At 41.3% G+C, this 69425-nt stretch overlaps 5 protein-coding genes and 1 long non-coding RNA gene across 11 annotated transcripts in view; 3 read left to right on the top strand and 3 right to left on the bottom strand.

Annotated features, from left to right (window-relative positions):
- LOC115680720 (glutamate synthase [NADH], amyloplastic) overlaps window positions 1-12355 on the bottom strand; it is a 12820-nt gene extending 465 nt beyond the window's left edge. Inside the window, exons 1-22 of one of the 3 annotated variants that reach the window (XM_030604550.2) lie at window positions 11252-12355; window positions 10844-10963; window positions 10443-10556; window positions 10109-10261; window positions 9623-9723; window positions 9435-9531; window positions 8903-9012; window positions 8354-8457; window positions 8033-8212; window positions 7613-7956; window positions 7468-7538; window positions 6918-7387; window positions 5963-6832; window positions 5535-5689; window positions 5097-5258; window positions 3406-5004; window positions 2594-2812; window positions 2190-2458; window positions 1565-1870; window positions 1184-1451; window positions 786-1043; window positions 1-365 (exon numbers count right to left, since the gene is read on the bottom strand). The exon at window positions 1-365 is cut by the window's left edge and continues 465 nt beyond it. In XM_030604550.2, coding sequence (XP_030460410.1) covers window positions 66-365; window positions 786-1043; window positions 1184-1451; window positions 1565-1870; window positions 2190-2458; window positions 2594-2812; window positions 3406-5004; window positions 5097-5258; window positions 5535-5689; window positions 5963-6832; window positions 6918-7387; window positions 7468-7538; window positions 7613-7956; window positions 8033-8212; window positions 8354-8457; window positions 8903-9012; window positions 9435-9531; window positions 9623-9723; window positions 10109-10261; window positions 10443-10556; window positions 10844-10963; window positions 11252-11650 — 6669 coding nt within the window. In that variant the 5' untranslated portion in view covers window positions 11651-12355 and the 3' untranslated portion in view covers window positions 1-65. Of the gene's footprint in view, window positions 366-785; window positions 1044-1183; window positions 1452-1564; window positions 1871-2189; window positions 2459-2593; window positions 2813-3405; window positions 5005-5096; window positions 5259-5534; window positions 5690-5962; window positions 6833-6917; window positions 7388-7467; window positions 7539-7612; window positions 7957-8032; window positions 8213-8353; window positions 8458-8902; window positions 9013-9261; window positions 9375-9434; window positions 9532-9622; window positions 9724-10108; window positions 10262-10442; window positions 10557-10843; window positions 10964-11251 lie in introns of those variants that run through there. The other 2 variants (XM_056303649.1, XM_056303650.1) reach the window with 2 other exon arrangements.
- On the top strand, window positions 646-821 carry LOC130135156 (uncharacterized). The gene is made up of 2 exons (XR_008814635.1): window positions 646-731; window positions 766-821. It is a non-coding gene; the product is annotated as an uncharacterized LOC130135156 (long non-coding RNA).
- A 22609-nt stretch (window positions 12356-34964) lies between the features above and the next one.
- Window positions 34965-37571, bottom strand: LOC115680591 (uncharacterized). 3 transcript variants are annotated; one of them, XM_030604407.2, is made up of 6 exons: window positions 37327-37571; window positions 37148-37201; window positions 36712-36785; window positions 36095-36212; window positions 35384-35442; window positions 34965-35192 (listed from the first exon to the last, which is right to left on the bottom strand). In XM_030604407.2, exons 1-6 carry the CDS (start codon window positions 37429-37431, stop codon window positions 35114-35116), a joined length of 489 nt encoding a protein of 162 aa, XP_030460267.1. In that variant the 5' UTR covers window positions 37432-37571; the 3' UTR covers window positions 34965-35113. The 3 variants fall into 3 exon arrangements, with proteins under 3 accessions (XP_030460267.1, XP_030460269.1, XP_056159532.1); XM_030604409.2 differs by lacking the exon at window positions 35384-35442; XM_056303557.1 differs by lacking the exon at window positions 37148-37201.
- Window positions 37572-39083: 1512 nt separating this feature from the next.
- LOC115680659 (splicing factor SF3a60 homolog) lies at window positions 39084-45608 on the top strand. The gene is made up of 12 exons (XM_030604469.2): window positions 39084-39389; window positions 39572-39685; window positions 39887-39991; window positions 40491-40633; window positions 40739-40835; window positions 41131-41295; window positions 42265-42336; window positions 42997-43155; window positions 43495-43572; window positions 44166-44294; window positions 44633-44779; window positions 45227-45608. The coding sequence occupies exons 1-12, from the start codon at window positions 39216-39218 to the stop codon at window positions 45371-45373; spliced, it is 1530 nt and encodes a 509-aa protein (XP_030460329.1). The 5' UTR covers window positions 39084-39215; the 3' UTR covers window positions 45374-45608.
- A 365-nt stretch (window positions 45609-45973) lies between these two features.
- Window positions 45974-52168, bottom strand: LOC115680658 (probable plastid-lipid-associated protein 14, chloroplastic). The gene is made up of 14 exons (XM_030604468.2): window positions 52003-52168; window positions 51130-51455; window positions 50997-51040; window positions 50822-50900; window positions 50628-50738; window positions 50192-50374; window positions 50022-50108; window positions 49405-49511; window positions 49220-49307; window positions 48363-48443; window positions 48207-48283; window positions 47554-47689; window positions 47190-47252; window positions 45974-46696 (listed from the first exon to the last, which is right to left on the bottom strand). The coding sequence occupies exons 2-14, from the start codon at window positions 51442-51444 to the stop codon at window positions 46046-46048; spliced, it is 2022 nt and encodes a 673-aa protein (XP_030460328.1). The 5' UTR covers window positions 51445-51455; window positions 52003-52168; the 3' UTR covers window positions 45974-46045.
- Window positions 52169-55691: 3523 nt separating this feature from the next.
- LOC115680679 (uncharacterized) lies at window positions 55692-63643 on the top strand. Of its 2 annotated transcripts, none has more exons than XM_056303610.1 (5): window positions 55692-56717; window positions 60096-60963; window positions 61106-62441; window positions 62531-62614; window positions 62821-63643. In XM_056303610.1, the coding sequence occupies exons 1-5, from the start codon at window positions 56192-56194 to the stop codon at window positions 63499-63501; spliced, it is 3495 nt and encodes a 1164-aa protein (XP_056159585.1). In that variant the 5' UTR covers window positions 55692-56191; the 3' UTR covers window positions 63502-63643. The 2 variants fall into 2 exon arrangements, with proteins under 2 accessions (XP_056159585.1, XP_030460355.1); XM_030604495.2 differs by having other exon boundaries at window positions 55693-56717; window positions 60084-60963.
- Window positions 63644-69425: the final 5782 nt, after the last annotated feature.

Raw genomic sequence — 69425 nt, 5'->3', positions numbered from 1 at the left:
ATCCACGACAGGCTCACTTTGCCCTTTTCGTCTCCGCCGCGCAGAACACTAGAATCTGCGGACCTCTACGTCATCACGGTGAATTTGCCGCAGCCTTCTTGCCGCTTGTTGATGTCTTGTTGCTGCAAGGTCGAGTCCTCTTGGTTCTCGGGCTCGACGGCGAGATCCTCCTCTTTTGGCACGAGGTATCTATCAACCTGCGCGGCAGCTTGCCTTCCCTCGGAGATGGCCCACACCACCAGAGACTGACCACGTCGACAATCCCCAGCAGCAAAAACTCCTTCCACACTGGTTGCAAACCGGCCATAATCAGCCTTGAAGTTTGACCGACCATCTTTCTCTAGACCTAACTTGTCCGCAATTGTCTGAAAAAGAGCAAAACAGCAAAAACAACAGGCACAAATGCTGTCAACCAACTGTACAGAAAAAAAGAACATATTTACATTCACCCGGCATTTAGCTGTATGCACCCAACCCCAAGTATGGGTTAAAGGTATCCTCACATTCTTCATTATTTTTTTAACCGGTTCATCTTTTCCATATTATATGAGGTTTCCTAGGGCAATAGTGAGTCTCTCAGGCCCACGTGCCAATCAATTTTACTTTAGCGCATACACTGAACAACCAAGTTATACTGTTGCCACCGAAAGAAAAACTCATTTACACGCAAATTTGACCTCCCCATGCTAAATTCATTCTTGGCACTGTTCAAACTATATGAGAAACATTTCGTCCAAAAAAAAAAAACTATATGAGAAATGTGAGAGAACGGTTCAAATACTAACCGATTCTGGACCAAGGAATCCCATGGCTAGTAAAACCAGATCAGCCTCAATTGTTTCCTCAGATCCCTCGATTTCTTTCAACTGAAACTTCCCATCAGCATCCTTCTCCCACCTAACACGCACTAATTCGAGCCCTGTAACGACCCCATTTTCATCACCAATAAACCGCTTAGTTAGCACTTCATAAGACCTTGGATCTTTCCCAAATTTAGCCGCAGCTTCCTGGTGGCCATAATCAACACGGAAGATACGAGGCCACTGTAAACAGCATTGAACAGAGGAAAAGAACTGTGAGTAAATATGACAATGTGCATGCTATATAAACTAAATGATAATGCAATAATCAAGAGTAATCCTGTGATTGTCAAGAGAAAAGGTAACTCATGCAATATTTGTACCTGTGGCCAAGGGTTGCCTGGAGCCCTACTCTCCGGTGGCTTAGAAAGCAGTTCCAAGTTTACAATGCTACTGCAGCCATGCCTGATAGATGTTCCTATGCAATCTGTGCCGGTGTCACCTCCGCCAATGACCACTACCTTCTTTCCCTTTGCAGATATGTAGTTACCATCCTCGAGATTGCTGTCAAGCAAGCTCTTTGTGTTTGCATGAAGGAACTCCATGGCAAAATGGACACCTGACAATTCGCGTCCTGGTACAGGAAGGTCCCTGCACGAGGGAAAATTCAATCCACAGGCATAAATATCGCTTTTCTCATCAACCAGAACATGGTGCAAAAACTCCCCCAACATGTCCCCAAAGTTAAGTGTCAGTGAAGTTACCTTGGTTTTGTGGCGCCAACAGCTAAAACAATAGCATCATTTTCCTTTTGGAGCCTTTCAAGAGAGTATGATGAATCCTTCCCAACATTGGCATTAACGACAAAATTGACACCTTCCTGAGCCATCAGGTTAACTCGCCGTTGAACTACATCCACTTTGTCAGTCTTCATGTTTGGCACACCATACATCATTAGGCCCCCAATTCGATCGGCACGCTCATACACCGTCACAAAATGGCCCGTCCTGTTCAGCTGGTCCGCAGCAGCCAATCCAGCCGGTCCACTTCCCACAATCGCAACTTTTTTCCTGAGAGCATAAAGAAATTGATGATACTAACTTTAGAATAGTCAACATATTTTGTCACAACCAACCCTGAAATCTGATTGGTTTAAGCCAAAAGACTCTATGGGAAACCAGGTTAATTCTTAAGCATTATGAATGAAGGAATAGAAGGATTTAACTTGAACAGGAACCCTGGAGAAAAGAAACATCTCTAGGGAATATAATAGATGACCTTGACAGAGATTTTCAAGCAAGGCCTACCAATCATATTCTCCAAGCACATAGTAAGCAAAGCACAGATCTAATTGACCAGTTAATGTTGTTGAATGAAGAGACAGCATACCCTGTTCTCTTTTGGGGTGGCCGGGGCACCATCCACCCCTCGTCAAAGGCCTTGTCTATGATCGAGCATTCAATATTCTTGATGGAAACAGGATTCTCAATGATACCAAGAACACAAGAGCCTTCACATGGTGCAGGACACACGCGGCCTGTAAACTCAGGGAAATTATTTGTCTCCAACAGTCGATCTAGTGCTTCACGCCACCTATTTTGGTATACTAGCTCATTGAACTCGGGTATTTTGTTTCCAAGAGGGCATCCAGAGTTTTCCTGCATGGTAAAGCCACAAGAACAGATATAAGATAAAATTCATCTAGAATACGTACAAACATACATACATACATACATACATACATACATACATACACAGACACAATCATAAAATGAAATCATTACAACTCTTACCTGATGGCAGAAAGGAGTGCCACAGTCCATGCACCGGGCAGACTGAGTTTTTAACAGGGGACCTGGTTTGGACTCCTCCATGACTTCCTTCCAATCATTCATCCGAACATTAGGATCCCTATATTGAACACCTTTGCGCTCATAAGTAAAAAATCCTCCATGCTTAATGGCATCAGTAACTTGCGTAGGCCTCTTGGGAGCCTCGACAGATTCTACCTTCTATAAAAACCAAAAGTTAAAGTCAGACATCTCATCAAATAATGGTTACCAGCTGAATCCTTGATATCAGTCTGCCCCCACATAAAGCACATAAAGAAAAGGTTAAACTTGCCACAAAACGAAAGCCACAAACTACCCTAAGGGAAGCAAGTGGCAAAATTTCAACTTTTGAAAAATTATCCAAAACTTATGAACCCTAGAACAAGATATTCATGTCGTGTATCGAGACATCAGCCGTCTATGACACATTTGCGCCAGCATATAGACGCACACACACAAAATCAATAAGCAGAGCACAAACTCAGGAGGAGAAACTTAATCCAAATATCAGATCTTCCAAATTTTTAACACTGACAAATAACTATCATATAAGTCGGGGTAGTCTAACGTTGAAAAAATTTCGGTATAACAGAGGCTTAGTGTCACACATGAATGATCAATAAAGACAAGCATGGACGATATGGTCAGGCTTTTCTTTTATTTTTCTTTCAGTGTCAAGGATTGACATCAAGCATTTAAATCATAACTCAAACCATAATGTTTGAAGAGAGCACTAGATGTTCAAAAGCAAATCTCATTTATCAGATACATACCTCACTGGCTTTGGCATTGGTTGATGCAGCTGCCATCTTCTTAAGCTCTTCGAAAGCATTTTGCCCCATCAACTCTCCCTCATCTTGCTCCTGTTCCTCCTCCATATTTTTCTGAGCATTTTTGGAAGCTTCTCCTACTTTCTTGTCTGCTAGAATACGCTTGTAATCCCTGGGGAATACCTTGATGAACTTAGGCAGAAGACTCTCGAAGTCTACTAACACCTCTTTTGCCAATTGGCTGTTTGTATGACGCTGGTGTTGCTGAATCATCATTCTGAGGGTCATAATATCCTCCTCTTCCTCGACTTTATCAAGATCTACCAACTCAAGATTGCAACGTGATTGGAATTTACCATCCACATCTAGAACATATGCAATGCCACCACTCATACCAGCAGCAAAGTTCCTGCCAGTTTTTCCAAGCACAACAACTGTCCCACCAGTCATGTACTCGCATCCATGATCACCAACCCCTTCAACCACAGCTCTTGCCCCAGAATTGCGCACACAGAATCTTTCCGCAGCCATTCCATTGAAGTATGCCTCCCCACTTGTGGCCCCATAAAGAGCCACATTTCCAATCACAATATTCTCTTTCGGATCAAATTCACTTCCCTTTGGAGGATAAACTACAATTTTTCCACCTGATAATCCTTTGCCAACATAATCATTACCGTCACCTTCGAGCTCCAGTGTGATGCCAGGGCAGAGAAAAGCTCCAAGACTCTGGCCAGCACTTCCAGAGAGTTTAATATGGATGGTATCTGCAGGTAGTCCAGCCATGCGATAGCGTTTAGTCACCTCATGGCTGAGCATTGTTCCAACAGCACGATTCACATTGCAAATAGGCATTTCAATATAGATAGGGAGACTTTTTTCTAAAGCAGCTTTGGACAGGGAAATAAGTTCCTGGTCCAAAGCCATATCCAAGCCATGGTCCTGCTTCTGGACACAATACTGAGCAGCGTCAGGCCTTATCTCAGCTGCAGGTCTAAGAAGCAAGGAGAGGTCAATATTCTCCAGCTTTTCATTGTTCTTGGTTACTTCTCTGTCGACCTCAAGCATATCAGAACGACCAACCATCTCATTAATCGTCCGAAATCCCAGCTGAGACATGATCTCCCTAACTTCCTCAGCCAACATGAAGAAGAAGTTAATGACGTGTTCAGGTTCTCCAGCAAATTTCTCTCGGAGAACAGGATCTTGTGTAGCAATGCCAACAGGGCAGGTGTTCTTGTGGCACTTTCTCATCATGATGCAGCCGAGTGTTATGAGGGGAGCAGTGCTAAACCCAAATTCCTCAGCTCCGAGGAGTGCGGCAATGGCAACATCTCTTCCAGTCTTTAGTTGGCCATCAGTCTGAAGAACTGTCCGACCACGAAGGTCATTTGCAACCAGGGTTTGATGTGTCTCAGCCAAACCAAGTTCCCATGGAAGCCCTGCATTTTTTATACCTGTCCATCGTGAGGCCCCGGTTCCTCCATCATGCCCCGAGATCAAAACATGGTCGGCATGCCCTTTCACTACACCACTGGCTATTACTCCAACTCCAGCTTCAGACACTAGCTTCACACTGATTCGAGCTGCAGGATTGGAATTCTAGAATAGCAAACAAAGACAAGGAACGATTAGTTTGCACGAGCCAGGATCTAGGCACTGGACAACAGAGACGAAAGGGCGTAGAATTTTACCTTAAGATCATGAATTAATTGGGCAAGGTCTTCAATTGAATAGATATCATGATGTGGAGGGGGACTTATCAGTCCAACACCAGCAGTAGAATTTCTGGTCACTGCAATATCTCCTATTACCTTGTGGCCAGGGAGCTCACCTCCCTCACCAGGCTTGGCGCCCTGCATTAAAACACAAATGAAGTCAAAATCAAATAAATCCATTTCGAATTAATTATTTTTAGCACATGTTAACCTCACCAAATGCCACATGTGGATATCAACTAAAGCAAAGACACCGCATGGTGCTTTGCTGACACAGCATCATCTGCCATGAACATAAATGAATAAACAAAGGGAAGCTCTGTTCCAACAGGAACACACAGGGCCAACTGTATCAAAATCAAAGGCAACCATAGATGAGGATTCTGCATCTTTCGTGATAGAACCAACATATACCTGAGCCATTTTAATCTGCAGCTCATCAGCATTAGTAAGGTAGTAACTTGAAACCCCAAATCTCCCACTAGCAACCTGCTTGATGGCACTCCTCTTTGGATTCATAGAGCCATCTGGAAGAGGATCCATGCGAGATGGTTGCTCTCCTCCCTCACCTTCAACAGAGAACATAAAGGAACAATATGAATCCAATTATGAGGAGCAAAACTCCTCACAAGTAAGAAACCGCAGCAGTCAGAGTTACAGATGACGTAAAACAATCCCAAATCGGAGTACATGCAACGAAACACAAACAAAAGCTTCACCCACGATATGGTAACACGAACTTTTTTTCTCTTAATGAGTTTAGATATGTTGTGCTTCACACATCTAAGAGACAAAGTAAGCTAGTTCAAATTGTATTTATGGCAAATTAAATTAAATTATACCCGTGTTTGACTTGCCCCCAATTCTGTTCATTGCCATGGCCAGTGCGGTATGTGCCTCAAGTGAAATTGATCCATAGCTCATAGCACCAGTGCAGAACCGCTTAACAATCTCACTAGCAGGTTCAACTTCATCCAGAGGGACTTTGGCTGCCACTTCCTTAAATTTCAAGAGACCACGCAAATTGCAGCTTTTGTTCAATTCCTGGATGCGCCTCGAGTACTCCTTATATGCAGCCACACTATTACTTCTGGCAGCTTCTTGCAGCTTCGCCATAGCAAGAGGGTCATTAAGGTGAATCTCACCACCCTTCCTCCAGTGATAATCCCCAGGGTTAGGCAGCGCAATGGCTTCCGCACTACCGGGCGGGAAGACACGATTAGGAAATGCTAACCCATGCAAATCAAGCGCATCTTGGGCAAGCATCTCAAATGTTGCACCCTCCACCCTGCTTGGAGTTCCAGCAAAGCACTTCTCAATAACTTCTGATGAAAGACCCAAAGCTTCAAAAATCTGAGCACCCTTATATGAGGCCAACGTTGAAATCCCCATTTTTGCAAGAACCTTCATCATTCCATAGTTGCTTGCCTTGAAATACTTCTTGACCAGCTCGTCCTTTGATAAAAATTCACCGTTTGCTTTGGGTGGAATTTTTCCATCAACCTGCAATCTCCAAATTGCCTCTATTGCCAGATACGGGCATATAGCATCAGCACCAAACCCAACAAGTGTACAGAAATGGTGCACCTCGCGTGGCTCGGCAGATTCAATAATTAACCCCACTTGAGTGCGCTCAAGCTTTCTTACAAGATGGTGATGAACAGCACCCACAGCCAAGAGAGAGCTTACAGCAACACGCTCCGGGGAGAATGCTGCATTGGAAGAAAAAGTAGTTAAACTCCATCCTATGTACAAGTTCCTTTAAGAGGAATAAGATCCAGTTTAGCAATGAAATACCTCTATCGGACAGTACAAGAGTTTTATAGCCCTCCTTGATAGCTTTACTTGCTTCTTCACAGATCCTATCCAAGGTTTCCTCCAGTCCCTTTCTACCACGTCTCTTGGAGTAAGTTATGTCTATGATTTTGCTTTGCCAACCTATGTGATTCATCTTTTTAACAGCTTCCATTTCTTGAATGGACAGAAGAGGACCTTTTAGCGAGAGGCGATGGCACTGTTGCTCGGTGGTCTCTGTAAGATCACCTTCTGGCCCAATCATGCATTCCATCGAAGTAACTATCTTCTCTCTGATTGGATCAATAGGAGGGTTTGTCACTTGAGCAAACATTTGCTTGAAGTACTCGAATGTGAGCTTCTCTCTATCAGACATGACCGCCAAAGGCGTATCATTTCCCATTGATCCTAGGGCCTCCGTACCGTCTTTTGCCATGGGAAGCAGCAACATTTCTAAAGCTTCAACGGTGTAACTGCAAAAGGGAAAGCTTCAGAACAAGAAGAAGACCAAAGAGAATGTTCAGTATTTAGTATATAGAGCAATAGAGTGTACCCGAAAGCTTTCAGAGGGGCCACTAAACCATGAATTCCCATATTTTCCATGTTGTCGTCATCAGCAGATACCTGATAGACATAAACCAAGATGAGAATCCCACACAAAAATGAACAAAGGAAATTAGTCAAGCTCAGACACTTACTGCCACCACCCCAGCAATAGCTGGAGCATTCCTTTTAGATTCAGGAACAGAGTCAACTATGTCCTTGAGTTCAATCTTTTGCCTTCTAAGCCATTCTCCATAAGGCCTCGCCATAGAATATTGTTGCTTCAAGGCTCCATCGTCTACAACGATATGCTTGTCAAAATCCACCAAAAGCATCATCCCAGGGTTCAGCCTTCCTTTCCTAGACACATCTTCGGGAGGAATGTCGACTACACCAACTTCACTTGCCATTATTACTCTTCCACTATGAGTGATGTAGAAACGACCAGGACGCAGGCCATTGCGATCCAATGTTGCTCCAAGGTAGCGGCCATCAGTAACTGCAAGTGATTCTGCAGATAAGTAGATAGCACAAGAATTTGCTTCAAATGGTACTGTAATGCGACAAATTATTACATGAAATCAAAGCTGGCCCATCCCATGGCTCCATAAGAGCTGAGAAGTATTCATACAAAGCCTTTCTTTGAGGATCCATGTTCTTGTCATTTTGCCATGCTTCTGGGATCATCATCATCACAGCTTCAGGAAGACTTCTGCCAGCTCGAACTAGAAGCTCAAGAACACCATCAAAAGCTCCTGAAAGAGAGAAGTTTTCCTAAGTTAGACCATGAGATCTTCCAAGTTTATGTCTGTAGAGATGTTGACTCCAAATGAACCACGCTAGTAGGTGGTCCCACTAGCAACGAGCACCCACAATATAACAGAATAGATTTCCACCTGAATCAGATGAACTGGCATCTACAATCGGTAGAAGCTTCTTCAACTCATTCTTTGATAGACCAAGCTCCTTGCATTTTAAGAGACCCTCACGTGCTTTCATCCTAAGAAGAAGAAAGAGTGTCACACGGTGTCAATACAAAAAGATAAGGCAGCAGAGATAACAAAAAAGGTCTCTGAAGAAAAATACAAAGACCATCTACCCGACATCATAGTCTAATTGCAGGTATAAGATTAGTCTATCTCTTACAGTCGACCACAACCCTATCGTTCATGTAACTAACAAGGTAAAAGTTCCACAAGCCTAGCGAAGCGAAACCTGTACATTGATAGCAGAATTCAACATTGGATTCTTCTTAAACTAGAATTGGAGATTTTATATGTCAAAAGAGTAGAAAGCAACAACTTTGAAAAGAGGTGAGGCACATCAAATACTGTCACATCCAAAGATTTTATCCCTCTTGGCTGTTATTCCACGATATTCCATGTAGGAAGAGGAGAAAATAATAGCCAATAATTGCACTCAACAAGCTCATTATCAGAAATTACCAGTTCACGTTGCCTCTGAGCGTATTAATCTCCCCATTATGACCTAAGATTCGCATTGGTTGTGCACGATCCCAGCTTGGGAATGTGTTTGTCGAGAAGCGGGAGTGTATCTGCACCAATACACCAGCCAATACAGTCATTCCACAGTGCAATTGCATTATTCAACAGGGGAAATCCGGAACGAAGTCCACAAACATGGAACTGTGACGCGGATGAAAGTATGAGAATACTGGGAACCTATGGCAGTCTGAATGAACACATCCCTCCACTAAATAGATCATCTCATCCTTAAAGACTGAGCCTACGGCTCTGCACCAGGTTTCAGTAAACATGATTCACTTGGCAGCGAGGTTTCTTACCAACTCACTCAGTGTCAGTATCAAGGGAGTGGAAGAACTTAAGGGATCATTCAAACCTCAAGGCTTCAGAAGTCACTCCTCAACCTTGCATCCCGTCAGTCACTCGTTCCATGCTGTTTGTTGAAGTATGAAGTTAGTGGAGAGAGAAGAAAGTAAAAGGTCAATATATTTACCAGGGCCATGTAGCTCGTGAACCTTTCATCGCCAAGATCTGCATAGTAGTAGTCTTTCAACTGAACAGGTTTCAGCTGACCCTTGTAGACAACAGTTCTGCAAATTTGGATAAACAAATGGATGAGACATCAAGTGGGGAAAGGTACTGAACCAATGTGATATGATTCGATCTCATGCACAAACAAACCTTGAGGAAAGAGAACATATGTAGAAGTCCCTAGCACCGCCGTGTTGGAGGTTCAAGGCTGCACGAATAGCAACCATTGAGACCCTCCTGAGTATGTACATCTAGTAAAAAATGGAACAAGCATATTAGTCGATAAAAAAAAACGAAAGTCAAAGTCAATTTCTGCAAAACAAAAATCTTAGGATGGACAACAAGATCCGTAGACATTGAAATACTTCACTATCTTCAGATGGCTGAATATTAAGCAAGTATTAGTAAGTAAATATAACCAATTAGCACATAAAAGTTTCTCCTTTCTTGTTCTACGTACAGCATTGACTCTTTTCAAAAACACGAACAAAGCATAACCGAACCCAATGGCCAAGAGACTTAGGAATTCCCTCTGTAAGGAACCCATCACCATGAAGGAAGGACAAAGGAAAAAAAAAAATCTTGGACTCCCATCTCTCAGTCAAGATACAATAAATTGAGATAAAAAGCGAGTACCTGTCGCTCCAGATCAACTTTCGACCTGGAACTCGGCGTAAGGAACACTTGTTCAATTACAGGTTCCGTCTCCAAAGCTGACTTGCCCAACCCCGAATTATCAGTTGGCACAGATCTCCAACCTATGACCATGTGCCCCAGAGACTCTGCAACCTTCATGAGATAAACCACCACACAACTACATCAGACTTGAAGACAGAGCGAAAGGTGCAAACAATGCAACTAAGCTTTAAGACATGATGCAATTTCGGTGCGTGGATTAGCTCAGTGACCACTGGGGGCAGAGATATAGAGAGAGAGAGAGAGAGAGAGAGAGAGACGGTCTCGAGACTACCTTTTGGAATACTCTTTTACTTTGTTCCCTTCGAGTCTCCGACGTTGGCAGAAACAACATGCCGACAGCATACTCACCGGGAGGCGGTAATTTGAATCCATTCTCTTTGACGACCTGAGGGAAGGCAATCGAGCAATGATCAATGCACGAGCAAAGAACCAGAAAGACACTGAAACAAAAGTAAAACCGCAAAAATGTTCGATACCCCGAACAAAAATTGTAGGTCAATGTAACCAAAAAAACCAGCATAAAACTACAAAGCAAGATTTTTTATTTTTTATTTTATTTTTGCAGTAACACGGAATTACTATGATTATCGCCATTGAAAGGTTTTCTTATTTTGTTTTCTGTTTTCATGTGATACACAACGAGAGGAGTAAATAGAAAGGAACAGGACATACTTCCTGGTAGAACTCATGCGGAAGCGCGACAAGAATTCCAGCTCCATCACCAGTATTAGTTTCGCAACCGCAAGCACCACGGTGCGACATACGAATCAGCATCTCCAAAGCATCCGTCACCTGCACACGAACACATAAAACCATTTACGCACCCATCAAACAGCGCAGGTAACCCGAATTAACATCCACTACACCCACAAAATTAATCAGATCAAACACGAGGAGATAATTCCTTCAAGTAAACTGGGAACCGAGCCCGTGGAAAATGCACCTATAAAAACAAAACATGAACGCGAACCAAAGAAGTAGCATCATATCAGGTAAATTAACTTCATACACACACGGAAGCAAACAAATACGAATTGTGCATGAATAAAGCATGTGCAAATGAACGACCAAATCACTCACCGTCTTGCGGCTGGTTTCGCCAGACAACTCGGCAACAAACCCGACTCCGCAAGAGTCCTTATCGAACTTCGGGTCGTAGAGACCAAGAGGCTTCTCCGGGACCGCGGACAATGCGGACCGCACGAGGAGGCGGAGCTTCGACAGCCGACCCGACCCATCAGACGCCAAGGCGTGGAGCCTCTCGGATCCGGCCTCCTGCTGGAGCCGGGGCCCGAAGAAGTTCTTCTCCAGAACACCCGTTGACTTCTTGGAAACAGAGCATCGGCTCGCCCTGGCCCTGCTCCTGGAACGAGACACGCTCAACTGAGGCGTAATGGACGGCTTGGCGAGCGACGCGGGCAGAGCCGGAGCTCGCGTTTTCGGCTGAAGGAGCGAAGAACTCGACGAGGCGGACGACATTATAAAAAAACGACGAAGGGACTCGTATGCGATTGGGTTGGCGCTATGGACGAGCGATAAAGATGAGGACTTCCTTCCGAGAGGATAAAAGGGTGTCTAAAGCTGATGTGTCTAAAGCTGATGTGACCAGAATCAAATCCAAGCGAGATCAGGGAAAGGATCCGGTAGCAAACCGACGACAAAACCCACTTCCCCACTCGACCCAAAACCAAAATCCTCAGGCACAGATCTATCGATGCGGATAACGAACGAGGGCCGATTCGACTCGCTCCGAGTCCGCTTCCTTTCCAACCCCAAGAAAAAACCCACCTCGGCCTCCGTTCTCACGCCCCGAAATGCCCAGCGAGCGCAAGCGAAGAACAGGGTGGACGTGGGACACTCGGAGGAAAAAGCCAGAAGACAAGAGCGCCCCCCGCACCCCCACCTCTCCCTCCGGGGATTCACGATTCCGAGGCTTCCAAACGCGAGAGCTGTCTCCGCGCAGCAATGCTCGTTGTTATCAAAAGGAACGAAAACGAGGGAAAAGGCGAGAGAGAAAAAAACAGAGAACAACGAGGGCGACCCGCTATAAGAATTCACGAATTATAAGCCATTTTTATGGGCTCGCTCGTTGGCCGAGCGGATTCTTCGAGACCAGGAGAGATTCTCCGGGGCGAAATAAAAATGTGGGTAACCACCGATTCCCTCCGCAACCAGAGCTAAATATATATCCCCCGCACCCCCACCAAATGCAGACACGCACAGATACACAGAGAGAAAGACAGACAGACAGACAACAGAGAAACAGAGCGAGACACACACACACACACACAGAGAAACAGAGAGATGCAGAACAAGATTTGATTGATGATTTGGAGAGAGAGAGAGAGAGAGAGTGTGTGTGTGTGTGTGAAGAAGGAGGAGAAGGAGAAGGAGAAGGAGGTCGAAGGGCGTTGGGAGGGAGGCGGAGCAGGAGGGAGCGACGACAGAGGGCTGGCTGGTTTGCTGCTGCTGCTGCGAAGCTATCTTTGGCTGCGGGAGGGGGGAAGGTGGAGGAGGAACAGGCTCGGGCGAGAGCGGTCAATTTATAGAACAAAAAAATGACCCCCAGGCCCCACCCCTCAAAGGAAAAGGAGTAAAAAAAAAAAAACAAAAGGAAAAACTTGGCAGATACAGATAGACCGAGGGATTGGTGGCCGGGGCCCACCACCACCCCCGGTGTTGTGTTGGGGAGGGGGACGGGGGACGGGGAAGGGGAAGGGGGGAAATTTCACCCGGTCCACGTCAGCGCCCGCCCCCGTTCAACGACAGCTCAGGGCTCGCCGGGCCGCCGCGTGTGCGGGGACGGCCGATGCGGCACTCGACAGCCGCTCGCGGCTGGCTCTACCTTCGTGTGCGTGTCCCTGTGTTTTTTCCGCCCCCAAAATCGCCCCCGAATAATTCACTCACAAGGCAAAATCCCCTAGAGAGAAAAAATCAATAATGATAAAAAAAATTGATAATAATAAAGAGGACAAAAAACGAGGAATCAATAAATAAAGCAGACGTGGACTTTTCCTTTCTCCTCTCCTCTCCTCTCTTCTCTTCTCTTTCCCAAATTCAAAGTCCCCATCTGGGCCTAATGATATAAAGTCCCGATTTGGGATCAGGCTCGGCTCCGAGCCACCGCGCCGCGAGATCTCCGCTTCCCCGGTTAAAGTTCTAATTTTTCCGCAAAGAGAAAAAAAAAAGAGGATAATTCGAATTTTTTGGGGAAAGAGATTATTAAGCATCGTTTCCATCTAAGACAACTGGGCTTAACTTAACTTAGCTAATTAATCAATTTGGGTATCCACTAAGCATCCGCTTTTCTTGGTAATAACCACCAAGGGGGGACATGATGATGCATTTGCCATCCATGAGCCCGCGTGGGGGGCTTTTCCCCTGATGAATCCGACACGTGTGCGGCGCCGCGACGACGGCAGTGGTTAAGGTGCCTAATCTGGGTGCTTAGGTTGGTTTCCTTGGTCGGTCCGGGTCCAAACCCGGCTTTTTAATTAGATTGCCCGATTTGGCCATTTTAGACGACTCGCCCGCTCGCTTTGGGCTCCCTTTATCAAATGCGAAGCGGAGAATATACGATGCCGTCGTGTCCCAAATTAGGGTCCAGCCCTCCGATATAAATTTCCCCTAATTGCAAAAATCCGACTTTTTATCGATGCCATGTCAGCGACGTACCCGACGGTAATTCCTTTAAAGGGCCGATGCCATTAAAAAAAATTAGTTGCGATCGCGACACGCTTGCCCAAAAAGATCCGTATCCCCGACCTGGATCTGCTTCCGTTGGCATTCCGTTCGACGTCCCGTTGCAATGCATTACGGTGCCCCGCGTATGAAATTGATGCGGCGATACTTTCGTCGAGAAAACCTCCGCCTCGAAAGCTTTTGAAATCGGACGAGATGCCATCATTCTATCGACGCCGTGACCGGCGAAATCTTCGAAAGAGGACGGTTTCGACGGTCGATTCGATTGCCTAAACGATTCTCGAAGCATCGTTTTACCCTCGTCCCTGTGCCCGAGATGCTGGGTTCCTTTTCTTTTGTTCCATTGGGGAGAGAGTTTGCGGCCACGGATGCCCGCTTGTCATCCTCGTTGACTTTTCTGGCGGAACGAAGAAACGAGCCGAGGACTTTGCCAATCCAATCACGCTTTTTCCCAAATCGAATTAAACATCCCATAACTTGACGCATGTTAGCAACAGAGGGTAAGAAAATCACGCCACCCCCGCCGCTCCGCCCCCCCCAAAAAAAAAAAAAAAAATTCGCTACGTGCCGGGGGGCCGGGGGCGATACGGTAAATGCGCGGCGCCCGTGCGCGATTAGAGTTGACAAAACCCTTTATTAGTGACGGAATGGATGACGGTATTTAGGGAGGGCAGCCATTATCTTAATAATTAATCGCCCTTTACGCGGCCACCCGCGCGCGTGATGTCCTTGTCTCGGTGGTGCCGGCGGGCTTCTGCGGCCAACGGTGAGAGGGGAGGGACGCTTGCCGATTTTTATAAGCCGATTCCCGACGGAAACATGGGATACGGACAGTATTTGCCACGTGGGAAAGGTCTTCTTTGTTGTGGGGTGGTCGATTCTTTGAATAGTGTAGTCCTTCTTGTTCTTGGCCGTTGCTGGCGTGGGGGCAGGCGACTGGATCTTGGTGACTAGGGCGGCATATGGAAGGTTGGAAAAGAGGATGCTTTTTGGGGTAAAGTTCTTGTGGGCATGCCCATGGATTCTTCGGCTAATCTGTGGTCAAAGAGGACACGCCAAAGCGTGAAGTTAGGGCTTTTTTTTTTTTTTTATCCCGTCTTTTTCTTGTTTAGAGACGGAGCCAAAGCGAACGGGAGATCGGGGCGTGCCGGTCGGTTTTCGTGATCCATATTATCGAGGTTTGCATGTCTGCGATTCGCGTCGGTCGGTCGTTCGGACGGAGCTATGAAGATTTTTTTTTCGAGACGGCGGGTAATCTGGGGATCCAGGGGGGGGGAGAACTGCGGTGGCTGGATAGGATGGCGTCGGATGGTGTCGTTTCCCGAAAGGTCGGGTTGGGGCCGGTACTTGACTTACGGCATCAGCCCGGCGTAAGTACGGTTCTCGACGCGGGAAGGCAAATGGATCGGGATCAGGACTCGTCGATTACCGGGTTGGTTTTTTTTTTACGAAATTTTATCCGGTGGGTTTAGCTTTAAGCTTAGATAAACCCCCCAAGAGAATTTGCAAAATTAGTTTATATAGCCCTTAGGCATTAGGCAATGAACGTGTTTTGGTCAATAAGGGCACGCGGTTATCAGCGAGAGTCAACAGGGCGCGGAGGCGGGGCGCTGAGTTTTTTTTTCCTCCCTCCCTCCCCGAGTGCGAAATGTCCGAAAAAGCCCCCCCGCCGGGAAGAAGGGCTTTGCTAGAGTCACCGTCGGTGACCTCGGGGGAAGGAAGAAGGCTCGCGCTCGTTGGCCGACACCTACCCCCCCCCCCCCGGGGGTTAGGTATCCATCTGTCTGGCCCTGCTTCGCCGCGGTTAAAAAGTCCCGCTCCGTCCCAGTCGTTCCGCCCCCCAAAACAGAGACGCGGGGGTCAAGGTCAAGGTGCAAATCGGACATTTCGCACCGCCACCCCTATTTATGACGTCATAATTGGGCCCCCGTCCTGTATATTGGAAAAACGGAGGGGGGAAATGGATAAAGAGACGAAGCGTCGCCATCTTTCTTCGCTCCTTATCAACGCCGTCGTCGAAATCCAATTACTTGGATGCCTTATCCAGTCATCGACTCAATCTTCTTCACCCTCGGTGAAAGAGACGTTTTTTTCTTTTCTCTTCCTGGTAAAAAAACGAGGGCAAAGTCCTAGAGCGACGAATTACACCGTTACTCTCCTGATAAAACTTTATCATGCCTGATCTCCTATCAAGAAAGGAGCAGAAGTCTCGGTTAGACCCGTAAAATGGGTAGGTCGGGTCGGGTCGGGTCGAAAATGGTCCGACCAAAATGAACGCATTTACATACGCCCGACTCGACTCATACCCAACACATAGCCGACCCGACCTGTATTACTAAAACAATTTCATACTTACCCAAATCTATGAAACCTCGTGCCCAAACAGAGATGAGAGCACAAGGTGAGCAAGCACGAGATCGAATGAGGGTGGAGAGAGTGAAGAAACGGTCGTAAAAGTGGATCGAGTCTAAGTAAATTGTGAACTCATTTTTTTATCAATAATTGCGGACTTATTTAATATCCATATTATTTTGAGCTTCATCATTACAAATCCATTTATGATCTATTTACAGAGTATAATTAACTTACATAACAACTCATCCCACTAAATATATATTAAGAAATTAGTCTATGATCCAAATTGATCGATCTACACTCGGTGGCCTATGTAATGCTAGAGTGTCATTTACATTAGAAGATTAAAGTATCCAATTTGCTAACCCGACACGAGTTTTCTTCCCTAAAAGCATGTACAATTTTGATATGTTGGAAATACTCTTAACATTTTCCCAATTTGAGAAAAAAGAATATCACCAAGATTAAGAGAGAGAGAGAGAGAGTTAAACGTGAGTTTCCACATAAAAAACGCATACAATTCCTTCGCAGATTTCAAGCCGATTCGAAATTTCTAAAAAAAATCAAAATACATGAGTTGTAATATTTTCTTAAGCAAGAGGGTAAAAATAAAAGTCAATTCAGAGAGACTCGAGTAGCGTTGAAAGATAATATTTATGGACTTTTTACCGGTTGACGGTATTTATTTAATGTGAAATTTTCGAGCAGAGGGTCGAATCATATGCCAAATTTTTTTTTTCTTTCGAGCCAAAATGAAAATCCGACACCCACTTGGCTCATCTCGCACTCATTATCTTCATCAGGTCTACAAGTCATGCATGGACATACACCGGGGCAAGACGACATTGACGACAAGGAAACGGACACGGAAAGATGTCGTTTTACACGGGCCGAGCCCTGTCCCCCAAAGTATACATCGAACGCAAAAGAACAAGAGCGTCGCTTTGGGTGTTTTTCCTCATAGGGGATGGATGAATCGACCAGCGCACCTCGAATCGTCATTCTATGGGGAGCAAAATCAAGAAATTAACCTGCATCAGTCGTCCTCTCAATCGCCTCTTTCTTGGTGGGTCGTCAACAATAATTCATCATACTCGTAATAATTCAAGATGGATAATGACTTCCATAATTAGCCTGGGAAGGCATCGCGTCGATTGACGAAAGTGACGAAACGTGTCACGATGTGCATCGTTTTTTCTCGAGGGCCCTACTACTGACGTAGTGCTCTCGAGATATTTACCAAATGTAATTAATAAAAAAATAAAATATATTTAGTTTTGAGAGTATTGATTGTGCATATCACGAGAACGTGCATTGAACATCGCAAGATTCCCTCGTTCGGTAACTCGGCGAATGCCCCAAAGCGAACTTTCTGGCGAAATCCCGTTCGTGGATTCCAGAAAACCCTATCTCGACCTAGGTTTTCCACGTCGGTTGTCCACCAAACGCAACACGAGCATAAAAGGGACGTGTAAGCCTAGCGTGCACATATTATCAAAACAAAAGCGAAGATAAAACAACACGGAGCGCTAATATCATAAATGGTCCTTGAATTTTGACCTAATGTGTAATGTGGTTCTCGAATTTTCAATTTGTTCAATATGGTCACTGCAGTTTAACCCAACGTTCAATGTCGTCCCTGAATTTTTAATTTGTTCAAACTAGTCACTGGACTATATGAAAATATTCGATATTGTCCTTAAATTTAAATTAACGGAAGGATAACATTGGTTATTTTCACATAGTCCGGGGATTAGTTTGAACATCTAGCAAAAGTTGAGGAACCGCATCGAACAAATTAAAAATTCAAGAACGACATTACACATAGGGTCTAAAGTTCAGGGACCACATTGAACAAATTAAAAGTTCAGGGACCACATTACACACTGGGCCATAGCTCAATGACCATTTTGTGCCATTTTCCCTATCAGATAACACATGACGGCAATATCACATGTCGCTCAAGCATTTTTCACATTCTTCTACAATGGCGCCGAAAAGGATAAATCAATCGGATACGCGATATCGCGTAGCATCGCCGCCATTGCCCCCAAGTATTGTTATTCGTCTACCGTTTTGATTTTCAAGACATCGATTCTGCAAAAACGAAAAAAAAAAACGCACAAGAGTTTAGTATATAATATTCCGACTCACAAGAGTTTTATCTTCTCAAATGAAATTAGTCGCATCTGGAAAAAAGAGCAAGGATTAATATCATGAAAAATCGCAAACTGGTACATTTGTGACAAATTTACTTCAAACTAATTTTTTGATCACCAAAAACCCCCAAACTGGTACACCTGTGACAAATACAGCTCAAACTAATTTTTTGACCACCAAAAACCTCAAACTGATACATTTGTGATAAATTTAACCCCCCTCCGTTATTTTCCGTTAAATTAGATTAATATCACCAAAAATCACAAAATGGTAATGGATCGTAAAGTCCCAAATCAATACATCTGTTAGCTGTCACGTGTCATCCAACTCAGCAATTTGATAGTATAACTTAACGGAAACTAACGGAAAGTAAAATTATCACAGATGTACCGGTTTTGGGGTTTTTTTGTGGTATAGTGAAAAGATAGTGAAATTTTCATGGAGGGAAAATTACTAGTCATAATCTGTTGTCCGGATATCAATTGGACGTCAGTAAATTTGTGGAGGAAATTGGCCGGAACGACAGTATTGAATTTATGACGCAAAGGTTCATGATTGCATCAGTAAAATTGAAAAGTTTAGGATTGAATTGGCGTCCTTACAACAGGGTTACAACTGATTAAGTAATCATCACTTTCGAAGAATATATATATATTTAAGATAAAATAATAATAAAAATGAACATATAGTACTCATTGCTGCTGCATACAGCATCGCGGCAAGCCATCACTATATTCAAATTAATCATGCTGTGATATGTTGGCCACTTCCTTCTTGCTTTCTCTCCTACGAAGCCCCGATTATTTTATGTCATGCTATAATTTAATGATTAGGGCACCCAGCGACGACGGGGGGGGGCGGCCACGTGACCTTCATGTTACGTGGGCAATTCACAACATGGTAATAAATTTTTTAATTTCAGATGAAAAGAATCTGCTCTGGCCAAAAAATTAAAAAAAAAAATAAGAAAAAAAGAAAAGAAAAGAATCTGTAAAAATGAGGAAATATAATATTATTATGCTAAAAAGGCGCTTTGGGCCCATGAAACGACCGCTGGAAATTGGACAATTGCTCGGCTCTATCTTAAAGGTTCACATGTTGCACCACCTTCTGTGAAGTTTCTTTCGGGTCCAAGCCCCTCACCTAACCCCACCCCCCCCACCAATTGTCCACGTGGAGCAAATCAAGCCTTTAATTATACTTAAAAACGATCTCGTTAGCGAGCGCCTCGAGGCCCTCGTTAACCCATACTTAAAGCTAGGCGACGTGGGCTCTTCGTCACCTGGGACTGTAGCAATTAATTGAACTATGGTGGCGAATGTAATTCGTTCGATTGACACGGGAGGGCGGAATGGGTGTCGAGTTTTCGTTATAAAGGAAAGGCACAACGCAAGACCGTTGCACTTCACTTAGATCTCGGAGGGGGTATGACACGGTCCATCCCTAATTACGAAATCCAAGCAATCAGTCGGTTTAAATGCTCAGTTTTAGATATCTTAATACTTCTCCTCACACATAAACTTAAATTTGAGCAACAATTGAAATTAGAGGTGTGAAACCAGACCGGGTTTACCCCAGAACCGAACCGGATCACCCGAAAAACAGGTTCGGAAATCGGTTCCATTTTTTGGGAACCGGTTGGAACTGGTCCGGTTCGCGATTCCAAGTGAAGATCCACCTGGACCGGTTTTGGAATCGATTTTTAACTTGTGTTAAAAAACAAACTGTAGATCGTATTATTACTATATTTTGGATTGATGTTTTTGGTGGATAGTAATTTTTATTGCTCATCTTAGAGATTGTTGCTTTTTCGCGAATAGTGATTTTTATTATTCATCTTTTACATCGAATCGTTTCATTGCTACTCGTATTATTTTGTTGGAAAAAATGAAACCAGAAAAAGGAACAAAAGAAAAACAAGTTCTTGGGTAGACCCTGAAATCAGACCGAAAAAACAGGGTTGGTTCCAAAACAGGTTCCAGGACAAACAGGGTTCCAAAAACTAGGAACCGATTATAACAAGGTAGATTTCAGGTTCCAGGTTTGGAACCTACTCATCCTGAAATCGATCAATCTAATTGAAATATTAAAATCGACAGTGATGATACAGGTAAACGAAGGCCGATGAAATTTGATCATAGAATCCCATCAATGTCATGTAAACATTTCACACAATTATTGCCCATTTTTATCAGTCGAAGACGTGATTTGACACCAATATTCCGACCAATCGAGTGTGAATCTTGGATAGGCAACCTACCAAGAATGAGATATTACCAAGTATATTCTCATGGCGTTAAAATTAAGCTTTGGGTTTCCAAAGACAAGGGAAGATCGGATTGAGACCAGCATTTTCCTCAGAAAAGCATCAAGACACCAACAAAAGAAGGGACATCACAGTCATGAACAAGACTGTCCGATCCATCATTTTGGTCGAATCCCATGTTCTTGAAAAGCAAGTTCATCCAAGTTATTCCATAGTGCTCTTTTTTATAGCAACAATCCCAGAACCTCTTTCTCCTCTCTTTGACCATATACTATCGCGTGTTCAAAGCGTTCATCTAAGTAGAATCGATTTATCGAATCTAATTTCACGTGTCGATTTCGAAACCTGATCTTCACAAATCGGTCTTGCTCCCTATTAAGTAGAATAAACTTCTCCATCAAAGGAACGGCTTCTTCTTCGACCATCTTACTTCGGTTGACAAATTGGTACCGCTTCACATGTAATTTAATTTAATGTTGTACCCAGATAAGAACCTGTCGCTTTCTTTTGGCATATCAACAAGACGACCCGTATGAATGATTGGGACGCGCTCCTAACACCCGCTCGACGAGCTATCGAATATTGATCAGTGTAACACTATTTAAGCCGAGTTAAATCACATAAATTTTAAATTAATCACACAATTTGTAATATACTAGTCACGATCCAACTTTATTATCGTAATTCACCTGAAATTATGAATCATATATAAAAATGTGAAGAGAGAGAGAGAGATGTCCCTTGCAAAACGACAAACCTATCGAGTCAACGGTTGTGGAGAAGCCATAGTATAGTCAATGAAGGCGCTTTGCTTAGCTGACAAGGCACGATTGATAAATGTTATTACTTTACGATATGTTGTCCTAATCTTAGAGAGCGGAATTCACCTTTTTCCTCTATAATTTTTTTATTTATTCCATGACCAATCGATCTATATAAAGGTGAGGCGACGCGTCACGTAATTTCGAAGGCTAAAATTATTTTTTGCAGGTTCCTTATTTTCCCCGAATTTTCCTCACTATTGTTTTTTTATTCTCCCGTTTTTTTTTTATTTTTCGTGGACGTTTTGGGTTTTTTTTTCTGAGATTGACAAGAGATTATGCAATTCGTCCCGAGTCGTGCGTCACCTTCGCACGAGTCGCTCGATGTGCTGCATTATGTATACTGGGGACGATGACATCCTACCTATTTTTCGGTTGGCCTTGCTGACATTTTTCGCAAAAAATCTAGCTACTTGATTATTAAAAGTACGAAAAAATAGATAAATAAATATATAAAAAAAGGGGGAAGATGCATGTACAGATATTTCAATTGATTGAAAATCTGCGGTGGACCACGCGACAAAAGGAGATACCATAAATAATAATTGATTTATTGGAGTATAAATCAATTTATAATATAATGTAATAAATATGGTTGTTGGTGGTGTAAATTTACCTACCAAATATTAGGATGAGAGTCGAGCTAAAACATTGGTTGAGAAGAAGGAGCACAATAGAAGAGTTGAGTCGTATCAATTTCAAGCATCAAATTATATTAAGTTCGACCTCGACCTAGAGTCCATCCCGACTAACTTTGACGGTATTCGGAACAGCGGGTCTTGATTTGAGATGTATCGGGATTACTTTGATCAGAGCAAGAGCAAGAGCAAGAGTAAGAGTAAAAGCACCTCGATCTACTTGAGTTAAGGGTGGGAAGGCTTACAAAGTTTAAAAAAGAAAGAAAATCGTCCGAGAGGAGAAAGTTGTTGCAGTACACAAGATTACTCTTGGAGTTACTGAAATCGTAGAAGACGAGAAGATCATGGAGCTGTGAAAAAGTTAGAAAAGGAATTGCACGTGAATTTTAATAACCATTGAAAGAATTACTGGGAAGCATAAAAGGAAAGAATTCATAGGAAGAACACATGCTCGAACCATGCCAAAACTGTGTGTCAATTTTCGTTTGATTGTTTTCCCGTCAAAACAATGCCGTTCAAATTTCGTTTTAGTCTCGATTTCAAGTTTTCTCTTCATTATGTGTATCATGAATGCAACTATCGCGTTCATTCAAACATTTTCATTTGAGCACCAATGAGGATAATTGTCCAAAAAGTCCTAAACCTATTGTACGACAGACAATTCAATCCTAAACCTTTCGATTGTAGCAATCAAACCTTTATTTGAATATTTGGCCAAAATATTGCCAATTTATTCGCAAACTTTTTTTGTATCAATTTAGTCATAAACCTTTTGAAAATTTACCAATTTATTCCTAAATCTATTATTTGAATATTTGGCCAAAAGGAATTTATTGGCAAATCGTCAAAAGGTTTAGGACTAAATTGACAAAACATCAAAACTTTTAGGACTAAGGTTTAGGACTAAATTGGTATCAGGCAAATCATCAAAAGGTTTGACAAAACATCAATTTAGAACTGAATTGACAAATCATCAATTTTCATAATTTTTTTTTTCCAAATCATTCATTTTCCGCGAAACGAACTCACTCTTAGATCGTTCAAACGGTTTCTACACCACTTTTCACTCAACACTTTATAGTCGAGTTCGAGCTGGAGAACAAGCTCTCTCCCAATAACCCGTTTGTCAGATTTGCTTTAGATCGATTTAGATCAAGGGTTCTTTTCTTTGGATATTCATTTTATGGTCCCCAAACTTTTTTTTTATTTGGATGCATAATCGTTTTTTTTAAAATATGTATTAAGCAGCATTAGCTGTTGCTTTTGGAATCCATCTCCATCTTCTAATCAATCAAGTGGCAATCAAATGAATAGTTTTATTCAAACACCAAGTTTTGGTTGTTGAGCTGAAATGACGTGATAGGGCATGTGCTCCCCGGTGCTGTACATGTGGAGTCGAACGGAAAGAATTCAGCGGTAGCGAACTTCGAAATTCGATCAGCTCGTTTCACCATGCACTTGCCCTCTTCTCGACATTCGAAATCCGGCTTCACAATTTAATCGGATGACATGATACGTTCTTCAGCGGTTCGTGGTAGAAAGTCCGACTCAAAAAACTTAATATTAATAGGCGACAGAAGACCGCGTGCTCATTTGGCAAGCTGGAGTAGAAAGACATGTGAAATTTGACGAAAGTCCAATAGGGAACCTATAACCCATCGACGAGCGAACCGAACTGAACTGGTCGGCTCTGAGCAGTTCTCAGGGGTACAAGTCCAGTTCCTAGTTCCAAAAATTTGATACCGGTGATTTTCGATCCGATTCTTAATTTCATGTGTGGAATCGCCCACCCGGAACAGACCGGACTGATTTTTTTTTTTTTTAAATTTCTTACAAATTTGTAAAAACTAAAAAGCCTAATTCTTCCTTCACAACACAAACCATCGGCTCAATGTTTGGTGTATGTTCATGAATAGATGCCATACCATGGTCGCTGAATAAACCCGGTATAGGATAATGGTGATTGTGCTTCCATAGCACCTAGAGTATCTCCATAAGAAGAACCCTAGAGAGCTAGAACCTGCAGTAGACGTTTAATTTGAAAACATACATCAAACACCGATTTGACGATACTGCAATAATTTAACGAGAGAATATAACAAAAAATTAAAATAAAAATAAAAGGAACACGCCGCCGATTCCATTGGCCCACTCGAGAATCAGACCGAACCGATCGGTATGATTCGGTTCCAAGGGACACCAGTCCGGTTCCCATGGTAACCTAACTAGAGTATTGATTCCCGGTTCTTGGATGGGAACTGAATCACTAGAGAATCGACCACCTCTAGTTAGAATATTGTCAAAATATTCGATTTTCGATAGAATTAAGTAAAACCTACGGCTTATCTGGTCCTTACGAAAGCGGGTTTTCCGATAGAGTCGCCCTAAAGCAAAGAACCTAGGTTATGTAATTCGGGGACCAAAGATTGGAGTCTAGGACCGCTTGAACAATGGAAAGGCAACCTTTTGTAAGCTCCGCTTTTGGTGTTTGCTTATTAAAATCTAGTCATGAGATCCGAGAGGAAAGTTAGAATGCCTTTTCTAATAGGAATCCCTCGACATTACTTATATGGCACCCAGCTCGAGGATTCATGCACGCCTACTAAGCACCGGCATTTAATTAATTCGACCTTTTGCCTTTTTTCGTAATAAAAGATCGATGCGGTCCTCTATTGCGTTTCACGCCGTTGGATTGCATCGTACCGATGGCGAATCTCGCGTGCTCACAACGAATCATATTTAATTGTCGTGTGTCGTCGTCGTCGTCGTCGTCGTTTTTTTATTTGTTTTTTTGTATTTGGTGATGTGTGCTCGTGTGAAATCTGCGGACTTTGGAATGATGTGGGTTAAATGTTGTTGAGCAGATCATTGTCAAATGACTCGGATCTTTTTCTATATGTCTTTATGTGATTTATTACTACAAATCTATTTTTTTTTCTGGAGGTACATTGTCTTTAGTTACTTTTTAAATATGATCAACTGCCCGAAACTCATCCAAACTAGCTCTGTTTGTTTCGCGAAAAAAATGACGACTTGTTTCGATTACAAAAATAAATAAAATAATAAATATTTTCATTGTTTACGAAAATGTTGAGACATAAATTGCCATCGATGATGAAAATATTTTCTATCGATTAATTATTTCAAGCGATATAAACGATTACTTTTAGGAAAACGTTTTCCAAATCAATCATTTTTCGCGAAACAAATAGAGCTTAAACCATTCCCCCTTCTTCCTCTTTCTCTCTCGCCGTGCTCTTTCACCCTTACTTTCTCTTTCTCTCGCCCCTGCCCTCTATCTCCGTGGTAGGCTCCCATCGTTGATTCTGACCACAGGCCGTGCTGCCATTGATCCAGGCCGAGCCCTCGGTGCGTCTTTCTCTCTTGTAATGCTCTCCGCGCCTCCCTCTTCTTGGCCATGGCCAACATCAAGCTGGACGGGTCTCGGTCGAGCTCGACGGGTCGCGGTTCAACAGGGTTACGGCGGCGGCGAAAGGGTAGGGGCCGAGCAGTAAGGTGGGTTGAGTCATAACGTTTTCGAGCAATTAGATTTTCATTGTGCATGAATTTGAAATAGCGAGAGCAACAAAACCGAAACGAAAGTAATAAAATTCGTAAATAAGATCGGATGTTAGATGCAACTTGGGTTTCCATCAAACTTTATCGGGCAAATAAATATGAGCTTAAAATGTCACGATAAATTCAATATTTCCCTTTTCTTCTTTGTTTAACCTACGAGCTACTTGATTTGATCGAACATGAGACCCGACACACGAAGTCAAGTAATTTTTTTTTTTTGGTGTGTGACGCCATGAAAATCGGCAGAAAGATACAGAGAGAAGCCAACATGATGCGGCTACTTGAAGCAGGTCGATCGAATATTAATATGAATTAACGTCACTAAAATAAAATAAAATAAAATAGAAAAAATTAGACTTATTATTATTATTATTATTATTTTCTTTTTGGAGACAAGGCAATCGCGTATATAAACAAACGTGTTTATTCTGAGGTCCGCACGTCATGATGCGACGGACGTGCGGCGGAGTCCCTACGGCAGCAGCTCCTCAAGTGGAGTCATGGTCGGCAAAAGTGGATACTCAACCTTGCCAAATTGGTTTTGGCCAACATATAAAATATTTAAAAAAATAAACTCAACTTGGCATTATAAATTTAGAATTATATTACGCATCCCATCCCATCCCATCCAAACTGTATAAAAGAATCAATTTATCACGAAAATGCTACATATACTCAAAATTATCGTACTAATATTCATTTGCCAGGTGATATGACAAGTTTCAACTTGATATTAAAATAAGCGAGACATACATTGAATCGGTGGCTTCTTAAAAGTTAGTCAATAAAAAATCATCGCATCATTCAGTAAAAGTCAGACCCCCAAAAAAAAAAGAGGTCAGCAGAAGATTTTGTTTTACTAAGATTTCGTAGTATACATAGGACTGCTTAAATTACATCTCGTTCCATAACCTATTTATATCGGAATTTGGACTTTCAAATTTAGATTCATATGCCGCACGCGATTAAGATAATTTGTGCAGATCAAACTTTTTATACAAATTATTCACGTAACCCATAAAAAAAATTCCATTAATTTATTAGTGAGACTCATAATGGCAAGTTGGCCTTTTATTTTTGGTTTTTTTTAAAGGGAATATTGGAATAAAGAAAGGAGGGATTGGCCGTTTGATTGGTTGAGGAGGCCAGGCCTTGGCATGTGCTTGGCGATTGTACTCCTTCAAAGAATCTAAAGGTCAAGTCCTGGCCAGATGCAGTCATGGAGAGAGGGCCAAGCACTCAAGAGCCGGTCAACCCTTATGCTTCAACCATATCCGATTTCTGGAAATCATGATTATTTTTTTTAATGGGTGTCCAATTAAATTAATTGGCAAATATAAACTAAGGTCAAGCACAGTGAAAGTTGTGGCTTGGTAGACCTACTACATGAGTTTGGTCACTTGGGTCGTTTCGAGCTCGAGTTTATTGAGCGGTCGTGAACTTTCTCGAGATTAATTAAAACCTAAGTAAGAATTCACTGTAGATTCGTTTGCAGGAATTCGGAAGGATGTTCCTAATTCTTTTCATTTTCCTTTCACTTAAATTAGCCCAGTAAGGTGCTTTTGTAAATCACTCTGCTCTTCTTGGTAAATCCTTCAATTATACAAAGTAAGCAAATTGTTTACCACGCACGAAAAATAGTTGAGTTTATATAGTATATCTTAAGAGTGAGCAAAAGAATCGGATCGAATCGGAAATTGCCCGAACCGGCCGGTTCTGGGTGTTTCTCAATTCCTAAAGATTGGAATCGGATTACTAAAGTTACCCATTCTTCTCACTGAAAAGTGAATTAGGATTTCTTCTGTGTCCCCTTTCGATGGTTAGGTGCGAATCCAAATAAAGAACATGTGTTTTTGTTTGATTAAGTTTGTAAATCAGTTTGTTTAGTCCGTTTAGGTTAGGAGTGGCGAATGTGATGTATTGGCATATATGTGTGTGCGCGCGCGCGCGAGCGTGCATGGTAGTATTTATCAAGTAGAGGGATTTGTTACTGGATTTTTCTTCTATGGAGCCATGACAATTTATGATGTCCTCGCATACTTGTATATGCGAATCTATCTTGATAATTTTTTTCAAGTATCTTGATATGCGCATCGTGATGTAGTTGTAATTTCACGCGCAATGCACATACCAATGCTTGCAGAGCAAATATAGTAATGAAGACATCGTAAGCAACTTTATTTGAGGTGGTATTTCACATCATTTATGTAGAAATTTTTTTTTATCACGGAAAGCTCCTGGACCTACTCGGAAACCAGCCCTTTTGGTCTAGTTCCCAATTCCGAGGTGGGAACTAATCACTCTTAGTATATCTACAGGATAAAACCCGCCTCGAGTGTGCACTTTTCTTAAAGAGAGATGTGTCACCTAGGAGTGAGCAAAAGAACCGGACCAAACTGGCCATTTCTAAGCGGTTTCTAGTTCCTAAAATTTGGAACTGGTGAATATCGGTCTGCTTCCTAGTTTCAGGTGCAAACCCACCCATCTGGACCGGATTGATTTTTTTTAAGTTCTTATTATTATAAATTTCCAAACCTTAATTCCCATTCTTTTGTCGCTCAAACTCAATCACGCAAGCTCGTCGCTCGCGCCTCTCACTCTTGCTTCTCTCAATCTTAGTCACGCAGCTCTCGCGGCTCGACGCCTCTCAAACTTGGTTATTGATGATCATTATAGCTCTGTTTGTGGAGATGATCATCATGTGTAGCTTAGCACAAACTTATTTTATTAACATCACTCATGTAGTAGTTTAGATTATGCAACAACACTTGCAGTCTTTCAAGAAATAGGAAAAAAAAAAAGGAAATACGATCGGTTCCTAGATCCACCCGGGGAATGGATATATCCTATTTACCTTGGAACTGATCATCCCTAGTGTCACCTGTCACATGCCTTTCAATCGTTGGTATCTAGATTCTCCTATCAGCAAAAAGGGGAAAGATGAAAAAAGATCATCCTTTCTAGCATAAACTTGAGTTGTGAAAAAGAAAAGGAGAGAAATTGAATAAATGAAACATAAGTACGAGTTATGTCAAAAGAGACTCAAATCAGAGATATGGTATGATATAAAGTAATTAATAGATTATAATTCATTCACGATTAATTTGCTTAACATTTTGAGGGAATACGGGTCAAACTACATATGTGCACATCACTAGGTGAATGATTCAGGCTTTTATCATGCCTCCCAACATGTGATATTAGAACTTATGGTTGATTCCTTGACTCCCAATTTGGATCAATGTTTAATGAACATCTCAAAAAAAAAAAAATCTCTCCTAAGCAATGTAGTTTTTCGGACAGCCTTCAAATTGGCAGAAGAGATTAAGGGTGGATGTGGGCGTTGTGAAATAGCAATGCGTTGTTAAGGATGGCCTTGATGGTTTGGTCTAGCAAAAGGGACCAATGACAAAGGTGGGCATTCTGGTCGTTGCGCTCGTCACACCCAACAAGATGGAGATTCAAAAATATATTGATGTAGAAGGTACCTGATTAGGGGGAGCTTGCCTCTACCATTAGAGCTCAACATGAGAGGGAGATTATTTAAATGCACAATTAAAGAAGTTTCACCATCAGAGATATGGTGTAGTCTAGAGCTGCTAATATATCATAGTTGATGCAGAATTCATTGGTTTTTTAAGTTTTTGAATGAATGTAAATCCAACTGGATATGTTAATATGTTCAGACTTGAATTTTCTTTTAGTGATGTCCCCAAATCGATGTCTGACAGGACTACATCCTTTTACAAACTTTGTTACTAAAAATGTAGAGAGCAATGTGACCTTCACAATTCATTTAACTCCGTTGAATTGACGAATTCCGTTTGCAAGAATAAGAATGGAACGTGTGATAAACAAGTTATGGAATGTAGATCGATTTCGCCAAGAAACAAAAAGTCATTACATACATCCTTATGGCGATATAGTTATTTTTTTTTGGCTTTTTTCAAGGTACACAAATTTCAGTGAAAAAAACACTAAAAGTACTATAACTTTCATAAATCACTCATTTTGATACCAAAACTTTTCGCCGGATTACATCAGTGCCATTTTTGAAAAACAAAAATTACTTAAGTGTTAACTCTGATTTGAAACGCCGGAAATCTGACTTGGCATTTCTTTTATCAATTCCGACCCACGTGGCTCGCCTACATGCCGAGTCAACATTAATGGTCTCAAATGACGCCTTTTACATGTTTGCCCCAAATATAAACCCTAATTTGGACAAATCAGGCCATTTCCCCAAATTTTTCAAACCCTATTTCAGACAAGACTTGATGAAGCCAAGCACGATTGATCAAGTATTGAAGGACTACTTGAAGCAATCAAGGATTGAACTTGAGCAAGACAGTCACGAAAGCAATTTTGAGGTTTGGATTTAACAAGTGAAGCAGTGGCGGCCGCGGCATGAACTCTTCAGCAATGGCGTTCAAAAACAGAGGTGAGTAGAGGTTGGCTTGGCATGGCTATGGGCGCAACGGAAAGAAGCGGCGGTGGCAGTTTTCTAGCAACTTGAGGACAATAAAGAAGACCCAAGATGAATCAATATCTTGACCTAAAACTCCTCAAAAAAGTGTTTAGCTTTTGGGAGTGCACAGCAGAACACCCAATACCTTCACCCATGGAGATTACCAAGAGGGAGCCCAAGTCTAAATTCCTCAACTTATCCAATTAGACTCATCTTCACTCAAAATCTTAAGTCCATAAGTTATGGGCCAACTAGGATATATCAACTACTCCATACAACACCAATTCTCAAATGTGAGACTTCTCTAAAACAGCTCACGCGTGTATCTCAACAATCACCTACTCATGTGTGACTCAGTGTTAAGTCTTCTCCCCTTAATCCATGTATCCTTCCACATCTGGATATCTCAACTCAAATCTCCATCTACATCTAACTTCATCCCTAGTCTCTTTCTTCAAATCCAACCATGAAGTTTACTATCGGGCTTGCATTGTTACACCCCAACACCCGCACGGAAACTACGTTGGTTAGTAGAGTCCTTCCTTAAGATATTCACCAAATACCGGAACAAGAACTCACTGATTTACCATCGGGTTTGACACCATCTGCTGGGAGTGCGTGATAGAACACCCCATATCCTAAGTAGCACCAACACCGACATGCGCCACAACACGACACGTCGACACGTCATTTCTCAAAAAATAGAAAATTCTTATATGTTGGGACATGTTGTATATTAAATATATACATTTATATATACATGATAAATTATCATTTTTATGATTAATTTGATTGAAATTCACAAATAATTAAATAAATAAAAAGAGTATCGGACGAGTGTTAGAGTCCGACACGTGTCTGACACCGATACGGAGGCCCCGGAGAGTGTCCGTGCTTCCTAGCCGATACCTTCACTCGAGAAGATCATCAAGAGAGAGCTTAAGTTCGAACTCGTCAACATATCCAGTTAGATCCATATTTACTCAAAGGCTTAAACCAAAGAGTTGTTGGCCAACTAGGATATATTAAATTCTTCACACCGCACCAATTCTCCGACGTGGGACTTATCTAACACAGCTCATAACTGTATCTCAACACAGCTTCGTCATCCCATCTAACACCTTCCTTGCAAACTCAATTTCCCCCTCCACAACGCAACCAATGGCAATAGAATTTGGCAGACAATAAGAGAACGGAAAAAACAAAACAGAACAAAAAGTAGAAGATAAATTAGAAAGTAATCGAAGTCATATTTAGAATTTATTAAACTCCATGGAGAAAGTCTGAACGCGGTGCATTGGGAAAGGCTTTCCTCTATTGTCATTGAAATAACTTAGAGATTAAATCGATTGCTCATTGACCAGCGCTATCACAGCGGGAAGACTCATGGATACTGTCGCGCCAAAGGCTGCTCGAAGAAGAATCGCCAAGTCTTTGCCTGTTTTCTCCATGCAAGCCACTTGTTCAAATCTAGTCGGCTCCGCCACCATGACAGTAGAACCGATCGACCAGATATCTGTCACAGCGAAGGCAGAGGGACGAAGAACGCCTCATCGATCATGGAGTAGCTACGGCAACCATGGACGATGGCTCATTCGGCGCTTCAGACAACGACGATGGAGTGTTTTCATTGTCTGCATAGACTTGATTGAGCAATGATGTAGACGACTTGGACTTGTTTCTTAATAAAAAAATCCACGTGGACTTTCTTTTTCTCATAAGAAAATCTACATAGACAATAATATCTAATTAAAAACGTCATTTAGGACTTTTGACCGCGGAGGCACTTAAATGATAGTTTTTTCTCCGATATAACACTTAAGTGATCTGACGAAAAATTTTGATATTAAAGTGAGCACCGTAGAAAATTATAGTACTTCTAGTGCCATTTTCTCCGAATTTCAAGAAAATATTCTGATACGTCTAGTCCTCCTCTTTTCGAAATCCATGTGGAGTATTCAAAGGCAGAGTACGTGTTGCATGCATAGCCCTTCAACAATCTTCTCTTGATCAAAAGGTACATCTCATGTATGTACGTACTTGTGTTTGGCTTCGTGAATGCACGTTCCACGTTTAGCAGAAACAGTCAAACGCAATGATATGCAAGAGTGGGGTTCAGAACGTCACTTCATTGTATCATTCAAGTGACCATGAGCACATTTTGTCTCATGTAACTGTCTGCTAATGCTCTTCCACTAAAAGCAGAGGTTGACGGGCTTGACCGCCAATAGTGCTAAGCACCATACCCCGTAATAGTGAAAAAGTCTCGTGGCTCGTGATTCACCACGTTGAGAAAAGGTACGAATCTTTGGTGATGCTGCTTGGCAAGAAGTCCTGCCCTAATCAATGCGCACTAAGAAGCATTTCAGACTTTTTGTATCTGCCTGTGAAGCTTCCTACTCGTTATCTTCATGAAAGGGTAATGTAAGTGTTGCCAAAACCATATAAAATTGAGAGTGTAATGATCAAGAGTAAGCCGTTTAATTGTATATGTATAGCTAATCTTCTGGAGCAGATTTAGGTAATGTGCAAATCTAATGTTACTCGGTGGTAGTTGATGATATGCACATGTGGGTAGTTTGGAATATGATGGGTATGAAAATTGGTTTCCTAGTTTATGTCGGTAACGATAATAGGTTTCTTCATTCGCCTACCATGAAGAGAAACAAAATAGTCGCAAGATGATGATTCCCAGCCCTACCAACCCCAAAACCCATTTTTGATTATTTGCTTTCCCATCGCCAGCATGTTTCCATGAAGTTTCAGTTCCCTTTCACACGATAGTAATCTAGTCATTGTTAGTCAAAACCAAACTTTTGCAACTTCCCGCATAATTGTTATAAAGAAAGCAAAAAGACCATGTAAACAAAATAGGACCATTTGGTGTTTTGGTGATGTTACATGCATCACTGAGTGATTCAGACGTTTCGAGAGAGAGAGAGATGGAGCCTGGAGTTTTCCTTCCACCAAAACAAGTCCTCTTTACAATTTTCTTTATGGATCTGATCTGATCCAGTTTTTTTTTTTTTGGTCAAGGATCTGATCCAGTTGAGTTGATGAAAAGTGGGGGAAATCTAGCAAGCTGTGTTGTGTGTGTGAACTCGATTCTACTACTGTTGAGCGATGCTTCCTTGAAACCAGAATGACGGGCCCAACAGTTTTGGAGTGCCTTTCAAAAGGCAAAATCATTTGCAAGAAAAGACTTGCAACTAGTTGAAATCTTCGTGGTGGAGGTTGCTGCCTCAGCATCATCTTTTTAAAGTCATTTTGGAAAGAACCCAGAACCATCATTTTGTTTTAAAAATTAACCCTCAGCATCAGATTCACGTGGTGTCAATTTCACTGTGTATGGGTGAATTACATGCCCAATGATAACTTCCACCTTTAAGAAAAGCAAAACTTCAACCTTTAATTTATTATGTTGTCTTTCATGATAACTCACGATGCCAAAGAATTACGTCACGTGCGAATTTTATGAGCCATCGGCCTCTTCAATTGGCAAAAGCAAAGGTGATGAAAGAGAATCTGAGGAACTAAGTTGCGATCCATGGTAGCGGTCCCGAGTGGTCCAAGTGGATACGATCAGAAACCAGAATTTTATCATGTACGACAAAGCTGCGAGTAGATGAAATTGGCATTGACAACTAAATCAACCTTAGCAAGCAAAGTGTATGGTTGGTGGCTGAGGAGCATTGTGGTATGATGCAGTAGGTGAAAAACAGTAGGACTAGACTGAGGTAGTTGAGTATCAACTTCACATGGGTTGTTGGTGCGAACTCATGTCAAACAGGGGCCACTTCTGGGTTGTAGGAGAGGACTTCGAGCAAGAGAGCATGCTTTTCCATTACCTAACACCTGCTTACTACAAGCACTCCTACTTATATGTTCTCTGAAGAAGCCCTTCACCATCTGCATGCAACTGGAGAGATTCTTGGTGGAGGTAGTTGGCACAATGAAGATCCAAGAATCTGAAGGGATCTTCTTGTAGCAGAGGAGTGTCGGATTAAAAAAAGTTTGGACAAGACTTCACTATGAAACCCTCTTTGATTGGGGGTGCTTTGGACTTGGGGATGATTTTGGCCCTGCAATCTGCATGCTCTAGTCCACACCAAAAAGTACCCACGAGAAATTCTTAAAAACAAAATTGCAGGAATGGTCTTTGTCCAACATGAGTAGGCTATGCAACTGTTCATTACGTTGTCCTTGAGCCATCATCTCTCAAATCAACTTGAATTAGAGGTGTTGAAAGATAGTGGATCACAAGGGTCAAGCCCACCACAAGCCCAAACAACATCAAATGACTAGTGCTTCCAGGCTGAAACCTCGTATTTGCACATTATTAGTAAGCCAAACATTTAAGGCTTCCCTTTTCTGTATTGTCTTCATTTCACGAGATGCTATCCTGAGAATGTTTATCAGACACAGTTACTGCAAGTTGAACTCATCGTTTTCTCAGCACAGGCCAACAGGGCTCTGGCTTCTTGTAATCTGATCTTCCCAAAGGCAACCGTCCCTATTTTCCGGGCCCTTGTCCTCAAACAAGGACAGACATTTGCAATTATTATGGACAATAAACCATGTAGATTCGTTTCTTATCTCCAACCCGATCGACCCGATCAATTTGACACAGAGCAGAGAGATATTGTATCTGGAATATACTTGTTCTTCACTTGCGTTGGTGGACTACCCTTTCTTCTTCCGAAGATGTACGGTATTATAACCATTACCAACCCTTGGCTCAACAATATTCAATAACAATGAGCTTACAAAAGTTTTTGGGACCCAAACTCAAGTGCAAAATAGATTAAAGAAACCAAAGCAAACGGTTCAATGAAGAAACGAATATGAGAATCTGCCGGTCATCAATCACAGGCTCAGGAAAAGAAAGCCAAATGACCACACACCAGAAACCCCGAGTCATAAAAAAATAAACCAAGAGCGAATGGACTTCCCCTACAACTCGGTGTCACAAAGTCTAACCATCAAATCAGAAACCATTCTTCGGGCAAAAGGAATGTAGCTTAAACTGTACCTGAAATATAGCAAACAAAGTAGTTGCTTTAGCCTTTACTGAGCTAAAAAATGATACAAGCTACAAAGACAACAGTCAAACATAATGTTCTTTCATCACCAGTAACTCCGTCACGAGCCAAAAAGTCAACAAGAGAAATGCCAAGGCGTAAATATAGCAAGCAAATAGACAAAAGAAAACAACAGACTCACCAGAAAAGGGCGCAGATCTCGCAAATGATTACTACAATGGTCAAAACTTTACTATGTATCTGAAAATTAGGATCATGAAAAAATAAGAACATTTTGTGAGAATATGACTAGCTGCCTCTATCTAAACATTATATATGCAAAGATGTGCCTTAAGCCTGTACACCCATAGGGAATATTGCACACGCTAGATACAAATCAGTGAAGAGCACCGTCAGAGACTAAATGGACGAGATCACTAGACACTGAAGGCCACAGGACCATACAGAAGTGATTGGTTTCGACCATCCACAAAAGTCCTCATGAGCAGTGCCCATCTTGTATGTTAAAGGGCGGTGTCGGGAAATGATAGACAGAAAACTTTGTGAGAAGTGCTCTGATATTAAACTCTATTTCCAACTATTTCATCGAAAAATGCAACATAGGACTGTTGAGCTTTAAAAAAGTTTCAACAATCAAGATCTAAGTAAATTACAAGGGATAATTACATGGAGAACCAAGTGAAGCACACCGCATAGCCAGGTAGAAAATGCATCAGAGGAAGGAATAATTTCCAAAGCAGAGAGTCACATAAGAAAATACTCCACTAGCAAGAAAAAATTAATAGGAGTAAAATTAGATTAAGGAAAACTTTGAAGCTCAAAGAATCCATTTTAGTGTCTCCTGCATTATGTTTGCTATGAGAAAAACATCTTATCAGGATAAAATACTTACCCAAAGAGCACAGATGAGAGCCAAAACGACACATCCAAGGTAAATGGCAGTTGCAAAGACTCGAGTTGGGTCAAACATCATCCTCATTTGTTGTGCAGCTCCAATAAGAAAGACTGTGCTGCCAGACAGGAAAAAAAATTCAGAATCTGGAACGACAACTTATTCTATGGGGCGATTCCTGGAGATATGTAGATAATTCTAATCACATGCATGCGGACCAATAGCAGTAACATTTGCTCTTTATCTAAAGAGGTAACATGGCAAAACAATAATTAAAGTGGTGAGATAATACGTGCAACATCTACAACACCTAGTATGGTCAACCATTGTTGGAGGCTTTAACTCTTGCCTTTCCAAGAAAAGATGAACAATTTATACAGATTACAAGAGATAACACTGCTCTATTCTTAGGAACGATGAACGAGCATTGGGACTAGTCACAGGGAAAGCACCAGAGAGAGGGTAAAAGTGAGCTTTCTCATATAAACTGAATTAGACAAATTAACGAATAAAATGTCGGGCATAACTTTGATGGGCGAAAGCAACATACGAAATATTATAACTAGGTATATGGAGCTAAGACATTATTCTCTGCTCAATGACCAAATTTCACTCACCTGCCAACGGCCAAAAGATTGCCGCAGGTGAAAACAACTGCGAATTTGATAGGCTTCGCAAACACAATCAATGACTGCGAGAAGCGAAGTCAAAGGAAATAAATCTTAGTATTGCAGTTCCAAGTTTCAGCAAAAGGGTTAAATTCCAAAAGGCGGAAAAATATCACATTTGGAACTCATCCATCACCGTGAATGGTTCCCAAACAAACAACCAAACATTCTCGCCCTCAATCTTTCATTTCCGAGCAAGCAAAAGATAATGGCGCAACATTCAACATGATAATCAGCAAAGCAGAAAAGCAGTAAGCATTGTGGCAAAATGGAAAGCAGGCTTGCAAAACGGCCGAACCGCGAATCACCCAGAAAGCACAAGAATTTCGACACGCAGCAATGAGCAGTTGAATCGAACCCACTGAGATGGCGCGCGTGATCTTACCAGGAACATACATACGAGGCCGACGAGAAGACACGCTGCGAAGGCGTAGACTCTCTGCTCCACGCCCACCCCGGAAAAAGAGAGAGAAAACCCAGGAACGGCATCAACGGGGAGGATCAAACAAGGCATGGGCATGCGCAGAATCGGCCGAAAAGAGGAAGGAAAAGAGCGAACTCGACCTGCATAGGAGAGAGATTGCAGACACCATCTGAATCTTCAGCCAAGAGCTCATCTTGGCCGCCACCTTCTTCCCCGCCGAACAATGACTGGTTCAGCTTCCACATCGCGCTCGAAGGTTTGGACCTCGCGGTTTCGGATTCGCGCTTCGCATCGGCAGAAAGGAAGCTCCTTTGAAGGAGCCGGAAGGAAAGATGGTTTGTTTGTGCACCGAGAAGAGCGAAGGGAGAGAGAGACTTTGCAAATGGAAAATGGTAAAGGAGGTGATTAAGAAAATCAATGGTTAATACCACCAAAAATCTAAATTGATATTTGTTGTGACAATTTTATCTCGAATTAATTTTTTAATTATAAAAAAACTCTAAATTGCTATATCTAAAGTAAATTTACCTCAAACTAATTATTTGATCACCAAAAATCTCAAACTAGTGTGTTTGTGACAAGTTTACTATCCGTTAAATTAGATTAATATCACGAAAGCCCACAAATTGGTAAACCCGTGATAAATGAAAGGGTAAAACCCCAAACTAGTACACCCTGCCACATATCATCCAATTCAGCAATTTGACAGTAAAATTGTCACATGTATACTAGTTTGAAGTTTTTGGTAGTCAAAAAATTAGTTTTAGATAAATTTATCGCAGATATACCGGTTTGAGATTTTTCGTAATATTAATTCAAAAATAAAATGAATTTGCCAAAAAGGAGGATTTTAATGTTCGTATCACGAATTTGTAATGGGAAACTTCTTCTAAACAGTAAACAGCTGTTTTTTTATTAGCTTCTTAAAAATTTATTTGCTGAAAGAAACTTAAGACCATTTGAATTAACGAATTAAGAACATAATCCTCGAAAGCAAATCAACTGAAGTGATTTTTTTATAGAGAGGATTATGCTTAGAGCTAATGACGGGTCATGCAAATTGGTAGATTCAGATATCTCTCGTAGTTAATCAATTTTTCTGCAACATGTTATACAACTATTTCACAATTTTCCGAAGCTTTAAATATTTTTATATTTACTATAAAAGTACTTCCAAAGAATCTAATCATAAAGTAATGCAGTCTAGACAATATAAGCATAAGCATTATCTAGATGTTTAAATTAAAAAACATCAATTATCTCTCTTTTGTGTTTCTCACTTTTATAAACTTATTCGCGTTAATTGTCAAGCAAAGAGGAAATACAAGCGATTTGTTTTATAAAAGTATTTTTTAAATCATTTATTTTCCATTAAATAAAGGGAGCTTTGAATGGTCCATAATACGATTTGAATAGCCAATTTCCTTTTTTCTTTTTTATCGTAGATAATTCTAAAAAGGGAAAATGACATAAATTTTTTTTGAATTTAGCCTAATCTGTAATGCGATCTCTCAATTTTTAATTTATTCAATATGATCCTTGAACTTTAACCCAATGTGCAATGTGATTCTTGACCTTTTAATCTATTATTTTGATTTCAATGATGTCCCCGATCTTGAGTTAAAAGAAAGACCACGTTAAGCATTTTCACACATGTACCAAATATTCGGGACCACATTGAATAATAGACTAAAGTTCATGGATTAAATTGAATAAATTAAAAATCGAGGGATCACGTTACATATCGAGCTAAAATGAAGGGACGATTTGTGTCATTAACCTTTTTAGAAAACTCCGGAGTTACAGATGGGGCGAAACGACCGCGTTTGTATCGTCGTTTTTGTCTTCGACGTCCTTCCATATCCATCCCTGACGCGAGCGAGCGAGCGAGCGAGCGTCGCCTTCTGCTACTCTCCGCCATTGCTCGAAACCCTAAAACCACCCCCGGAAATCCCCAAAATCGGTAGAGAGAGAGCGCGCGCGCTTCCGCCGCATCAGCTCGAACCGAGGGAGGCGCCGGAGAGACACGATGTCGTCGACGTTGCTGGAGGTGACGCGGGCGGCCCACGAGGAGGTGGAGCGGCTCGAGCGCCTCATCGTCAAGGACCTCCAGAACGAGCCGCCGAGCAGCAAGGACCGGCTCTTCCAGAGCCACCGCGTCCGCCACATGATCGACACCATCGCCGCCGCCACCGAGAAACTCGTGAGTCCGTTCTCCCGATCGGCCGCCGCCGAGGAAGGCCGCTCGTGCCATCGCCGAGCGCGCTTTCCGGTGCGCCGGTTCCGGTTTTTAATGAAGCGAGAGCGTTTCGGTCGAATTGCGGCATAAGTTCGCTTCGTGCTCAATGTTTTCTCTTCTGCAAATTTTTTTTTTTTTGTTTTTAGATTGAGGTATATGAAGATAAGGATGGTGCTAGGAAAGACGAGATTGCGGCTTTGGGAGGCCAGACTGCCACAGGAACGAACGTCTTCAGCGCTTTTTATGATAGGCTGAAAGAGGTGATCTGTTCTCTTGAGTATTTGCATATATACTGCGACATGGATCCGTAATTTTTCGCTTTGTGATTCGCGAGAAGCGAAATTGTCTCGTGGTTAAAATGTCTGTGGTTATAAATTTCTGAAGATTTTGGAGTAGCTTTTGCCGGGTGCCTCTCGGCGGTGATTCCTAAGCTGACAATTAAGATGTATCATCTGTTTCAGATACGCGAGTACCATAGAAAGCACCCGGCTGCTCGTGTTGTTGATGCCAATGAGGAGTACGAGGTGCTTCTGAAGGAGGAACCTCAAATTGAGTTCAGTGGGGAGGTGGGTCTTCGCCTCCTATTTAGCAATGCTTGTTTTAGTTACGAGTTACCATGCCATGTCTTGTCTTTTAGTTTGAATCGGATGGAATGTATGCTTTGTTGCCTCCATAGTTGTTTTCAAATTTGCATTTTTTTTGTTTGTCCTCTCTCTCTCTCCGTCTAGGATGGAGCTCTTATCTAGCAAAAACAATAAAAAGTCTCGTGACATATTCCATCCTCTTTTCCTTTCCATTCTTTTCTCGTGATGGAGAGCTTGTATGATCCTTTAGCAAATTGGATCGCCTTGATTATATCTTCTAATTGATTCATCCAGTTCGCAATCCTTTTAGTTTTTTCAACGCTTCTTGTTTTTAAAATATACATTAAATTGGAGGACAAGATTTTGGTTTAATGTATATGAAGACAAATTTTCTCAAACTGAAATTTTCGTGCATTTGCTTTAAGGTGCAGGATTGTGGCTATGAACTTTCCTTCAGCTAACATATTTCTTCTCGTTTCAGGAAGCTCTTGGCCGATACCTGGACATGCACGAATTGTACCATCAGTACATCAACTGCAAATTTGGAGAGCCCATCGAGTACTCTGCTTATCTTGATGTTTTCTCGCAGCCAGAGAGGATTTCTAGGAAATTGAAATTAACTAGGTAAATTTGGATTATCTTTTTAATCCAAAGTTTGGTAGGAGATCGAGTAGTTCTTTTATTCTCATGTTGTAGTTGATGCCGATCTTGCTTGTATGGCTGGCGCAGGCAGTATAAAGAATATCTGGAAAATCTTCTGGAATACCTTGCATATTTCTTTCAGCGAACAGAGCCTCTGCAAGATCTGGATAGGATATTTGCAAAGGTTTGATTCTTTATATGCTTAATTTCATTTTCTGAGTCATTATGGTAGTTTATTACCTATAATTTGCGAGTTCTGTCAATGGAATAAATGTGCTGCAGTTTCAATTTAGATTTCTTGTGCGAACCTTTTGGTTAAAATCTACGGTTGCGCGGTGTTCAAATAAAATTAATAACCATGTGGTGTCGAAATGTAGTGGTATGGCAATTTGTTAACCATAAATAGCCATCCTAGCTAAATGGTGACTCTGTCTTTTCTACTTGCTTGTTAAATTTAAGTTATTGATGCAATTTGGCAGGTTGAGGGTGATTTTGAAGAAGAATGGGCAGATAACAAAGTTGAAGGGTGGGAGAATGGGGGTCAAGAAAATGGACATGCTGCATTGCTGAATACGGTGATTGACCTGGACTATTATAGCTCTGTTGAGGAACTGATGGAAGTCGGTCCTGAGAAGCTAAAGGAGGTAATTTAAATTCATCCCAATCTTCCGATTGTAATTGCTACAGCCTTTTTGTGGTCGTGTTTACGATTTTATTTCTCTAGTCTGTTATCTTGATGCCATAATCAGTTCATTTGCACGAGTGTGGTTTTTCAGAGCCACAAGCTCGATGGTAAAAGGCGTAATTGTTGTTTGTGGCTTTGTAGTAGTTTGTTTAATTAGAGCTAGCAACTTGTGCAAGACATGCAATTTGGGCGATGACATTTTCCCATTCCATCCTGTGTTATTAATAGCTATGATAGATTGCTAGTTTAGTGCTTTTTAAACGGATTTGTGTTTGTTCTTGGCATTATTTCTAATGGTCGTCAACTTGAAAGTTCTTTAACCAAAAAGAACAACTGGGAAATTTTTTACTACGAGCTTAGGATTGCCTGCGACTGCTATAATCTCTATCATCTAACATTTCATGTTGTTGGGAATTGTCTGAAGTGACGGCTTCTTTTGATAGCTGGTTATAAATGGTCATCGTTTTAACACTTTGAACAGAGTAATCTATATAAATTACAATGTGGTAGTCAAACCTGTCTATCTATTTATTTGTTTATTTTTCTTTTGATAGGTGACCCTAAGCCTGGGCTGAAGGCAAGTTGTATTCCCAATTTGGATAAAGGCAAGTACAGAACCCAGGCCCAGGGGTCTGTCATCCGAACTGTGCTCTGAGCTAGATAGTGCCTTGTTGGAGCTATTTGTCTGTCTTGTTGGCTTAGTTGAATTTGAAATCGTGAAATTCTTGTAGCTCCTGACTGTTTATCTGGCCTTTTCTTATGGCTAGTATTGGAAATGTTCACATTTTTGGAACTTGAGCAGCTTTTTTATTTTTTATCATTGCCACGTTGTGTACATGGACTAGGAAAGCTTTTATGCTGTTTTTCTTTTGGCTGATAAATTCAAACTCTACTTCACAGTATTTGATGGTTAATTGTGATTTGGCAGGCATTGGCAGCTTTAGGATTAAAGTCAGGTGGCACAGTTCAGCAGCGTGCTGAGAGACTCTTCCTTACAAAGGTAAGGTGCTCATGTGCAGCAAGATACATAAATTTAGACTTATATGGGTGTATCAAGTGTGCTTGTGTATGTTTTTGACGTTCTTAATCCTTAATCCTTCATATCATTGGTGGAATTTTTGTGTAATAACTACTTTTTCTTTTTAGGTGATCCTTTCTTGCTGAACTACTCACACAGACCAAAAAAAAAAACAAAAGAAGAAGCCAAGCTGTAATGATTTTAACTGAAAACCAAGAAAATGCTGATACTAATAGCAAAAATAGTTTTAATTCTGATCAAGCAAAATAAAATTCACAGAAGAATTTGATGACAGTTTCTTTAGAGACTTTAGTGTTGATTTTGAAAAAAAAATGCTGCTCTTGTTTGAATTGAGGGTTGGCAAAAGCTTTCAATTGTAGGCCGCCCCATCATATTGAGGACAGATCATGGCTATTGTCATGGTGGTTACAAATGTGTTGCTAACCATTAATATATTTTCTTTGCGGTAACTCTGTCCTCATTATTGGTTTGCATGCAGTCGATAGTGTAATATATGCGAATCTTAATAAGTGGTGGGTTATATCTACGCTAAGATATTTATTCCTAGCGTGGGTCTGTTTCAATTTCCAATATTGTGATGTGATTACTATTTTTCTAATGTTCATTATTCAATTTATGCAGCATACGCCTCTTGATAAGTTGGACAAAAAGCATTTTGCAAAAGGTTCTCGTGGGTCAGAGCAGAATGGTGTAGCTATGGCTGTCCAACAGACAGACAATGGGAAAGATATTGCTTTGATGGAGGCTAAAGTGAAAAAACTCTGCTCGCTGCTTGAGGAGGTGAGTGATGTACATCCATTAATATTTAGAAATATCTTGTAACCTACTTATGCATGGAGATAGGCTCAGTTTTATTTGTGAGTACATGTATGAGGATGGCTCACATTTTTTATGTTATTTTTTTCTCTCATAGTAACTGCTTAACTTATGCACACATGTTCTGTGCTCACAACCAGATATAGCCGCATGAGTGTCCATATTTGAATGTGAGGAAATGTACAACTGCTCCCTCCCCCACATCCCATAAAAAAAAACCGGAAAGAGAAGTAGAGAGGAAAAACTTGCCCTCTTAATTTCTTGCCTTGATGTTTCTGTGTTGATGTTCTTTGGATTCTGCAGACAATTACTCGAACAAAAGAAAATGTGGAGAAAAAGCAAGCTCTGACATACGAGGAGATGGAAGCAGAACGCGAGGAGGTGCTTAATCATACCTCTTTTTAGACTTTGGAAATTCTTTATGATATTTAGTTTATAATAGATATTTCACCACTATGAAGACCTTGGGAACAAATACTGTATGTATTAATGTTAGCCATGTATGTGATGTCTTGCTGTGCCTGCATTAGTCATGACCTTCTTAAACTCGATCAAGCTTTTCTCACATGGAGCTGGTTTTTCTATTTGTACCCATGCATGCCAGCAGGTTACTCCCCTCTTACACCTCTCATGCTACTGGAGTAGCGAGTAGGCAAACTGCCTGGTAACAGGCAATTTTCCAATTGGCTTTAGGAAAATTCTGAGAAAATTTGCAATTGAAACTTGGGAAGACCTATTTGAATGAGATGGATCTCAGCAGTATAATTGCTAGTATAAGGGCCTTTAGCTTAGAAACACGTGCTGTGTGCTCAGAATGGAGCATGTTCTTAAAGTCTTTAATTTCGTTTTAGCGAGGGGTTTATTCACATTTTGTGATGTTGGTCAGGAGCTGTTTGAAGTAGATAAGTTACTTGGGTTTTGGTCTATTCTAGTCATTGTTTACAATAGCTTGATGAATTGGGAATGGCGTGCAGGAAGAGACTCAGGCTGACACTGAAAGTGATGATGACGAGCAACAGATATATAACCCCCTCAAATTGCCAATGGGTTGGGATGGGAAACCTATACCTTACTGGCTCTATAAGCTTCATGGTCTTGGTCAGGTATGCCCATACCTCCTCATCTTACCTTTATCTCTTCTCTGTCCGCCTTTGATTTTTTTCCCAAGTTGCACTTAAAATGGTGGATGCTGTACAGTCCTTAACTTTTCCAATTTTCGCCTTGTGCATACTGATTCCCACAATATACTGGCTTTTATGTATTAGAGGTGCTCTCCTTTCCTTTCTTCCTGGGCAAGATAAGATAACCCTTGCCCACTGCCTTGAGATTGCTTGTGATTGTGCACAAGTGCTGCAGCTTCTAAATGAGAGGGAGAATGAAATCCAGAAGCCATGATGTATTTTTCTCTATTGAGGTCGTGTCTAACAACTCCGTTTCTCAGGAATTCAAATGCGAAATATGTGGCAACCACAGTTACTGGGGACGGAGGGCTTTTGAGCGGCATTTTAAAGAATGGCGGCATCAGCATGGCATGCGGTGTCTTGGCATACCAAATACAAAGAACTTCAACGAGATTACATCCATCCAGGTAAGACCCTTCCTTCAAACTTTTCTTTGACTGAACTTATTGCAAAATATCTTGGTTTCCAACCAGAAAACTAATAAGTCAATAGAAATCATTTGCTAGCGATAAGGATGAATTTAGTGGTTTTCTGTTCCTGTATGAAAGAGATCTAGGAATGTACTGACGTTGGTGCCGTTTTCGTTCAATAAAAGCTGTTAAGCAGTTGTATGAGGTATCAAAGAATATGTTAACTACGAATGAACTGGATTAAAAACGCATCATCTGCCTATTTGCTTCTTATAAGGCCTAAATGAGGGTGAGCAAGGGAAGATTGGCCATGCTGGCACCAGAGAAATCCACTTTCGAATTTTGTCTTATGGGCTGGTTTTGAAAATGCGTGACCGTGATCTTGGAAAACGCATCATGTGATTCACCCAAAAATGACTTAACAGAGCTTCCGCTATCGTGCAGGAAGCACAAGAACTCTGGGAGAGAATACAGGAGAGGTCGGGACTGAACAAGTGGCGCCCGGATCTGGAGGAAGAATACGAAGACAAGGAAGGCAACATCTACAACAAGAAGACTTACACCGATCTTCAGCGCCAGGGTCTCATCTAAGGCACCAGATCCCAGTAGCTTTCCAGTTTCTTGTAATTGTAGGAAGGAATAGTGTGATTCTCATGTGCTTTGGAGGGACGGCTGCAACTAAACACATTCGAAAAATCCTTTCGCTTTAGTTTTTGGGTTTTGATAGCACTCAAGACCATTTTTTGTATAAGGGGGCTTGCTCCTGTTCTAATTCTAAGCGCTACAGTGTAATGCTAAACTTCTTGCACCCAATCTGCTTTATTCATCGGTGTCATGGGTTATGTGACTGATATTTCCTTCTATATGCAGCAGAGAGAAGAATTGTAAGCCCAAAGTGCTACTTGACAATGAGAATTAAGAAAGCATGAGCTGAGTATATAACGAAATCTATGGAGATCTATATGAAAATGTAAATTATCTAATGAAAGTTTGGCGCTCGAGAGGAAATTTTGGAAAAAGTTAAATTTTTTGCATGATTTGCTTTGCAAGCATGGGTGTCATAGACCTTGTCCGAGGTGCATCCGTGGGTAGGCAATGTCAAATTGCAGGATCTCAGGCATCTTGAGAAGGGCGGCTCGTTTAACGGACGAGCATTTCATGCCAGAGAATGAATATGTCGTGTGGAACAGAGAACCAGAAGAATGCTGTACCATTCTATGTACTGAACTGTTACAGACCGTGGCCGGAAGGAAGAAACCCTCATCACCTTGGATTTTCATCCCCACAAGATCTCGTGAACAACAAGGCCGACCCATTGACACTCCGAAGCACTAGAAGCCTGGAGTCGACATACGTACCACACACGAGTCTCGACAAGTCAAACATTTCGGGAGGGATTTGGGTTCTGACTTCTTGGAGTACTTTCTTGGCACTATCAACCTCCTGATTCAATGGCCGACCGAGGTTGAGCAAGAGCTCGATGTCATCGGACACGAACGTGGCCACAGGAAGGCTCGAAGGGAACTCCTTATAAGGAATAGCTTTTCCCCACCTTCCACTGGCAAGTTTCTGGAACAAAGCATCTCGGTCGATCGACTGACTGAGCGAAAAATAGCCCTTGCTATTTTCCTCCTTCAGATAGAGCTGTCTACCGGCTTTTAAATTGAAAACAGAGTTCACTTGCAACTGTCCAGCTACACCGCCCTTGTTGTGGGGCCAATCCGGGCCAATCAAGGCGGAAAAGCTAATCTCAGATGTCATCGAAAGATTAGTGCTCGACTCAGATGGTCTTGAGACAACAAGGTGCGCATTTCCTATAAGCGCCCGGATAGGAGGTTGGCGGAGAGTCAGTCCTATATGCCTTCCAGTGTAATACAAGAGACGCCATTTTCCCGGCATCAATTCCAGCCAATTCTGCTCGTTGTTGAACAACATTATAGAACAAGCTTCAGTTAAAATAAGACACAAAAATGAAAAACAAAAAAAATAGTTTCGATTACTGCAGAATCCCCAGAGAACTGGTTTATTTTTTACTTTTATCAATGTCATTTCACTGAATTTCTTTTCTCCATCGAAGCCAGTTACCTGGCACAGGTTGGTCCAGTAAAAGAAGACATGATCTTTAGATACTGAATATTTGGCGTGGGGGTGAGAGGACATTGGCCACTTTTCCGAGGATTTTCTAGTGGTCTTACTTATCAGTCACTAAAGCAGTTTGAAGGAAGGGGTAAAGACTAATGGATTTTCAACTACCAAAGTCTATTGCCGAGTCTTTGTAGGTTACAATTGCTAGAGCATTCATCTCTTCGGACAAAATAATGATAATTTTGTGTTCAAACAGACAAGAAAGCTAAAGAAGGAGAACTGAAGAAGGAGAAAGCGAGGGAGGAAAGTAGAGCAGAGTTACCTTTGGCTTTGTATGAGGATTCAGCATCTCCATTAATTCAATAAAGTGGGCCAGCCTACCGCGCTTAACAAAGTAAAGGAAAATTAGAAGTTAGTGCAACTTCAATATCACGGGCTTTTGGAAAATCGAAGAGGGGGAAAAATCATGCTATCTATTCTTTCCAACAAGGCTTTTTTGCTAACTACTGGTCAGACTGAAGGTGTCCATTTACTTTAGAAGAGCATAAATGAAATTTGCTCATTATTGTGTAAGGCAACGAAAATTTTGCTCAAGGAGAATAAGATGAGAACAAGGACTCAGAAAAAAAATAAAAGACGACAATAAGCATGGAAGTAAGATTGAAAGGTAAAAGAACATGAATCACCTGACGCTGAACATAGATATATTCCTCTGTAATTCTTACAGCAGTCGAACCAAGACCCCATCTGATTATATTCATTGATGGCATCACTCGCCATCTTGGTCCACACAGAAACGGGTGTCTCAGGGCCTCCAGACAACTGGCGTAAATCACAAAGAGAGTCACGGACTAAATATTACATCACATGCAGCATTTATTTTAAATGAGTTCGTCTAAAAAATTATGATGGAGACAAGGTAAATTTATCATTGGTGAGATTTTCCTCCAGGGTCCACCACATCAACAAGCTAATTATGAGACGAGAAACAGTTCGAGGCATGAGGCATTTTACACTTAGCAAGTAGTTCACAATTGAAATTCATCGAGAGTGCCCCCGCCATGGCACTTGTTAAATAGCCAGGAAAGACAATTGTGCACTTTCCAATTCACCATTTTTATCGTGTTACGTGTCATCGGTAAATTGGAAAGCAAAACATCTCTCTATTATGTATGATTAATGAGTGCCCTTAAGGCAGTCGTTAACAAGACCCTCCACGTATTCATTTAGAGAAGTTTTGCATATCACATAATTGACCAAAACGCCATAAAACACTGGTTGCAAAATATCTGTCATTGATTCCGCATAATTATCCTTACAGGAACTTAAGATATATTACCTGATTCTTCTGGATGGTTTGGTTGCAAGCAGTAGAGACAAGAGATTCCAACCGGCACCCCAATTCCGATCAAGTATCTAGACACGAGAAGGTAGATTAATAATTGAATCTACAAGAATAAGTGAAAGCAACCCTTTAAATTCCAGAGACACCTACTTGAAGTCCGCAATTACCAGATGACGAGTTCCTGTCTAGGACTTGCAGCAAAAATTCACGCAGACATGAGGGGTCATTCCCCTGTACTAGCCAAAAAAAGGGAATTATCAGAAGTTGCACAAGTCCGATAAATGAACAAATTCACCATGCTGGCGGATCTGGCTCATTATTAAAAGATCATGTAGGTTGTATAGTACATTGAACCATTCACAATGATGACCAGAGAGTAATCTGAAGACCCAGTGGCTATTATCATGCATGTGTCCCAAGAAGTGTACCAAACTTGATAGACAGCCTAGCCTAGCATATATTCATGTAACAATCGAAGCACACGCCCCCTAGTTCTAGGTTTATCAGCCTAATAACTGTATTTCATTTCAATAGTTTGGTAGGTATTTCGCAAGTACTTGCAAGGTAGGTTTCTCATTTTCTTTTAGGGTTCTTCTTTTTGGCCAAGCATACTGGTGACGTAGTGTGTGTTTTTTTCCCCTTTTGGTGAAAAATACAGGTGAGGTAGTTAATTTAACTTTCTTCTGCTTGACAAGATAGGAACATCTCCAAAACTGCACTCGTCCACTATGAGGCGCAGAAAAAGCAAAACTGCCGTGAAGTTCTCTATATTTTCTGTCATTGCTTCCAAATTAATAATTGAGAGAGTCATTGCTCTGCTGCTAAATTACAGAGCATCGATATCTTGAGTTGGAATAAATCAGACTATGATTTTGTATAAGCCTGTTCCATAAAATTAAAGTCAGGACGCATGATTAAATGCCATTTATACCAAAGATAAAAGGAATCATCAAGAGATTGTGAATCCAAAAAATGAATGAAACTTGAAGAGATTCTATGTTTAATACCTTTGCAAAGAATGATTTGAATTTTGCAAAGATTAATGGATCCATGAGTTCCCGTGACACCATTTTTGCCATCATGAACCCAACACACCTATGCGATTCATAGAGAACGGTATCAGCTTCTCAGCATCTCCTATGAATTTAAAAAGAAAATGCAACAAAGCTCAGTTGCTTTCTTCCACCCACACCTCATGTCAAATGCAATCATCATCTGTCGTCTATCGAGGCTGCTATCCACTGTTGATATAATTGACCCCTCCTCATAAAAGTCCGCCGCATTTCCCAGTATGCCAACCTGATAATGATACAATAGAAGCTTAATACTACCCAAAACTGTCCACCTGACAAAAATTTCAGGCATATTGACAAAGTAATAGCAGACGCGATCAGACAGTGAGGCGATCCCATTCTTCACCAATAAATTCTCTGACAGTAAGAAAATAAGAACTCAGAGCACACAATAATTGCATGACATCATCATCAACCATGTTCCCACATAGCAATCAATTCCATGCAGTCATGTGTTAAAGCTACAGCATAAGGAGGATTGCATTGGATGCAAGATGACTTTTATGCAGTTATATTTGACTACATTATTCTTTGCATAATTTTAAGAAACTATTAGCATCCAAATGTTTTCAGGTATCCACAATGTTGGCAGAAAGTCATAGCACGCATTATCTCTTACTGAAGAATAACTCCTATTGATTTAAAGTGAGATCCTCTCTTTATATCTATCAGTAAAAGAGAACCCCAAAAATAGAAAGAAACAGAGCCAGATTTGGACAGATAACTCTGTGCTTACTTTGATATGTCTATCCACCGGGCTAATGTGCACATTCTCAAGTCGCAACTCTGTATGAGCTAGGCCATGACTATGCAAGTAATTCACCTGACATATATGTAGTAGCCATTCATCATCCCCAAGCCAATTAAGCATGGGATAGCAGAATCGTTAGAAGTAATTGGACGTACGCCAATCAAAAGATCCCTCATTAATATGCGAATAAGCCTCATTTTCCGGGTGACTGCTGGTCCTCCGATTGTATCATCTCCTACCCTTCTAACAGACTCCTCATCCAATGCAAGAGTGGCCTCTAGTGTTGGGAGCCAGTCAACTTGTTGAAGCCAATGTCTCAGCGAAAAACTGCCATGATACTGGAAGAAGAAGAAATGCCTCAAATTTATCTTTGTGTTGTTTGAATTTCAGCGTATACTGAGCCAAATGAATTGAGAATTTAGAGAGCAAATGGTTCTCTGATTTGGAACTGGCAAAATTCCTCAAGGGGATGGAATTTGAAGGCAAAGTTTCTCTTGCACAAAAGTAAAAATGTAAAAATCCCATGGTAAATTCAGGTATGCATTGCCATGCAATTAGCAGCATAGGTGGTTAAATGACAGAGAAGCTTACCCCATGGACCAGCGTGAGTAAGCCACGACTGCTCCGAGATGAGATGTAACCATAAACTTGCATTGAATAAGAATAGTACATGATTTTATGACGAACCAACTTCTTCAGTACCTGCCATCAGATCTCAATTGGAAGTTTACTATGAGTTATCATATGCTACACGATTTATAGGGTGCGAATATCAGTTCACCAACCTCAATAGCTCGTTTCCCACGACGTTTAGCTTGAGAAGAGATGAGTCGTCGAAGAACAACTCTTGTATTATACAGAGGGCTGCAATCAATCCCATGTGACAGGCATTAATTCGTCATATTTCCTAGATAGACCGAAACAAACTTTCTCCCTCCGGACAAAACAAAGGCACCTCACCTCTTGGGATCCGTTGCTATGGCTTCAAAGACCACCTCATCTGCCTGGATAAACCTTCGAGTACTTAGGACAGACTTAACCAAGATTATCAAAGAAACATGTAATGTAGCAAGACATGCGAAATAGCTCATACCCGTCCGCCAAGGCCAATGCTGACAGAATCAAGAACCTTAAAGTCAGACATCTGAAATCTTATAACATGATCCAATTCTTCATCCACGGAAACCGAACGAGAACTCTCAGCAACACCCTTTGATTCCACGGGGGTTGAAGATCTTCTCGATAAAGAGAAGCACATTTTCCGACATCGCCTGGGCGGCATATACAATGAAGGTCCACCAAAATATGCAGACGAAGGTTTTACAAGAAAAGTCGACAGGTTTCCTCTCAAACGTGTTGCTTCTATGCTTTCCACACCCCGAGACATATTGGTGCCGCATAATGCCATGGACTGATTACCTAAATTAGAAAAACACCATAGAGGAAGTCATCCTTCGGCAGATGTATGTGGAGGCGTAAGCATGATCATAGCAATTAGCGGACGTAGCACGCTTTAAAACTGTGATCCACATTGATTTGCTTATCGAATGCAGTAAATGAAATTTGAGATATGCCGAGAAACGAATATTCCGAAATTGAGCCACAACAACCGGCTTGGCAGCTCGGCCAGTAACGAGAGATCACGATCCGCCACCGCAACACCAGCCGCGAAAACAGTCGGGAAGAAAAAAAGGGGAAAAAATCAAACTACCGAGTCCTCCACATTCGAACTAGCGAGGAGGCTCGGAAGCATTCTAACGAGCCTAAAACAAGCGTCGATCGCGCGGCGAAACGGCAAAACGACACAAAGCTCGACTACCAAACAATGGGAATCGCGAACGTATTCTGCAGCCGATTCTTTCACCGGGAGCCGGCATGAAAAACCGACGAGAAACGGCGGCGAAGAGCAGGGAAGCTTCGCCGAGGAAACGATGCGATTCCGGGGAAGCTCTGCAGAGAAACTCACCGGAGAAGACGGCCGGCGGCGGCGGCGGCGGCGGCGGCGATCGAGATGGTTGGGCTGAGGGAGAGAGGCGGGAACTGGAGCTTGCGGGGAGAAGTTGGGAGGGAGAGAGAGAGAGGGAGGGAGGGAGAGTACATGAAGAGAGAGAGAGAGAGAGGGGAACGTGGGAGTTGCGTGGGAGAGTACGGTACGAGCGCAGTCGCCATAGGCTCGGCTCACGTCTACCTCCGCCTCCTCCAAATATCTCTCGGCTCCCCCACGCCGTTTCCCACGTGACGCGCCACGTCAACGCCTCCCCGCCCCCTGGGGGGGCGGACCTCCTCCTCGTTCGGTCGCTCTCACCCTCTTTGGTCTACGGTTCCGCCGCGACATCGTCCTTAGGCCGCGAAACTAGTGAGCCGGGTTGGATCTGGTCCGATCCAAATTGACTTATTTAGACCGATAAATTTGGCGATTCAAACTTGGCTCGTACTTAACTTAATATCTGACACATCGTGATATATTTTTAATAACTTTTCTCTTTAAATTGTTGCCTTTGAATAATGGGCGGCTCCATGGACTGACTTGTGAAGTTAATGAGGGAGCTCGGGGCTCAGGATAGGATGGGGGCGTGAAGGTGGTGGTGAAAATCCGGTCGGAGCCATTCATAAATCATGGTGCGGGTTCACGCTTTAATTTTGGGTTAAATATGTACCGGGAATCTTAATATATTGGACTTGAAGAAAGACCCAACTTACATTTCTCTCGTAACCAAAAAATATTTGTACAAATTTATATTCTTTTGATCATATTTCAAAATTGCACGTTAACGAATATACGATGGATTTCCTACACGGCAAGATACTTATTGAGCAATTATTGCATCATCAATTGTATTTTTTCATCAAGAGGAAATACATCAATCGTATTCAAATCTAAATAGCAACAAGAGAGTACTTAAATTGTCTTCGAAATAATACTACAAGGCTAACAGCCTATCATCGTCGTGAAACATAATAGTCACACACTCAGGTGGGTTGGGTATGGGCATAACCTAAATCATTGAAATCCATATTTAATTGGACTTTATAAATCTAAAGCATCATAACCCATTTTCTTAATTTTGTCTAACTCGTGTATAACCCAGCTTATTAAATATAAGTTAAATAGTAAGTTTTTTACACATTTCGACACCTCTAGTTATCAAAATCGTTTGAGCCCATTTCATCTCAACCGTTATGGCCCCATGCGAGATGTTCTAGTAGCTGAATTGAGATAAAACGGGCCCATCCGTATCAAATGCAAACAAAACTTGCTCAGTCATATATCATCGATAACAACCACTTTGCACTTGCAAGATTGCTTTTACATCGATCTTCAAAATCAAAATTTGTTTTAAAAATTAAAAACAATTGATTTAAACATGTGTGAAAATCTTAATTATTAATTTAATGATTGAATTTGAAATATTTGTTAATTTTTTTGGTAAGATGGAAATGTAAGTTTACAAGCTCACAATAATAAATTTTACTTTTGTGAAAAGAAACTACGAAGCAAATTTAAAAGCACGATTTCATGAATTTTCCAAATTAACTTTCGATAAGGTTATTCTTTTTTTTAGAATAACTCATCACCGCTAAATCAGAATGACATACATGGCTTCTTACAATCTCGTTTATGGTTTTGTCTAGCTTAAGAGCATTTTAATAACGTTCATTGCCATTTCAATATTTTCTCCTGTTGATAAAAATAAAATTTATGCAGTGTTTCAATTTCTATTTTTGACCCTACCAAAGAAAAGTGACAAATATAATTTTTTTTTTCCGATTTCTTCTATTCTTATAGGACGTAGTCAGTAAATTTTAAGGGAAAATGACACAAATAGTCATCAAATTATGATTTAACGTGCAATGTGGTCCTTAATCTTTTAACTTAATGTGCAATGTAGGCCCTAAACTTTTAATTTGTTCAATGTGGTCCATGAACTTTTGGCATATGTTCAAATTAGTCCTTAGATTATATGATAATATTCAATATTTCCATGAACTTAAATTAATGGAAGGATAACATTAATTGTTTTTATATAGTTTAGGGATTAATTTAAATATTTACAAAAAGTTTCATAGACCGCATTGCATATTGGACTAAAGTGGGGGAGCCACAATAAACAAATTAAAAGTTCGGGGACCACATTGCATATTATGCCGAAGTTCATGGACCATTGGTGTCATCATCCCAACTTTTTAATATGCTTTATTGCGACATTTGCTTAACTAAACATTGAAGCGGAAAAACCATTGTCTATGCTTTTTCCGAGGAAAAATCGAACAAGAAACTCAATGAAATTTTTTAATATACTTCTAACTAAAAAGGACTATAATATGGATTTCTTAATTTATATTTAGTAAGATGGAAATACAAACTCATTTTTTCTCATTTTCATATTTTGTAACGATAAATAAACCCCAATGAAAATTTTAATGTCCAATTCTTGCTAGAATGAATTTATGTATATAGCAGAATATAGACACATATTTTCTTTGCTCTAAAACATAAAGTTCGATTTATCCGATCAATTACATCGCTACGAGACTATGAGACTACTATGCAATTAGAATACGGAATTGTTGATTCGACGTGATACCGTGATGGATTGAACTATATGCTCCACTCCGATGTTTGTGAACGAGTTTGTGATTTTGACAATGCAGATTTTCTACTAAAAAAGAAATAAAAAAGGGTCTTGAAGCCATCATCAACGACACTTGTATTAGTTCACTTCTTCAATTGTTAGGACAACTGAAATGAACGTGATTTCCGCAATCCAAGAAAGTAATTACACATTAAATTGGTCTTGGTCGCAGTCATTACAACACAGAAACATATTGTCACGAGGAAAAAAGTACACAATGAGTTAGCCACCACAAATCATCCAAATAAATGGTCCTTTAATTGTTCAGCGAAAAAGGAAAATTATATATATGAAGTGTCCATTTTTGTTTCAATAAATTACAATTATTATGAGTAATAAAAGATATGACGTGATAAGATTGGATCACCGCAAATTTTGCTCTCTGAAAGGTTTTGTGCTTTTGAATTTTTTCGCCTCCTGAAATGATTTTTCACACACGAGATGAAATCACACTTGCCTCAGGATTAACGTTTTTTTTTTTTTTTGGAGCTTAACCACCTATTTATTTCACTTCCCCAGATTGATCCTTCTTTTAAATTTTTTTTTTTTAATCCAAACTGCTTTCGAAACTGGCTCACGAAAAGCTGTCCCTCCGAGGTCAAATTTAAGACACAAACACAAGGACAAACCCCCCCCAAGTACAGACACCCCCAACGAATCTCTCCCGGTCCTAAAAACACCCGACCCCGACCCGACCCGAACCGGATTGGCTCCGCCAACGTCAGCATGCCATCCTCCCCACGTGTCGGGACCTAACTGGACGTTCCGCGCCTAGGCAGGCAATCTCGAATCACCACCGTCCGTCGGAAACCCCTCGAACCGCAATCGACCGTCGCGGCGGCGGCGGCGGCGGCGGCTCAGCCAAGTCTCTCTAGGTCTTCATTTCCCCCCCCTTTTTTTAATTAATTTATTCAAATTTAGAAATAAAAAAACGGAAAAAAAATTGGGAAAAATTCCAGGGTAATCGACGAATTCACCAAAATACCACGCCTCTGATCAACCCCCTCTCGAGTCTCACAACACGCGCACCCTTCTCCCTCTCCCTCTCTCTCTCTCTCTTTCTTCTGGCCCATGCTGCTTCGACTTTAATCCCTAGAACCACCCGAGCAGAAAACTTCCTCGCGGTGGTCTTCTCGTCATTTCGTCCCCAATCTCCGGCGATCTGCCTCCGTCTCCGGCCGCACCCGCCGCCGTCGCCGCCGTCTCCTCTTCCGGTTAGGTCTTCCGTTCTCCCCCTCCAGTCCTTGCATTTGCTCCGAGGTCCCGATCTTCCTGTTCACCACTCGCGCGATTTTGATTCCGTGGGTTTTGCTCCGTCCGCGATTCGACTCGCTCAAATTTTAGTTCGGGACGCTCGATACAGTTGATTGTACAGTTCCGGCGGAAGTTTTGTCGGAGCGATTTGAGGAAGTAGGGTTTTTTGTTGTGTCGGGGGGGGCGAGCGGATCTTAGCTTTCTAGTGTCCGAGTGTTGTTCGAGGATTTGCGGTTAGGGGTTAGGGTTTTCGATTGATTACCAGAGATGCCGAGGAGTTCGCGCCACAAGTCGAGCAAGCACAGCACGAGGGACGCGAGGGATTATTCGGACTCGGAGGACGACTCGGGCTTGAAGGAGCGGAAGGCGAACGAGGAGGGCAATGCTAGGGTTCCGAAGGACATGGGCCCGAGCGAGAAGCGGAAGGTCGATCCGAAGGATGGCAAGGAGCTGTATGGTTCTGGGAACGGAGAGTACTTGGATGAGTACAGTTCTTCGAAGAGGCGGAAGGAGAAGGTGGTCGATGGAGCGAGCGATAGGTGGAATGGGGGTGGTGAAGCGGATGAAAGAGGGGGCGATGGCTCGAAGAAGGCCAAGGGGGTGAGCGAATCGAAGAGTAGGCGAAGGGATGATGAGATTGAGGAGATGAAGAGGAGTGGGGGAAAGAGTGAGAAGCACAGGGAAACGAGTCGGAAGGAGGGGAGAGATAGCGAAAGGAGAGGGAGAGAAGCCAAAGGAGAAAAATCGGGTGATAACGAAGAAGGAAGGAGCTCTAAGCGTGAAATTACTACTGGTAAGGTAACTTATCCCTTGTAAAATTAGTAAGTTTTTGTTTGGCCAAAATGCAGGGATCATAACAAGCATTTGTCAAATATATGCTGAGATTCATTTTGTTAAAAATATATGATGGTTGAATTGTGTGCGGATTTGCTTGGTGGTGTTACAGTGTAGAAGTGTTATTGAGAGCAGGTGAATAGTTGAATTTTTAAGTGAAAATCTTCTTCGTAAAAAGGCCTCGGATTGTAATGGTGCTCTGGTTTGCTTTTCTAGGTCCCCAGATGCTAGTGCTCTTGCAATTTGAATTTTGTGACGGGCTATATTTGATGTATAAACAGTTTGTTACTGGCTTAAGGGCTTCTATCTATGCCTTTCGGGGTGTAGACACTGCTTTTTGGAGGCTTTGATAGTTGATGCTAATGCCATATTCAATATAATTTGAGAGTGCATTGTTGAAGATTTTAGGAGTACTCGTGTTGGTTGTTAATAGAAGCAGGTGTGCTTTCAGCCTCTCTGGGAAGTTATTTAGGAATGGACCTGAAGAATGTTTGTGATAATCAATTGATTGGAGTTTTACATTACTCGAGGGCTTTTGCTTGCATATTTGTTCTTTGACGTTTCTCCTTTTCCACAAGACGTTCTTTTTCTGAAAAGTGAAGAATCGGGAGAAAGTAAGGAAGAAAGAATTAGTGTAGCCAAGGACGTCTGCTGGCCAGGATAAGTCTTTTTGTCAAGTGACTGCTCGAAGCTTAAGCCTCTGATATTTCCTTTTCGTTATCTCAAGGTTATTTTGCTGCTAGTGCTTAAGTCTGAATCTAGTGCTACTAGCAGACCTGCTTTAACATAATTTATCTTGATCTGATTCGTCCAACTTTCCTCTTCCTCTGGAAAAAAAGAAATTACTTATATTTTAAAATTTTTTGTCTGAAAAACTATGTTGCACAGTGAATACAACAGGTCCCTTACTGTGAAATGTGACATACACTTGTTTGTGGTATTTAAGTTCTATCTGAATAATAATAGCGGACCAGCCTCTTTACAGTTTGTTGGGGAAATTTTGACTTGGGGAGCGCAATGAAAAATTGTCTTTAGAAAAGCCATTCTGGCTGGTTCTTGTAGTGGTAGTTCCTCTGTAATGGCTTGCAGCTTGGATTTGTATGTTTGGTTTTGCAGCCATTCTCTGCTGCTTCTTTGTCTTCTTGAGTTGGAAGGGACGTTGATTACACCTTTTTTTGAGCTTCCTGATTTTAGATATCCCAGGGCCCAACATCCATGACAGTGCAATAGATTCTGTGTGATGCTCAAATCATGAAATAGCGTGTAATTATTTTCTTTCGATTCTGCTGACTGGAAATTGTAAAGCGAAGACAATCTAAGTCTTTGGATTCGACTTCCTCTGAAGTCAATTCTGCAACAACTTTGCTATTCAGGTTGTTAGATTAGATATTTTACTCTTAATGGCTGAAGGGATTGGATTTGCTGGCGTGTGACATCCCACCCAGTCAAATTTGATTGGAATGTTATATACTTGCCGAAATAAATTGCTCGAATTTCCTTTTTCGCGCTTAAGTGATGGGTCAATGATCCACTGCTGTACTTATGGCGGGGCTCAATTGAGGAAAGTTGAGCGTCTTTTTAGTAAAGTGCATGTTGGGTGAGAGGCTGTATTTTTACATTATTTGATTCAAGGTTGGCTGTCATACATTTTATTGGGGAAGTTGGATTTGTTTACTTAATGGGGAAACTTCCACGTCACCAATAAGCAGAATAAGTGCCTTTGATGTGGAGTCTTCTGGGATTTATATTCTCTTGATAGTACAGTGGGCGTAGAGAAAGAATCAGGATATGAGGAATTTCAAAATTTCTAGGCGGCGTCGGAGAGGTCCTCCCACCCCTCCCTCCCTCCCTCTCTCTCTCTCTCTCTGGGAGTCTAGTTTGCTTTCTCTGTGCCTTGCTTTCATAATCTTATTAATATAATTTTACAATCTTGTTATAGGATCGAATTCGTGATTTAGATTCTGCAATTTGTCATCTTATCTAATAATTATGTTTCTTCCTTTCAAAACCTTGCTGCTTTGAGGGGTTCTGTTTGTTGTAAATCTGATCTCTCGCTTGTTGAATTTAGTTGATGTAAATGTTGCCCAAGGTCAATTGTAGCAAAAGCTCATTGTTGAATGCCGTGCTCATAACTGGAAGCATCTTTGATGGTTTAGAATGCCAAACCCTGAAGGCATATAACTTGTGCTGTACATATTAAATTCCCAAATTATTTTGTGTCGTTTATATGCAGTAGAGTGTTAAAATTCTTTTCCTTGCACTCTTGGACATTTGTCGTGGGACATTAACCTTCTAGATTACTAATGATCTACTCATGATGATACCCGATCCAAATAGAACGTTTCTTGTAAGATTACACTTGCAACCATGATCAGGCCTCATCTGCTTTATTTTGGATTTGTAGAGCTTGGATCTCCTACTCCTCCCCGTTCTCTTTCCATTTTACATGTATATGCTTTCAAGGTCCGTCTGAATTTGTCACGACCTTTAAATGTTGTGCATTAGCCTATGTGGCTTGGATGCTCTATTTCAAGCAATTTATTTTTATGTCTGATTCTCCTCTTGTGACAGCAGCTTAGATTTTATAATCCTTTTATTTGGTGTCAAGCATGCGGTTTTGCTTTTGCCATTTACTGGTACTGCTGTGACACCATACACTGTGGCTTGGATGCTAGATTTCAAGCAATTTATTTTTAAGTCTGATTCTCTTGTGACAGTAACTTAGATATTTTAAGCCTTTACTTGGTGTCAAGCACGCAGTTTTGCCTTTTCCATTTACTAGTATTTCTGCTACACCATACAAATGCTATGAACTGTTGTAACTTTTATTTATTATGCATAAACAAGCATGAGTTAATAATTGGTGAAGGGAGGATGGAGTTTGTTTTAGTGCGATCTCCCATTTCTTTCTACGTCCTAAATTTTTCAATGTTCTTTTAGGTGATTCATTGGTGTCAGAGTAATTGCTTTTGCATGTGCAATAATTTGATTTACCAATGAAGAAGTTTTTTGGTTTTAGCTAAGCTAACAAAGATAGTTCAATTCCCTTGTTATCCACAGGCAATATGCAGTTTCTAAGACCAAGCATGGGGACAGGATTGATTATTTAACGCTAGGCTAATCATAACTGTTGACTAAGTAGCTATTTTTTGGTTCATGTGGCTACATCTATTGTGTCTTGTCGACTGGATAGTTTGCATCATATTTCATGCACGACTTTTAGTGAAATTTGTGTTCCATCCTTCACAATTTAGTTGTGTTAAACAAGGTGATTCTTTGATTTAGTACCATGCAAAGATTAAGCTTATTGTTATCTTACTTTCAGAGTCAAAAGCAGAGGCAGCAGTGCAAAACCCTGACTCATTATCGGAAAGCCTACTTGAAGGACGAAGTAAGAGGAGGAGAGATGACTCTGCTGATTGGAGCAAGTATCAAGATGACATTGGCGATGGAAAGAACAGGCATGCTTCGTCTGTGGAGGATGCTGCGAAGGATGTAAGGCGGAAAGATGAAAAGCAGAGAGATGATAGGTACAGGGATCGGTACCGGGAAGAGGTTGACAGGGACAGCAAGAACCGTATTGAAAAGAAGAAAGATGAGTTTCCTGCAAAAGATCGCACTGGAAGCAAATCCAATGATAAGTACTTGAAGGATGATCGAGATAATACTGAGGCTCGACAGAAGAAACCTAAGCCCCATGATGGACTTCGTGAGCATGACATTGATTCTGCCCGTGATCATGACCATGACAGGGACCAGGACAGGGACAGGGAGCATGATCAGGATGGATACCGAAGTCGAGATCGGATTCGGAGTGGTGAACGTGATCGTAATCCTGCTCGGGATAAGGAGAGGGATCGTGACTGGGAGCATGATAACGACCGAGACCGAGATCGAGACCGTGACCGTGACCGTGAATGGGAGGTTGAGCTTGCTCATCATGATGATAGAAGTATTAAGTACAAAGATCGCAGAGGAAGGAAAAGATCTCCAGATGATCATGATGATTATAGTGATAGTAAACTTCGAGGTAGTAAAGCTCATAATTCTGATTCAGAAAAGAGGTCTTTGAGTGGAAGCAAAGTTGAGGCAGATGGTAGGGTTGGATCTCAATCTCGTCAAGTCCATGCCGAAATCACTGTGAACAGCAGTAGACGCCGAGCCTCACCGACTTTAAGTTCACATGGTGGCACTGATGAACATAGGTACTAAAGCAACTCATTTGCTATCAACTTGGTTTAGAAGTTTGCGTGTCAAATTACTTTGTCTTTCTATGCCCTTAAGAAACTTTTTCTATCTGATTTTGTTGATTTTTGATAGCGAAATGTTATTTTTTGTTTAATTCAGGCATGTTAGGCAAGATGACCTAAAGTACAGGGATCTGCCAATCGAGAGTCGGCCGAAAGCAACAGAGAGAGGTTCAAAATACAGATCTCTGGAAAAGACAAGTAAAATGGACGATGGTCACTATGTGGAGTTGTCGGGTGAAAGATCTTCAAGCAAGGCATCACCCATGGGCTTGGTGGAAAGATCTCCTTCATCACCCAGTATAGAGCGTAGACACATGCATAGAACTGGTGTTAGGAGAAGTCTTGATGTGGAAGAACAAGGACGAAGTAGCCGTGCTTCTGCTGATGCTAGAGATTTGTCTGTCGGTGAGGGGAGATTCACTCGTGATATACCTCTAGACAAACCAGTATTAGATGAGTCCCCTCAAGCTGATTCATCTTTCTACAATAGACCTGGTCAGAGGAGTTCTTCAATACCTCCACCACCTTTCAGGGCTGGAGTGGAAAGCCCTACTTTCATGGGATTGGAAGAAGATGGCAGGAATAACCTAAATGCCCGTTACAAGCGAAGTGGGGATCTGAACTTGGGGAGAGGGCCCGTGAATAATTGGAGGAGTGTACCAAATTGGTCTCCAGTACCAAATGGTTTCATGCCTTTCCAACATGGACCGCCTCATGGAAACTTCCAAGGATTGATGCCACATTTTCCTTCTCCTCCATTATTTGGTGTTAGACCTCCAATGGATATTAATCAGTCTGGTATACCTTATCCGATGGCTGATACTGACAGATTTTCTGGCCATATGCGCCCACTGGGATGGCCAAATATGATTGATGCATCTGGCCCTCCTCGCTTGCATGGATGGGATGTGAACAGTGGTGCTCTGAGGAATGAACCTCCGATATATGCTGGACCTGATTGGGATCATAGTAGGCATCCGGTGAATAGTCGAGGATGGGAAACTAGTGCAGACATGTGGAAGGGGCATTCTGGTGGTGCTAACGTGGACTTGCCATCCACATCCCATAAAGAGTCCATTCCAGGGCTCTTTCCCATGAATGAAGGCTCTGCTGGGCAAGTAACTCAAAAGCCCAATAATGAGGATAGCCATGAGCTTGTTCAGGCAAAAGCTGCTGAAATCAAGGCCAGTGTTACTTCTTCCGAGAAAGAAACCTCCAAGTCTTCTACGGAGATAGCTGGTGAAAACAGACCCGATTCTTCCAAGTCATCAGAAAGCAATAAGCGCATGAATATTAGCCGGATCTATCTTTCTAAGCTTGACATCTCAAAAGAGCTTGTTCATTCAGAGGTGTATCAGTGCTGCATGAACTTATTGGATGGGGATCTAAACTGTACTGCTGATGAAGACCCTATAGCGCGTGTCATTCTTAAGGTAAAAGCTCTCTCACACGCGCACACATCCAAGCGCATACACACATCTTATATGCACTCTTTTAATTATTTTTGGTTTTTGTGCAATAGAATCACCCAAGATTGGAGCCGAAGGCGTCGGATGGTTCATTGAGCAGTTCGCTGTTTCCTGCTATAAATGATTCTGTTTTTCAGGTGAGTAGAATGGATGAAGATGTGAATTGCTTGTTGTACGTATTCATTTGTTACAGTGCTGGTTGTTGGTTTGATCACATGGAACTGCTTATTCAATAAATTACTTTTATTCAAGAAATTACTTTTCATTCATTACTTGTAGTGTTGAATATGATAGGATTTGTGCAGTCATGATTCATGAATGCTGAAATTGTTTTATCTTGCAGAAAGCAATGGACCTGTACAAAAAGGAGAGGCTAGAAACTAGGGATATTGCCATGTCTAAAGGGGGATTGCTTGATTTTGTATTGTCAACTACCCTGAATAAGGTGAAGGAGCAAGACCGAGTCGGCCACGTGGTTGAGAAGGAAGAGCCAGCTCGTACAGTTGATGAAAGGATACAATCACCAACTTCAGCTGTTGATCAAATGGAAGTAAAAGCAATTTTAAGTGCTGCGGGGGAGGAAAAGCTTGGGGACTCGGTTGCGATTTCTAGGAAGGATGTTCCAGAACCTATACTTGTTTCTTCTTCCAAGAAATCAGGACAGGTTCAAAAGGTTCAGGGGTATCTGGGGGAAGATCCAATAGGATTATCTCCTGGGGAGAAGGGAGATTCAATACACATGTCAGTGAATCTGGATGATGCACGTGCAGATCACATTTTATCGCGTGATCATGCTTCGCAAGCTGCTGCCGTTTTGCCCATTGATGACAGTGGCACAGAGTTGGTGGTCAAGACTGCAAGTGATCATGTTTCTGAGGAAACCGGGCATTTTGGTAATATAGTAGGCGATTCTTTAGTTGTTGATGGTCCTTCCATTACCCACGAGGCATCAATGCCCGGGTCAAATGAGTCTCACCTGGTAAATTTAAGTCGGATACATCATTCTCCTGAAAGTACACATTAGACGTTTTCTATATCCATGCATTTGTATGTGCTTTATTTCCAAAGTTATCTGCCTTCTCCTTATCATGTTTCTCTCCCCTTTCAGCAAGGAAATAAAAGAAATCTTGTCTCTGGGCCCCCCCAGAGAGGAGATTTTTGGCGTATTGCATATGTTTTTCTCTTGACCTTTTCCTTTACCTGCTCTCGTCTTTGGTTCTGGCCGTCTACTGCATAGTTTTTGCAATACATCTTAGATATATCCTAATGAAGAGAAGTTCGGTTACTTTTTTGTGGATAGCAAGTTTTCACATGAACTTTTTGAGAGATTGACCATATAAAAAAAAAAGATGGTCACTCTATATTTACGTTCCGCACTGCCTGAGGAAAAATTATTTTGTAATGGCGGCATCTCTGATTGAAAGCCTAAATGCATTACATTGTTGCCTTTAGACACTTGCGCGAACATAATCAATACTTTGGCTGTTAAGATTGGAGTCTTACTGCATAGGATTTCGTTGATCATCTTGGTTCATTTTGAAAGGAGTAGTAGGTTTTTGGATTCAACCCGGCCATTGTTTGAGTTGGGATCGATTGTTGATTGGTCGATTTGAAGTTTTTGAGCATGCCGATACACGGGTCGAGCTTAAGTTTCATTAAAGTAAACGAGTGTTTTATGCTACATAATTGTTTAACTTTGGTACGTCGGATGTGCAATTTGTGGACTTAACGAGTTTTGAACCAATGTGGCAATTAATGGACTAGTTTTTCAGATACCCATTTCTCCGCACATGGTTTATTTCTTTCCTCTTTTTTTTTTTTTTAATAAGGAGTGACTGAAAAAATAGTATGGGACTTCCAAATGCCATTTTTAATGGAAAAAAGACTTCTATTAAGTATTTTATAGGGTTAATACCACGAAAAACCCTAAACTGGTACACTTGTAATACATTTACCCCAAACTATTTTTTTGACCATAAAAAACCCCAAACTGGTACACCTGTAATAATTTTACCCCGAACATACCACAAAAAACCCCAAACTGGTACACATGTGACAATTTTGCTCCGAACTAATTTTTAATATTATTTTTTTGAATTTTTTCTTTTCTTTTCTTTTTTTTTCCTTCAACTTCAACCTTTGGCCGGTCGCCACCGGCGACCGGCCAAAGGCGGAAGCCGGCGAGGGCCACCCTCGCCGGTATCGGGCGAGGGCGACCTTCGCCTGCGTCGGGCGAGGGCTGTCCTCGCTTGCCCAGGGTAGGGGCGACCCCTCGCCCGACTCAGGCGAGGGCGGCCCTTGCCCGACGCAGGCGAGGGTCGCCCTCGCCAGATCCGGCTCGGGCAACCCTCGCCGGCGTCGGGCGAGGGCTGCCTTCGCCTGCATCGGGCCAGGGCCACCTGACGCCGGCCCTCGCCGGCTTCCGCCTCTGGCCGGTCGCTGAACCGGCAACCGGCCAGAGTTTGAAAATGAAAAAAAAAAAGAAGAAAAGAATAAAAAATGAATAAAAATTCGAAAAAAAAAAATATTAAAATTTTAATTCAGGGTAAAATTATCACATATGTACCAGTTTGGGATTTTTTGTGGTAAGTTCAGGGTAAAATTGTCACAGGTGTACCAGTTTGTGATTTTTGGTGGTAAAAAAAATAGTTCACGGTAAAATTATCACAGATGTACCAGTTTGGGGTTTTTTATGGTAAAAAAAATAGTTTTGGGTAAATGTGTCACAAGTGTACCAGTTTAGGGTTTTTCGTGGCATTAACCCTATTTTATATAGCTTGTCCCATTTTAGCCTTATTGATTGCGCCTTATTGATTGTGCGAGTTTTCTGATATAATACGCGTGTTTCGAATTTTTTATTGTTTGATCCTGAAATTTAGATTTAAATCTTAAAAGAGGAAGATAGTAAATATAATAAAAGGGTTGATTGAAACAATAGGATATACCTGAAAGAAGAATATTCCTTTCTTGGGCATGACAAAGTTTAGGAGGGAAGGTTACCAAATGCAAGGTCGGGACAATACCACATGCCTAAAAGATCTTGTAGTGGATTTATAGATCGCCTAACGAAGGGCACTGCCGATAGTGGGATTCGAATTTGAGTGAAGAATTCGAATAAGCAATATTAAGTATCATATACAAAAAAGCAAACCTTCCTAGAAATTGAGTTGTTTTTTTTGTTAAGGTCTGTACTTTGGGTTTTTATTGATACATGACTTGTTCTCACTGACAAATACGAAAAATAATACAAAACCTTCATAGCACATGTGCGATAAGTAGTGCCAACAAGCGTGATATAATAAGTTTTGCGAATATCATGTCTTAAATGAAAAATAATACAAATAGTTTCTTAACTTTGGCTTAATATGCAATGTCATCTTTGGACTTTTAACTCGTTCAACATGGTTCTTCAACTATTCCTAAATGTTCAATCTAGTCCCTCAACTGTCAATTTATATAATCTAATATCTCAATCTTCCATAACAAAGTTTAATTAGTCATTCAACAATATTCTCAAATTTGGAAAATTACCAAAACAATCATAAACTTGTTGCAATTCTGCTCATTCAGTCCTAAACCTTTTCCAATTGTGCCAATTGTCCATTTGGCCAATTTTGGTAGGGCTGACGCTGACGTGGAAATTTTTATAAATATATATATTTTTGATTTTTTAAAAACCTTTTCTTTCCTTCTTCTCCCTGTTTGGTGCCAGAGGCTAGGGCCGGCAAGGTCGGCCTCACCGGGACCTTGCTAACCACTGGTGAGGCTCACCCTCGTTGGTGAAGTCGAGCTCACTCTCCCCGTTGTTGGGCGAGAGCTAGTCTCACCATGGCCGGATGAGCTCGACCTCGCCCAGCGATGGCGAGGTCGAGCCTCACTAGTGGCCGGCGAGGTATCTCACCAACCCTAGGCTTTGGTTGGTTCGGCGATTAGCCAGGGGAAGAAGGAAAGAAAAAAAAAGAAAGAGAAAGGAAAAAAATAAAAATAGAAATTGAAAAAAAATAGAATTTTTTTTTAAAAATTGCCACCAGCCAATCGATTGGAGTTCACGTTAGCGTCGGCCGGCCAAAATTAGCCAGATGGACTGAATTAGCACAATTGCGAAAGATTTATGATTGAATTGGCAAAAAAAATGTTTATAACTGAATTAGTACAATTGCAATAGGTTTATGACTATTTTGGTAATTTTCCCCTCAAATTTTTATAACTATAATGTGGCCCAGATTTTAGATATCTTTTCATTTCAATCTATTTCACAAATCAACAAAAAAATATGCTATTTTTTATTACCTTTTTTAAAACCTTTTTGGTCTTTACAAATATTACGATATTTAAATATTTTTTAACTTATGATCTCTATAATAGTAAAAATATGACCTCATATGAATATTTGATAATGATATTTATTTATCAACAGATTTCTCATATGTATATTAATCTAAATCTTGTTCATAATCCTTTACATAGAGAAAATTTCAATTTTTTGTGTTTCATGTTTTCTTGATTAAAATTTATTTATATTTGTAAATTAAAAACAAAAATAGCAGAAATATCAACTTGATGCAATAGTAAGTGAGGTTTTACTTTTACTATTATGAAGATTATAAACTAAAATATACTTACATAGAAGGGAAAAAAATACAAAAAATCGCAAACTATACCCATTGTGACACATTTACCCAAAATTATTTTTTGTGACATAAAAAATCCCAAACTATACATATCGTGACACATCTACCATCCGTTACAATTCTGTCCAAAATTACTGTTAAAAAGCTAACGGGGATACCACGTGGCACTTTTAGAGACACATAGCTCTGATAGCGTCACATAGGAAAAGAAAAAAATAAAAAATTTCACTGTTCATCGTCTTCTCCACAGCTTCGTGAGTACTGTTCATGATGTTCTTCGTCTTCAATCGGTTGGCCAAACTCCTCCAACGCTCTTGCTTTGCTGGCCACTGCTATCTAGACCTCCGGCGGCTCTCGTTGGCACTTGCCCGACCATCCGCCAACTTTGAAGATCGAGGTTTAAGCCAAGCTTTGAAGCTCGTGGCTGCCATCTTCAAGCTCGAGTAGTCATGGCGGCCGCGAGCTTCGAAGCTTGACCTTCAAGCCAAGCTTCAAAGCTTGGCCTTGGCTTCTTGCGACCACCCGGGAGCTTCGAAGGTCGAGGTCAGATCTCAAGTCAAGCTTTGAGCTAGAGCGGTCATGGCGGCTGTGAGCTTCGAAGCTTGGCCATGGCGGCTTGCGACCACCCATGAGCTTTGAAGCTCGACCTTCAAGCTGCATCGAAGCTTGGCCTTGGCGGCTTACGACTACCCGCGAGCTTCGAAGGTCAAGGTCAGACCCTCAAGCCAAGCTTCGAGCTAGAGCGTTCATGGCGGCCATGAGCTTTGAAGCTTGGCCATAGCGGCTATCACCCGCGAGCCTCGAAGGTCGAGGTCAGACAAGCCAAGCTTCGAGCTGGAGAGGCCATGGTGGCCTATCAAGCTCGACTTTCTTGAAACTTAGTTTTTGTACTGTTCTTCCTCACGGAGAAGAAGATGAACAGTAATTTTTTTTCCCTTTTTCCAAGGTCAAGCTTCGAAGCTTGGCTTGAAGGTTGAGTTCGAAGCTCGCGGCGGCCATGGCTGCTCGAGCTCGAAGCTTCGCTTAAAGGTCGAGCTTTGAAGCTCGCGGCCGCCATGGCCTCTTGAGCTCGAAGCTTGGCTTGAACCTTGATCTTCAAAGCTGGTGGATGGTTGGGCAAGCACTTACGAGAGCGACCAGAGGTCTAGGTAGTAGTGGCTAGCGAAGCAAGAGCATCGGAGGAGTTTGGCCAAATGATTAAAGACGAAGAATGTCATGAACAGTACTTGTGAAGCTATGGAGAAAACAATGAACAATAACTTTTTTAAAATTTGTTTTTTCCAATGGGGCGCTCGCGTGGCGCCACATCAGAGCCACATGTCTCTAAAAGTGCCATGTGGAATTCACATCAACTTTTTAACGGTGATTTTGGATGGAATTGTAACAGAGGGTAAATGTGTCATAATGTACATAATTTGGAGTTTTAAGTGTTACAAAAAATAATTTGGAGTAAATATGTCACAATGTCATAGTTTGGGATTTTTGGTGGTTTTTTCCCTATATAGAACAATCTTAATATTTATAAAGACCAAAAAGGTAAAAAAAAATGTAAGAAAAAGATAGCAAAATTCTTTTGTTGATTTAGGAAATGGACTGAGATGAAAAGATATTGCAAAATCCACGCAATAGTGTAACTATGAGAACTTTTTTGACTTTCTTTTATGGAAAGTTAAGGGGTTCGATTAAACAAATTGAAAGTTTAGTAACTAGAATGAATATTTAGGAATAGTTCAAGAATCTCATTGAACCAATTAAAAATTTGTGAAAGTTTAGAGATTATTTTTGTTATTTTCCCTTCTTTTAACTAATTGGCTCTATGACCAAAAAAAAAAAACTAATTGGCTCAATACGTTTCCTCGAAGCTGTCACATCTTAATCAGCTTTTATTTGTATATTTTTCAATGAAGTCATGACCTTAATGAATAAATTATTTATTATTCCTAAAATGAGAGAGTATGTGTTTTTTGGTGAAAAGGAAAAGAAACTTGGGTGCGTTTATTTCAGGGAAAGTGTTTTCCGGGAATCCGTTTTTCGGACTTCGACTTGTTTGATTCGCTGAAAATGATTAGTCAACCAGAAAACATTTTCCGATAAAGAAAAACATTCATATATAAAATTAGGAAAGTAAATTTCCTAATCTAAGAAGGTGAAAATACTTTCCGGAATTGCTTCATTTTACTTTTTTAATATTTTATTCCTTTCTTTCTTTTCTATTTCTTTTTTTTTCTTTTTTAAAATAAAAATATTTAAAAATTCAATTTTTTTTTTTTGCCCGAGATAAAATCATGGGATTGAAATCATTTTCCAAATGAGATCC

This window comes from Syzygium oleosum, unplaced genomic scaffold, assembly GCF_021117445.2.
Source record: "Syzygium oleosum isolate NSW1041296 unplaced genomic scaffold, Sole_v2.1 Sole_v2.28, whole genome shotgun sequence".
Lineage (NCBI taxonomy): Eukaryota > Viridiplantae > Streptophyta > Magnoliopsida > Myrtales > Myrtaceae > Syzygium > Syzygium oleosum.
This window is presented reverse-complemented; position numbering and strand designations above follow the sequence as displayed.

Excerpts from the sequence above, each read along its gene's own strand:
- LOC115680658 (XM_030604468.2), bottom strand. The coding sequence starts at position 51,444 with ATGGCATTATGCGGCACCAATATGTCTCGGGGTGTGGAAAGCATAGAA. Across the intron at positions 49,512-50,021 it reads CGGTGGATAGACATATCAAA|GTTGGCATACTGGGAAATGC; the intron begins GTAAGCACAGAG and ends TATCATTATCAG. Across the intron at positions 47,690-48,206 it reads AAACCATCCAGAAGAATCAG|TTGTCTGGAGGCCCTGAGAC; the intron begins GTAATATATCTT and ends GATTTACGCCAG.
- LOC115680591 (XM_030604407.2), bottom strand. The coding sequence starts at position 37,431 with ATGTGGAAGCTGAACCAGTCATTGTTCGGCGGGGAAGAAGGTGGCGGC. Across the intron at positions 35,443-36,094 it reads CTCTCATCTGTGCTCTTTGG|ATACATAGTAAAGTTTTGAC; the intron begins GTAAGTATTTTA and ends CCTAATTTTCAG. Across the intron at positions 35,193-35,383 it reads GAGATCTGCGCCCTTTTCTG|GTACAGTTTAAGCTACATTC; the intron begins GTGAGTCTGTTG and ends GCTATATTTCAG.
- LOC115680679 (XM_030604495.2), top strand. The coding sequence starts at position 56,192 with ATGCCGAGGAGTTCGCGCCACAAGTCGAGCAAGCACAGCACGAGGGAC. Across the intron at positions 56,718-60,083 it reads TAAGCGTGAAATTACTACTG|AGTCAAAAGCAGAGGCAGCA; the intron begins GTAAGGTAACTT and ends TCTTACTTTCAG. Across the intron at positions 60,964-61,105 it reads GGTGGCACTGATGAACATAG|GCATGTTAGGCAAGATGACC; the intron begins GTACTAAAGCAA and ends TGTTTAATTCAG.
- LOC115680659 (XM_030604469.2), top strand. The coding sequence starts at position 39,216 with ATGTCGTCGACGTTGCTGGAGGTGACGCGGGCGGCCCACGAGGAGGTG. Across the intron at positions 42,337-42,996 it reads AGAGACTCTTCCTTACAAAG|CATACGCCTCTTGATAAGTT; the intron begins GTAAGGTGCTCA and ends CAATTTATGCAG. Across the intron at positions 43,573-44,165 it reads TGGAAGCAGAACGCGAGGAG|GAAGAGACTCAGGCTGACAC; the intron begins GTGCTTAATCAT and ends AATGGCGTGCAG.